General features: G+C 40.9%; 2 protein-coding genes across 4 annotated transcripts; both read left to right on the forward strand.

The window, feature by feature from the left end:
• The first annotated feature begins 26115 nt into the window (after positions 1-26115).
• On the forward strand, positions 26116-36610 carry tmtc4 (transmembrane O-mannosyltransferase targeting cadherins 4). Of its 3 annotated transcripts, none has more exons than XM_048978076.1 (19): positions 26116-26245; positions 26426-26519; positions 26992-27195; positions 27454-27569; positions 28035-28227; positions 29440-29527; positions 29740-29840; positions 30056-30148; positions 30243-30404; positions 31416-31618; positions 32417-32591; positions 32718-32852; positions 33526-33605; positions 33686-33793; positions 33864-34005; positions 34359-34473; positions 35495-35607; positions 36152-36221; positions 36373-36610. In XM_048978076.1, exons 3-19 carry the CDS (start codon positions 27034-27036, stop codon positions 36519-36521), a joined length of 2205 nt encoding a protein of 734 aa, XP_048834033.1. In that variant the 5' UTR covers positions 26116-26245; positions 26426-26519; positions 26992-27033; the 3' UTR covers positions 36522-36610. The 3 variants fall into 3 exon arrangements, with proteins under 3 accessions (XP_048834033.1, XP_048834036.1, XP_048834035.1); XM_048978078.1 differs by having other exon boundaries at positions 26142-26231; XM_048978079.1 differs by having other exon boundaries at positions 26137-26519; positions 32721-32852.
• A 126-nt stretch (positions 36611-36736) lies between these two features.
• On the forward strand, positions 36737-46139 carry LOC125709526 (gamma-glutamylaminecyclotransferase B-like). The gene is made up of 2 exons (XM_048978084.1): positions 36737-36842; positions 42168-46139. Exon 2 carries the CDS (start codon positions 42192-42194, stop codon positions 42663-42665), a length of 474 nt encoding a protein of 157 aa, XP_048834041.1. The 5' UTR covers positions 36737-36842; positions 42168-42191; the 3' UTR covers positions 42666-46139.
• The last annotated feature ends 25950 nt before the right edge of the window (positions 46140-72089 follow it).

Genomic DNA, 72089 nt, shown 5'->3' on the forward strand with positions numbered 1-72089 from the left:
CATTATCCTACAGAAGGAATGATTTAAATAAAAATGTTAACATTTGATTGATGGTATTTGATGATAATCAGATGACTACATCAACAATCAAGCAAGAGAGATAGGAAGAAAAATCATCTCCGCAAAGGCTGTTGGGTCGGTTACAGGGTAAAAGAGTTCAATAAAATATTTAATATCAAGCTGTGATGGTTTCCTGTGGCCCCTAGTTTCCTGTTGCCCTCCTTTTCTAATACCCCCCCCCCCCCCCCCCGTATGTTGTGCTACCTTGTTTTTAACAATCTCACATCTGTGATATTTACAGACAGGGATGCAGATTACCTGCCCAGGACACTCAACAGTGCTTTAAAATGCACAAATAACAGGGCTTATGAATATGGAGACTTCATCTGCCTTATCAGAAATGACGGTTTTCTGAAATCAAGTGCTTTATGCTAATATAAGGGGAAAATGTATAAGTTATCAGGTCTCATGGCACAAAAGAAGGTCTTTACACACTGGGGAATTAAACTGCCATTGTTTATGTTTACAGTGCCACACGTGGCACTGCACAGTGCTGAACCTCCTGCTCAAAATGTGGAAACTCCTCTGCATTTTTCACTGGCTTTTCTGTGATTATCCTAAGTCCATATTCTATCATAACCCCATTTCATTTACATGCTGGCCTAAAACTTGAAGGTGAATCAGTAACGATCATTTCAGAATCACTGGGAAATGCTGGATTGTTTATATTTGAGCTATTAAATGAGGGATTTTTTTATGATCCATTTCAATGTTTGGAATTAAACACCATTACCATAAACAATGCACATACAAAACTGACTTCTGCGACCTGACGAATATATTTGTTCCACATAGTGATATTTAGTTTTACTATGTTTTTCTTAAAGCTCCCCTTTATTTATTTTCAGATAGGCCTCTTCTTGCGGTTCATCTATTTGTCTTCTAGGAACAGTCTGCCTCTGCCCCCCTGTCTGTATACCCAGGATAGATTACAGATATGCCCCAATAGCTTGCTGTCTTTCGACTTCCAACAAAACACACCCCCCCCCAACACTAGGATGTACTGTAATTTTGTCGTGTTATCTGACTCTGTATGTTAGAGGATTGTTGACCCAAACATTTTTAGGTGTAATAGCCAGTATTTTTCCTGTCCTATAGGCTGGCTGACATTCATGGTTAAGATAAAGCAAAGCTATCTGTAGCATCAAATAGAATGAGGCTACGATTTATCCTGCTTCTCCCGAGTCCTTCATTGTTTTGATCACGAACATCCGAAAACATGCTAGCAGCGTTCATTCTTTATAAACTAAATGAATTAAAAACACATCACATGTTTGTATTGCTTTGAGAAAGTGGTGTTCCATGCTTCCCTTTCCTTCTGCTTTGCAGTAGACTGTCACCCAGGAAGGCAAGGTTCACTTAGCAGATATCTCTGAAGGAACAACAATGGGCTTGTTAGAGAATCTGAACATTTGTAAGAATCACTGTGAGGGCAACGTTTCACACTTTTACTCAGGCAGCGTTTGACAGCGTGACATATTTTTCCCCAGCTATCTGTCTCTGTCTGGCCTGCCCCCGTCATTCCGCTCTGCTCATTACACTTAAGTTATAATTCTGGATTTGTATTGCATCTGGGTTTCGGGATTAACAGGAGTGCTGAGATGAATGAGTTTTGTTAACTTATTCATAATTATTTGTTGAAAACCGAACAAGCACTTGTTAATTATTAATATTAGTAATAATAATAATAACAACAACAATAATAGATAGATATTTTATCAGAAAGTAAATTAGATTAACAACAACAGCAACAACAACAACAATAATAATAATAATAATAATAATAATAATAATAATAATATAAAGATAAGTCAAGGCATCACTCAGTTATTGCAGATTGAACAAAACTGGCATAACTAAGGTTTAGTTTGGGCTTGGCTAGTGACCTTGTGGTTCAGAGGTTTTTTTTTTTGAGAATTAGGAATCAGATCAGGGATCTTATTGGTCAAACACCTCATTTGTCTCCATGGCATTTTTGTTTGGAAAATCCAGGACTAGCTTGCAAAAGAGGGTTTCAAAATGTATGCAAATGAGCCAAAAATCGTGGGTGGAGCTTGAAAGTGTCATTTGGAAGTTGGTAGGGCAGGGCCCACTATATCTGTGTGAAATTTTAATCAGAATTTTAAGTCTAGGCCTAACGGGTCAGGAGATATAGGCTAAAATGTAAAACCCTGAGCTGTAGTGCCCCCCCCCCCATTGACTGTATGGTTTGGGTCAGATGGTCTGAGCTTGACACTTTTTTTTTTTACCAAATTAAGTAGGTCTAGGTCTTACAGGTTAGTTTGCCTGACAAAACGAATAATAAAAGAGTGGTCCATAGTATTAGTACTTTGGACCCCTAATAATAATAATAATAATAATAATAATAATGTAATCTGCAGTACATCAACTAAAAGTCCCGTGTAATGCGTCATGTATCAGATACATAAGCCATGTAGTTTTTAATTAGGTATTTTTTTCTAAGCTTAGTTGTAAATGAGATTACTGTATAAGGGACTATGACAAGCGCGTAATACATTATATGTTGCTGTGATATGCAGTTATCTTTGCCATATAACCACATGAAGTAGATTTATTATCAGTCATTGTGCATACTTAAAGTTGCTCTGTCAATCATTGTACGTGATTGGGGATATTTTAGAACTGCTTATAAACATTTTTATGAGCCACTGTGGGCATGCACACAAGATCTTACATTTATTCATCACCACATTGACTTTGCGGAACATTACTCTGTCTAGCTTTTGACTCTGAGTATTCATAAATTTATGCATCACATCCTTGCCTTTGAATGGTGAAGGTATCTCATCAGAACCAATTATTTGGCAAAGGGAGTGATTCAGTTCTTATGAGTCAGTGAAGAAATAAGAATAGACATCTGTTAGGGATGGACAAACAAGTACAAGTACAGCACAAATACCATCTGACAAGGAAAGGCTGCACACATACCCACACATTATAATGAAACAAAATGAGCCTTTGGTGATATTGTATTTTTCAGTCATAAGCCATAAATGTTTTCACACAGGACAAAAGTGTCGCTATTGATGCGGGTCACTGTTCAGTGTTCATCTCTCAGTGTTCATCTCATTTCTCCTGTGATGGGAATCTGCAGGAGAGAGCTCATTCAGTGTAAACTGGTTTGGTGTAAAATACCTTAATGTTAATATAGAATTCATCTTTTTGCATGATGTTTGTTTATTCAAAAATAACTTAATCTTATAATACCTCTCTCACATGCACATGCGTGAATTTGTGATTTTAAATTTCCTATGATGCCTGTCAATGTTCCCTGAATGTTGTTAATGCTACATGTCTGGTTATTGAATAATCTTATTAGGTTTCTCACACCTTGCATGCTTTTTCCTCCCGTGTTCTCCACGGTGTGGCGCTAACGAGCCACACCTGTTCCTCATTTAGCCCTGCTCTCCTGTGGATGATCCCCAGGTGCCTCTCGTTTACTCCTTCATCTGTCGTGTATACAGTGCCTCCTTGTCCTGAGCTACCCAGTCCGGTCATATTAGTTTTATGTTGTTATGTTCTGCTACTGATTGCCTGTACCCCTTCATTTACCCTGTGCCCTGTGTCTCGCCCCCGCTCTCCTTCTTAATTTTGACCCCTTGCGGTCCATTTCCTTTTCCCTGTTTTGGTTTCGTTTGAATAAAGCCCTTTTGCTTTTCCCCGACATCTGCCTTCACCTCCATCCTTCCTGCATCGTGACAGGTCCTTGCTTTATTAGAAGTTGTTGTGCAGCTCCCGCTCCAGTACTGCTTACACTTGTATCTGGACATCCACTGGCAGCTCAGCCTAACTGCATTTCTGCCTGGTTGACTCTTTGACAGCATGCATGTGTCCAATGTGCTATTGGCTTCACTTGTACGTCACTCTGGACAATAGTGTCTACTAAGTAAAAGAAAATGTAAATGTCAATTATGGGTGTGTCCAGCGATGAAATAGTATCGCTGCCTCTTTCCCTTTCTGGGAAAATCTCTAATTTCTTTATTGCTATACAATGGTTTCTGAAATGGGGAGTTTTACACAGTAAATACTGGTGTATGTTACCCATGTTGTCTACATAATAACAAAAATATTTGTTATTAGAGACAAAGTGTGAAACTATTTTGAAATTCTGAAACATTTCTCGATAACAAAAAAATGTCAAAGGTACAGACGTTCACATACGACTTTATAAATGTGGAATTGAGACATAAGTGCTGCATTCTCTACAAAGTTATTTCCCCCCAAAATCTGGAGACTCCAGAAATAGAAGCACAGGTGACATCCTGCAGAGATCTCAGGAGTGAAAGACAGCCATCTCTCAGAAGCACTCATCTCTCTCCTCCAGCCGTTTAGTGTGTATTCTTCCCACGCACTCTCTCTGTCTTGGTGATATTTAAGAGTAAAAAATATCCTGTTATTAAATCTTATTCCTAAAGGTCAGAGGGTGAACAACCATTTATTTCTCCAGACAGTTGAATCTTTTCATCTAGTGACAGCCACCGAATTGCATTATAATTTCAAACATTTAGTTAAGATTTTTTTTTTTTTTTTTTTGGTATGAGTGTGATCGAAAAACTGGCACTTGCTAGAACATTTTAACTTGAACCATATCCACGTACACCAAACAATGAGTCCCTTTCGCTGACGTGACTGCAGGATGCTCGAAATGTCTGGAGGGGCCATCACATCTAATCGGCATGCGTTTAGCGCTATGGCATCAGTCACTGGGATTATTTCTGTTCCTTGTTCACGCTGCTTTTCGGGGTCATTGTTGGACCGCTAGGGTTTCCTCAAGATATCACGTTAGGAGCTGGCTTCTGGCCGGCCGTAGTCTAGCGGTCGATACTAGCATATGGAGCACAGGCAAAACCACGGAAGACAGGCGGGGAGCTGACGACGAATCCTTATGTGTAGCTGAATATTTCGGCTCAGGATAGTGATGGTCATGGTCCGCAGGCCAGGTCTCATGCTGTCTGTGCTAGAAGAGACGTGCAGAATTAAGAGCGGGAGAGCTGTCTAATTCACCACTTCCTGCTCGTTCAGTCCCCTTGGTGTTTGGCTGCCAGTCCGCGAGGAGCGCGCTCAGTGCATGATGTGATGAATCACAGAGGACACAGTGGTTCCGCCTATTAATAGGTTAGTGGTCAGGGGCAACCAGAGCACCACTGGGGCACAAGTGAGAAATAGTGAGTCACTAAAGGTGTTAAAGCATGTCTTGCGTTTTCCTATGAATAAGTCATAGTGCTCAGCGCTAAAGGTACTTCAGACGGCAGCTTTTTGCCCGCTATGCTGTCGGCCTCGATAACGGCGGACGGGGAAAGCTTTTGTGTTCACTTTTATTGCCAGTGCACTCAGAATTTGCTGCGAAGGTTGTAATAATAATAAAAATATCACGACATATTCATATTCTGTGCTTGCTTTTATGTTTACTAATGAGGACAAATATTCCTGACTAATTGTTGATCGGCGCACGTACAGCTGAGTGCTGAAGCTCTTTCACACGCAACAATTAGGCTTTCCTCTTGTTTGTGCACGTTGAAAATCATTTTCCTCTTCAGAAGAACAATATGGATTTTTAAAACTCAGGCAACGGTGGCTCCATTGAAGTTGCAAGGTGTCTCACATGCCACATTTGATATCTCAGGTTTATTGGTTGATGCATTTTGTTCCAAGACATTTTATCTCTGATCAACACATTCTAGTCTGATAGTATTCTACTACAGTATTAATATTAAAATGAAAATAGCTGGAAAATAAACCTTTTGCTATCCTCCTCTAAGGCCACAAGGATCCTTGGTCAAAATAATGCAGCTTTTATGTAGAAATGCTCAGGCATCCTTGAGATGTTCGTATTTATCATAAGAAACATGTTAATCACACTTGGCTGAACTGCATTTACATAAATATGTGGCACCTGAAGACTGTTAGCTGCACTGGAGATCATTTGGGTGTGTCATATAAATAGAGTGAATAATTATGCATCAAATTGATTTTAATTTGAATATATTTTAATCTGTAAAATATCGAGAGTCATTTTATTGATCTGTGGGAAGACATCTAAACGCTTTCTTTTCGTGGTGCACAAAGAGCTACAAAGTGCATAGGGGACAGATTCTCCATATCAAATAAAATAATTGATGATTTTATCATTATACTTCTTACTCTTGTGAATGTTAAATGTGATACGATCATCTGAAAGGTATTGCGTAGTGAATTACTGCTGACTACCATATAAGAAATGAAGAAGGCCGTATTTCTACAAACCTCAAGGTTACAGTGGTTTTGAAGTGACTCCGATCCTTGGTTTGTTAGACTAGGGAGTTCCAGTCGATCGAGAGAACTTTATCTAACGTCAACCGTTAACCATCCATCCATTTTGTATAACCTGATTTTCATATTCAGGACAAGTTAAGTTTATTTTCATACAGTCCTGTTCACTTACTCCATAAAGTCTGTATAATTGACATGAGGAAAAATTTATACAATCGATCCACCCATCATCAGATACTGCTTGTCAGAAATCAGAGTATCTAGAAGACACCCCATAATGACAGAGGGAGAACATCCAAAGCCACAAACATGGAGCCATGGCGACTAGCTACTCGAACCCCGATTCCACATATGTGAAGCAACAGCGCAAACAACAGTGTCACCGCACCTTCTGTCAAGCATTTAATCTTTTATTTAAATGAGGAGCCCCAGGAAATAGTGACATATAACTAATACAGAAACCGAAGGGGGCGTGTCCCCTCATTTTGTAAGACCTGTACCTTAGTAAATTCTAGTCTTTTTTCTCCCCCCCCCCCCCCCCGTTCTCCCATCCTTGTGTCACAAGGGTTGGTTTGCTGTCCTTAGTGGAGCGAGTCTTGCAATTATAATCTTGAAGAACATGTCTAATTTCAGGGGCGGCATGGTGGTGCAGTGGTTAGCACTGTTGCCTCACACCTCTGGGACCCGGGTTCGAGTCTCCATCTGGGTTACATGTGTGTGGAGTTTGCATGTTCTCCCCATGTCGTCATGGGGTTTCCTCCGGGTACTCAGGGTACAGTCCAAAGACATGCTGAGGCTAATTGGAGTTGGTAAATTACCCCTAGGAATGCATGTGTGAGTGACTGGTGTGTGAGTGTGCCCTGCGATGGGCTGGCCCCCCATTCTGGGTTGTTCCCTGCCTCGTGCCCATTGCTTACGGGATAGGCTCCGGACCCCCCCGCGACCCAGTAGGATAAGCGGTTTAGAAAATGGATGGATGGATGGATGTCTAATTTCCGCAAGGTGTCAAACCTCTTAAAGTGCAATGTGACTAGTAAAAAAAATGACATAACTAAATCCCTTAAGAGATTCGGGAGACTGTGGTGGGTCCCTCTTCAACTCCATCAATCTAAAGAATTAGAAAAGGTAGCGAAGGGCCATTAGAACATCCTTGAAGGCAAATGCTTGTCTCATCCTCCCTGTTACAAATGCCCTGGGTTATGATAATGAGTCTCTCAGCCTCATCGTAGAGGAAGTTCAGCCCAATTCATTGTCTTTGCCTGCAACATTTTCTACGCTCATTATGTCATTAATCTACTTAGAATTCAAACTTGTCACAATGGCAGCGACTCGTGTCATTTCTGATTAGTGTCTAATACAATAATTTCCAAAATTTCACTGTTATCTGAAGATTTATTGCCAAGAGCTCAACATTTCAATTCCATAAATAAATAAACTCTTTAGATCTGAAAATCAAAGTGTCAAATAGGTTTGCCTAACACTAGACATGATTCAATTAAATGGGCAATATTAAATACTGTGATTCCCTTAATATGTGACCCATCACCATGAAATGAGTCTTATGGGTGCAGTTCTACCAGTACGACTAAAGGCTCATTTCGTGGCGACAGGTCACATATGAATGCATTGGATATTCAAGTCAGTACCTCACAGTATTTGAGTAATATAGTTACTAATCAGCAGTTGCAGTCCCTGAGTATTTTGTGGTCTTGTGGTCATTTTTCCAATTTTCTGCTCTTGTGGAGATTTTCTTTTTCTTTCTTTTATTTTTTTTGCTGCCTCTCAGTGAAGATAGTTGTTTTTTTCTTAGATCCCCAGTCTTTGCCAAAATCTGCTCTCACCTTTCGGAGTCCTCCTGACAGGTGCACAGTGTCAGGGATAGAAAGCAGAGGGATGCACCAGGTTTTAATAAGACTCTCTGCCGTGTGACAGAATTCCCAACTTCCTTAATTTGATTGCACCCACTACACTACAAACAGTCAGGCAGCATTGGGATGCTTGCCAGAGAGCCGTGTAGCTTGAATGGTTGGAGATTGTTCTGCTGTGCTGAAGAACCTGGGGTCAAGTTGGGGTTGGCCAAGCCAGTTTTTTGTTTTCGGGGGAGGGGGTGTTGCTCTGCATGTCAGGGCTCTGCACCTGTGATCGGAAGGTTACGGGTTCGAATCCTGTGGCCAGCAGAGTGATTCCACCATTGTCCTTGACACGGCTCTTAACATACAGTATAACTCAATGAAGAGCATGAACATTAAATAATCAAACAAACATTCATGATGCCCATGCTGAATGCACTGGCCTTCATATGGTGAAGAAAATTCCATTGTAATTACAGTATAGTAATACAAACTGCAAACTCTGTTGTGTTGTGTTGTGTTGTATTGCGTGTATTTTTAAATATCATGGTTTCTTTGTGCTTAGACCACTAACTTTGCATAGATACGCCTGTACTTTACATAATTCCAACTTGTGTGCATTTTAAAAGTTTCCTGTATTGTTTTCCATCTATTGTGCTTAGCTTTGCTAGCTAGATTAAAATAAATTGTCTACTTAACTGGCATTTAGCAGGCAACGCTGCTCCTGCCCGTATAGCTACACACAGACCAATACAAGCTACTAATTTTATCCAGTTTCAAGGCAACATTCCTAAAAGTAAATTTAGTTCACATCATGCCCGTCATACATTGGACAATCCCATATAAATACATTACACCATGGTATACAGTATTTTGAGGATATTTTCAAAAGCAACATTATTCCAGTATTTTGGCAATAAATTTCACACAACAAAAATTATACCGTGTTACCGTTATACCACCCAAGCCTACTTTCCACTTAAAAAGGCAAACATTATGGTTCTTACTTTGGTATTACTTAGCACTATAATTATATATGATTCATGTGTATGTGACATTGGCTTGATGACACTGGTGGTCACATGTACATCCATCCATCCATCCATTTTCCAAACTGCTTATCCTTCTGGGCCGCGGGGGATCCAGAGCCTATCCTGGAAGCAATGGGCAGGAGGCAGGGAACAACCCAGGATGGGGGGCCAGCCCATCGCAGGGCACACTCACACACCATTCACACACACATACACTCCTACGGGCAATTTAGCAAGTCCAATTAGCCTCAGCACGTTTTTGGACTGTGGGGGGAAACCGGAGTACCCGGAGGAAACCCCACGACGACATGGGGAGAACATGCAAACTCCGCACACATATGACCCAGGCGGAGACTCGAACCCTGGTCCCAGAGGTGTGAGGCAACAGTGCTAACCACTGCACCACCATATGGATGCCTATGGATTTAGAATGGGACATCATAAAATTTCCTGTAGGTGTAATGTGTACACAATACTCTTGTCTATACAGTGTTGTCCTGAACTCGCTCGCCCCTACTGATTATTACTTCTTTACGCATCTTAAAAAATATTCTTGGCAGCCTTCATACCCTTCTGGTGTCACTTTGCCAGATTCACTAAAGCAGAGTTTCTCAATCCGGTCCTCTGGGATTCCCAGATAGTTCATATTTTTGCTCCATCCCAGCTCTCTGGCAAACGGTCCACATTTTTTGCTCCCTCCCAGCTCCCTGTCAGGCGATTCTCATTTTTTGCTAAAACGCGGACAGTCCGGGGGTCCCTGAGGACCGTGGTCGGGAAACACTGCACTTTAGAAAGTGAGTTTTGGCCGACAGAAGGCTGTAGCCGACACTGCCGCAGCACTGTCTGCCTCCATAGATCTGCTGTTTGGAGGCAGAGCTGCCAGACTGTATAGCACTCGCGGGCTGTCAATAAGCTGTGACACAGACTCCAACAGCCGCTCTAGTTATTCCTGCTGTCGGCAGCATCTGCTCTTGCTGAATACCCAGGGTGCCTCCCTGTTTCACAAGAGCAGTGTGATAATATTGAGATTTGACTGGGTCCACGCATGGTTCGGTCTCCTGCGATGATGCAGTGGTCCTACTTGATCCGAATGTCTGTTTTTCTCCCTATACCGATGGTCTGGTACCATTGGTTAAGTCTCTGGGCAGCTACAAAAACCTAACTGTAGACAATCGGGAGGCACAATCATGGGCTAAGTGAGGTTGGACCATAAAGCAGATTAATTAGTGTCTTTAGGCTACATGGCTGGGGACACTCATAATGGATTAAATAAGAGATCAGGCAATACATTAATAAGAAAACACATTATAATAAGTGTCTGTTTATTGAATAGCTAGCTAAGTATATAACATGTACTTTTTAAATGTATTTACGTAAGCATAATTAAATTAAAAGTAATGGTGAAAGTTGGTTTACATTTGTCAGACAATAAATATAAATATGAATAAATAAACACCTATGGGATTGAGTAATAAGGTTATTCTGGTATCCTTATGTATCTGTTTATGTGAACTGTGAGTTCCCTTTGTTGAGTGCCTCTTCATTTCTGCTGTGCATGTAGTTCTCTGAATAATGGGAGCCAATCAGAAAACAGCAGAGAGTGGCGCAGTCAGCTGAAGTCTCCTTTTATTCTCCTGATTGGGACCTGTGGGAATGGGCATCCACCATTTAAACTCTGCTGTTGACCAAAAGCGCGTTAGAGTCGGGAAGGCCTCCAGTCAGTGCAATGCGATGCAGCGGATGTAAAAAGCGCAATATCACCTCCACTGAGAATGAAAAAAAAAAAAACAAAAGCGGATGGGATTGCAAAAAATTAGAGTGTACAAAAGTCAGAAAACATCACGCACAATTTGGGAGCAGCAGATAACCTGGATCTGTTGTCTTAGTCTATGGGAAGGTTAGAGAGGAGGCCCATAGAGAGAGCATTCAAACTCATACAAATACACAGCTGGGGCTGGACTGGAGCCCACAGACATGGACGTGTGCAGTGACAGAAGAAATGCTGCAACTCAATGTGCACAGTTGTGCCACAGCATTTTATCTTTCATATCAGTGCTGGAAAGCAGAGGATAGATCTGAAATATAACAGGGATCCACGCGATGAGCTGCCACCTCTGCCCGTATTTGTTATGAATATTGTAAGTTTCCTAAAGATTTTGCTGAATATTTGCACCTGATTCACTTTAGGTTCCCATGCGGTGCTTCTGCAGAAGGTCAAGCACGTCTTCTGCCAACTCGAACAGCCTCGGAGCTCCTCACCGCCTTTCTGCCTGGCGACAAGTACCCATCCACCCCAGCCACACAGCCTCCCTGAAAGGCACTCAGCAGTCATGTGCTGGGACTCGTCGTGCTGCCTGTTAAGAATGGATTAATAAAGCTGTTGCCAAGAAAATACACATATAAAAAAACAGTAACGCGTAAACAGACCGCAGATAATGGCGTTAACCCCCAACCTCCTCAATGGCTGGAGCACATATTTTTTAATAACCCCTGCTGGTGAAGAACTCCTTCACTCCACTCGACCATCTTTAAGCCTCCCCGCAGAAAGACGTTCAACAGAGGGAGTAGACAGATTAGAAGGTTCCCTTTTCAAGCCACCCCTGGAAACTGCTCCCCCCCCCCCCCAAAAAAAAAAAAAAAAAAACCTTCTTATTTGTGGAACGGAATCAACAGTCCAAGTACAGACAGAGATGAGAGTCGGGATCTTGTGTGCATGTTTCAGATGATAAGAATTCAATAGGCAGGGCTAATTTCAGTGGCTTTCGCTGCAATCAACCTCAAATCACATTTATCTCTCAAATTTCAAACACAGAGACTTAAGCCACGAATCGAAATAGGCTGTTTTACAGATATACTTCAGTTATCGTAACTGGAATTGTTGCACTAATGTCTGGCTGTTTGTTCAGTTTTTCTGCATTCTTACTACATTTATACTCGTGTTTAAATAAGCATATGTGGAAAAATATAATGTTTATGTCTTCCTCATAAATGCAAATGGATATTAAATAGTTGTTATTGTAAGTGAAGGAGTGGTCGGGCTGACAGCTGATGTGCTGCTGCCCCCTACAGGTTGTAGCATAGCAAACAATTTACATCTATCCACCGATCTGTCCTTACACTTCCAGCCTTCCTTGGTGCTCTGTATTTAATCTACTGTCTTCTGCTTAATTAATTTGCCAAATTCAATTACAATTGAGATGTAAAAGAGATATGTAAATATCAGTCAATGTTTGTTCTAAATATTAGTGTATATTTCTTCTGAATATGATCCAATCCAATCCACTGAGACTACTGTATCACAAGGCAGAATGTCTTGTGTTTGGGCAGTCCCATCGCATTGTTAACTGTTGAAGCAAACACATTATTACTGATATTTCTGCTGCCGCGTTTCACAGATGTGAAAAAACATCGCGGCTTCCAAACGCCGGTTTCCTGCTGTTGGTCTCGCATGCTGCACAGTACACTGCACAGTAAGGTCACCTTGCAGTGAGAAGCCGCGTCCACTGGCCAGCAGTCATGTCAACAGGGGGACACACGTCACGCAGAGACATCTTATTAACCGAGAAGATGGTTTGCTAAAAACTGGATGTGACAACAGGATGTGACAACAGGATGTGACAAGGCCCAGAGGATGTTTGACTGTCATTGCATCTGAAGCTGTTAAATAACGAGTGATTATATATTTAAAATCTTTAGCTATCATTTGTAGGAATCATATCCTCAGATTAAACGTAATATGAACATGTGCCATGCTTATTTTAATTTAGAATTCTGAATTTAGAAGCTCTGTTCTCATTCATTGTACAATTGAGTAGCGATTTACAGCAGGCAGCCTGCACATAAACACATTTTGTTATTTAATTTGTTTTAGTCCCATTTAACTAAGCAAACATTAGTTATGTTTTTTTTTTGGGTTGCTCTATAGACATTTCCTTCTCGCTTTAATATGTAATTCTGATTTCTGTGATAAGCTACTTCAGAATAACATTATTTTTTCCCATAAAGGGCACAAAGGTTGACAATTATTGAACAGAAAATGAACCATTAATTACGCAGACAGGAACCGAGTGGAACGTGTAGTTGTAGTTGAATAGTTGAAAGTAATTAATTAGAAGACAATTGAATGGAAGTAATTGCATGGAAAGTTCCAAGTACTCTCCAGAATCATGCAGCAGTAATGAAATAATTGGCAGCAATTTAATAGAAAGTGCAGCATTGATTGAATAATTCAGAATAAAAGAATAAAATTTGCAGGGGTAATAGATTATTTGGCAGTAATTGAATGGAATAGCCATAATTCAATAGTTCATTCAATAGTATTATTCAATAAAAATTTGACAATGATTGAAGAGCTGGCAGTCATCAAATGCAAAATCTAGCAGCATAAATAGCTCAAAATATCCATCCATCCATCCATCCATCCATCCATCCATCAGCAGGGCACATTTCAGAATACCTAAGTAGAAAGAGTAGCAGTATTTACTGATATCTAATAATATAAATAGTTCACTAAAACAAATACATAATCTGAATAATGTTTCTGCAACATTTTGTAAAAATGCTTCCTGCATGCAGTAACAGTAAGAATCATCTTGCTAGCATGATGCGATTCCCTTATTGGAGTGACATAGAAAATGAGCTATTGAATGCTTGACCTTGCAGAATATTCTAGGCTGCACTGTTCCCTCTTTGCAGCAGGATTCCATTGCAGGGTTTAGACCCGGTAGAAGACCTGTGTCGTTATCATGATCATCAACTTTATAGCCACCCTATACCTACCCAAGTCTGCACCCACCTGCCTTTTACCTGAGAAGAACTAATCACAGCATCTATAACATGCAGTGACGCCATTAATGTCTGCTGCATACCGTCATTGGGACCGCATTGGCATAAGGAAATATAGCTTTAATTAATTCACACTTGTGATGATTTGTGTGTTCGTTTTCTCATGACTGGGACGAGGTTCAAATACTTCTGAAGACAATGAGGAAAGGTAAGCCAGTGTAAGTGGGGGCCACATGGGAGGGATTTCAGCCCAAGATTTAATTTTGTGGACTGTGGACTCCCGCTGGATTTGTGGAGTTGTGGATGTTAAACAGAAGAAAAAATGTTCTCAGGAAGTTCTCTGAAGGGGAATTTGGAAGTTGATGGGAATAATGGCCACTTCTGTTTCCTCATGTCTAGCGTTCATCACAGCCGGCTAAGTGGAGGAGTGCAGATCCATCCATCCATCCATTTTCCAAACCTCTTATCCTGCTCGGTCGCGGGGGGTCCGGAGCCTATCCCAGAAGCAATGGGCACGAGGCAGGGAACAACCCAGGATGGGGGCGAGCCCATCGCAGGGCACACTCACACACCATTCACTCACACATGCACTCCTATGGGCAATTTAGCAAGTCCAATTAGCCTCAGCATGCCTTTGGACTGTGGGGGGAAACCGGAGTACCTGGAGATAACCCCCCAACAACATGGGGAGAACATGCAGACTCCACACACATGTGACCCAGGTGGAGACTCGAACCCGGCTCCCTGAGGTGTGAGGCGACAGTGCTAACCACTGCACCACCATGCCGCCCCAGGAGTGCAGATATCTTACCTAATCATGATGTGAGCTGTGTATGTCAGGAAGCCCCATGATGTTTAAATCCACAGGTCAGAGAAGAAGTAGTAGTAATAAAATAGATACTCTTAGTAGTATATTTGTGCGCAGTAACTACATATATAAATCTCATTTATTGATTGATCTATTTATTCAGTTAGAAAATGGGTGTTTTTGGTGATGAATAAACATGTGTCAGAAGACACTGCAGTCCATCTGCAATGATCTGGATGGCTGTTTGCTGCAGAGACACTGCAGGGTCACTCCTCCTAGGTCAGGGCCTGAATCTTGCCCCAAGCTCACATGTTTGTTTTCCTGGCCATCACTAGTAAAACTCCATTTAAATATATGTTCCGTCTCCTGGCCTCATATCATATAGCTCTGTTTTCCATCCTGACTGGGCAATTCTCACATTTCAAACGCCTGCTGGAAAGTGCAGCAAATGTGACGTGAAGTTAGACCCACGAATGACCCACGAATCCATCTCCTCTCTGATGTCTGATGATTTTAACGGCACACACTTTTCATTTTAATCTTAGATTTAAACCAATGATTTTTGTAAGTCTCTGCTAATGGGAAAACATGCAGTATTTTGTATTGGTTTTTCCTGATGTGAATTATAAACGCGCGAAGGAGCAGCAAATGTATGAATATAAACTGAAGAAATTAACAAATTTCAAAGCTTTTATTCATCCATTTCCAACAACCTCTTATCTAATCGTCATTATAGTCAACCCGGGATACAAGACACAAGGCGGAATTCACCCAGAATAGAACATGACACACCAGAGAATGTCGTTGCAGGTTTTAATTGCAGTGAAAAGAATTTGTATGAAGGTATTGTGTTACTTATGGAGCTGATAGGAACTTCAATCATAGTCACAGTGTCTGCAATGTAGGTCAGGCAGTGCCCAGTGTTAATCAAATTTTTATGTGTCCTTTGCTCAACAGCCCTTTTTGACAGGAGTAGAAAAGACAGGACTATTGGACTGAAAATTGTTTAGCCCACGCATCGAGCTCTCTGCCTGTCACCTGCGTCCTCGTACCTTTCACCTTCCCATAATACCCATCCATCATCAATGATCAGGTACGTCGTACCTCAGACCAGTAGTGTGTCTGCATGTCTACCCTTCCCCTCCAGCGCTGGAAACTCAGCATAGTCACAGTCTGCAAAATGGCGTCTGTCTGAAATCGCCGGCATGGCTCCTTATTTGTGGTCATTGTTGTCAGCCGCACTGCACTTTTTTTAACACAACTTCCCCGTCTTTTGTCCTATTTATCTGGCCAAACACAATCTGGCATCAATATAAGAATGCAAGAATCATTCAAATCTGGTTAATCACAAATAACTGCTTGTAATTAAAGACATTTTGCATTTGCGGTTATTTGTGAATGCTAATGTGCAATAGCAGTAAGTTTTACGTATAGAAAAATCCGGGAGAAATCGCTGAGAGACTTTAGAACGATTATCTTTCAGGGGGCTGAGACAAATGGAAAAAACTACGGTCAAGAACCACCTACAGTATGGCTAACTGTGTATAGAAAGGGACACTGGATTAGTTTCAGTCCTATAAATTCTGTATGCAAAATGTAAATCTGCATCAAAATGTAATTTTGTTACACAATGACCACATAGTCTAACAGAATGTCAGTTCTAACTCCTGCTCTGGATTTATGTTTTTCTTGTTATATAAGCATGACATATATTTCATGAATAAGAAAAATGACTTGCGAAAGCCTAGATTTAGACTTCTTTGTCATCATAGTATTCAGACATTGCAGTGCGATTTCTGACTTGATGAAGACGACAGGACTGTCAGACAGCGGTAAGAAGTACACTTACTATGTCATACTGTTCAAACGTTGCTTGTTGTCCAGACCATAACTGGATTTTTCACCCATGATTCCTAGTATAATTGATAATAAAGTTTTTTCGTGAATTATGCCATCCAAAGCAACACTCCAAAGACAATTAATTTGCATAGATTGCGAGTCCTTTTAATTATAAGCAGGGCTGTAAATTGCAGAGGCTTGCAGTTCATAAATCCCCAAGGCAGAAGCTAAAAACAGGATGTACTGCAGTGGGGGCTGGGGGTCTGCTCCCCTCCTTGTGTTTTCATTGATGAAATGGCTCATTGCTTACCACTGCAGAGGTGGGTTAACGACACATACTAATCATGTATGTCATCATAAACTCTAGATGTTGTTCTGTTCGGTTCCCACGCTTGACCAGACATCTCCGTACTTACCGCATGAATCCGATGCTGTAATGGGTCACACGAGTCTTTTCACCATCAGTCATTGACGCTGCTCATTTAACATCCTCCTTTACCCAGGCTCAGTCCTCCATGGACTGATGCAATTGTAATGCAAGCCGTTCTATGATATTTTATTTATTTATTTTTTGCCAGGCATATTTTCCAATGTGACCAAGTGATATCAAAGAATTGTCTCTTGCCTGTTGGCCAGCAATAAAAATTTGAGACAAATGTTCTTATTAAACTATACTGCAATCAATTAATAGACCCACAAACCCAATAGAGGAAGGAGTAAACATTCATGAAGAATATAATTTGCATATGTGGTATTTTATATGTGCTGAAACTTAATTGGGTGAAATTTATTCTTTATTCCCAAACATCACTCTTTGCACAATCTAATTAACACTATATGATATTTGAATGCTATGATTCATTCAATCTGCTGCCCTATATATATATATATATATATATTCTTCAGCTCTTAACATTGCAGGATTCATGCAGCATTTATATAGCAGTATAGTGCTTAGAAAGAGGAACTGCATTTATATGTTAGAGAGCAGTAATACATTGCTTGTGGTTCTACAGCAGTACAGTGTTTAAATACGAGTAGAATGGCAATGAACTAACTGCAAGTTAGGGAAAATCAATTTGTAGCATGAAAAATCACCTTCAGCAATTCAGCTATGGAGGGGACTGTCTGGGTCAGTGCATGATATCTGTTTGCCATAAAGGGACCTGAGGACTTTCAGCCATTCTCCAAAGCTCACTCTATCTTGTAAGTACACCTGTATCTTCAAAGAGGTAGTGCTTGGTGGAGAAGGTTAGGGGAATGCATTCATGAAGCCACTTATGGGGAACAAATTTAAATGTATCTTGCTACATTGCTAAGATATAAAATGCTGCTATAAATATATTAAAATAAGTAGCCGTTTTATATTTTGGTGGCATGCTGGCTGAGTGGGTGTCACTGCCTGCTCACCTTCGGGGAGTTTCAGATCCTACCGAGGATGTGTGTGCGGAGCCTGCATGACCTCCCTGCTTTTTTTGGGGGTACCTCCCATACTCCAAAAATGTGGAATCAAATAGGGGAAAAAGGTTGATGGACTGGACTGGAAGTTATTAATGGATAATGCATTTTGTACATTTTCAGGGGGAACATGCTGAAACTGCACGCTAATTTTAACAAACTACATCAATATGAAGTCCACCCATCCATCGATATCCTTTTATATATACGTAGGACCCTATGCGGGGGTCGCGTTCTGCAAGGTACCGGGCAAGACAGGTAACAACAAAGGATGGGGCGCCAACCCATCGCCGGGTGCACCCGGACGCCATTCACTCACACATGCACATCTACGGGCAACTTTGCAGCTCCAGTTCACCATTCTGACAGTTTTTAGACTGTGGGGGGAAACCTGAGAACCCAGAGGAGACCCCATGACAGAACATGCAATCTCCACACATTCAGTACCCAAAAGAAAGCAAATCAAATACATCAATAAATCAGAAAGGCAGTCCTGCTTGTGGTGTCGCCCATTGGCACTGATGGGGACCAACTCTGCAGCATTCATGGTCTCAACATCTGAATCTCACTCAAACAAGCTCCTCAATAAATTTTTTTTATCTCATCAGTGATTTTTCCCCCCTCTATTAGCCAGCCTTTTCATTCCGGCTTGAAAAAATGAAAAAGCTGGCACACAGATTATCCCAAAAGATATCTGTGTCTCGGTAAGGATCACGCTGCCACAAGGCTGCACTCAGGTTCTCATCCCTGAAGCGATTTCTGGTGTGGTGGGTGTGGCTAAGTGCTGTCAGTACAAACTCCTCACCTCCAAATGTGTCAACTTAGCCATTTTGAAAAGGTCACCCCAGTATTTGCAGAAACCATCCAATACACTCACTTTTTTTTTTTTGGACTCGACCACTATCCCACCATGTTTGGCTAACCAATACCTCATTGAGTTATTTAACAAATTAAGTTAATCAGTTAATTGAGCTGGTAGAGGAATTTAACAAATACACAGAATGGCTGTTGAAGCTGTGAATACAGTATGAGAGTTAACATGGTACGTTTATAACATCTCCAGCACTTCCCCCAACCTCCGGCTTCAGCTGAGACGGAAAGAAGTAAAATTTAGTCAGTGCTAATGTTCTGTGGAACTCTGCTCTGCCCTGCTGATCATATGCTCTGCCTACATCAGTGTCACCTCAATCATTTGCAACCTAAATCTAGCTGCACTATTGAAAATATTCATGAAATAAATTTCCTGTTATATCAACAAAGGCTGGTTTAATTTCCTCTAGTCATAGATATTAGGGAAAATACTTCTCAATAATAAGCTATACTGTTCCTACTGTTATTTGAAGATTATTGCTTTTTATGCTTTTTATACAGTTATGAAATTTTCTTCAGGGGAAAAAAATGAAAAAATGATTATGAGCTCCTGGACAATTTTAATGAATAGTCCTTTATCTGCGACTGTATAGCATTACAATGTCTGCCTGTAACTGTTACTGGGAATTTTTTCTTGGATCCATAGTTGTTACCTGTGTCAGTTTCAGGACATATTTGCTTGACTGTGCAGTGAATAAATACATTGACTGTGAGGTGGGATGCCAGCGTTCTCTTCCTAGAGAATTCTCACCTTTCTGCCATCTTCTACAAGACAGACCTGTGAACCATTAATCTAGACAGTCTTATTAAATATTATACAGTTTCAATCAGCCTGACTTTGTACCTTTATTTTTAAAACTCTGAACACAAACAGAGCTTGGAAGGGAGATTCAAGCTTCTGGCCTGGAGGTGCACAGCAGTAAGGGCATCCACTGAGTCACCAAGCTTTCATGTTACATGCAAATTGTCATCATGCGTGAGATGACATCACTTGCAAGAGCTGCATGATAATGTTCTCACATGCTTGATTACATTGCCATCTACTGGACTGGTTTACAACTTCAATCATTTTATAAGCAGCATTGTACTGATAAATTACAACAGAGAATATATCTTTTACACCAAAATTACTTACCTTACATCAGAGGTATTCAGCTGTGGGGTTCTTTCCCTAGTGGGGTGTAAAGGAACAGCGGGGGAGGGGGGGCACAGGCAAAGGGGGGGGGGAGGCAGAGAACTGTGTAAAGGGTTTGAGGTGCGGACAGACCTATTTGAAATTGTAGCCCTTATAAATATTAAAAGTAGGAGAATTGCAGAGTCCAAAATTTCCCCAGAAGCTGTATGCAGGTAAATAGGCACATTCTTCACACACACACACACACACACACACACACACACACACACACACACACACACACACACACACACACACAAATACACACACACACACACACACACACACACACACACACACAAATACACACACACACACACACACACACACACACACACACAAATACACACACACACACACACACACACACACACACACAAATACACACACACACACACACACACACACACACACACACACACATACACACACACACACACACACACACACACACACAAATACACACACACACACACACACACACACACACACACACACACAAATACACACACACACACACACACACACACACACACACACACACACACATACACACACACACACACACACAAATACACACACACACACACACACACACACACACACACACACACAAATACACACACACACACACACACACACACACACACACACACATACACACACACACACACACACACACACACACAAATACACACACACACACACACATACACACACACACACACACACACACACAAATACACACACACACACACAAATACACACACACACACACAATCATAAAAAAGCACACAGCTCTATGCTGCGAGGTAAAATTAATTTAGAGTTTATGTTTGTGTGTGTCTGGGGGGGCGGGGGGGGGGGAATCAGGACAAGTATATCAGCCCTAGGGGCAGCCTGTCAGCTCATATACGAGCCTGTCAGCTCATACATGAGCTGAATGATTAGGGTTGCGGTATTTAGACGCCGGTGAAGTTCGTTAATAATATTAACACAGACGTAGCACATGAACTCCACATGCACTGCAGAGAACATGCTCTGCGTGTAAAGGCCGTGATTTTCCTCTGCATAGAACATGGGTCCTTATTCAACACCAGCTTAAAGACAGAGGAGCGCAGATTAACTTTACTGTCACATGGGGCATGGTGCAGTGAAGTGGTTAAGGTTAGCGGTGTCTAAACTGAATTTTGCTAACTAAATTCCCAAAAGGCATATTTGAGCCTGTGTTTAACATACAACTCATTTTGGAAAAAACTGTTATTTACACAACAAAGTAATAATAAAATTACAGGCAACTCTTTACATCAACTGGATCCTCAGAGTGCAATAACAGAACATTCATAAGCAGCATGCAAGTATATATTCATATCCAAATATGCCTTAACATTAATAACAAACATTATATGATTGTACAACCATGATGCTTATTATTATCTAATAATGTTTCTTTGTTAAAGCTGCAGTTCATGTAAAATGTTACCAAATTACTTAGTAGTAGCATTTACTTAATTCCTTTTGTGCAACAGAGGAAATGAAGCAGTAAAGTGTCCATTTGAATTTATTAACTTGCAACAATGTATTGTATAAGGCTGACGTGCTGGTCAGCTATACAGACCCGTGAAACAAGTCAGGTTCAATTTCTCATGTCTTTCTGCACATGGAGAATTTCATCCTGCAAACTGGCCTGAGGAAATTCTCACAAGAGGTTTCTGGATTTCTGGAAATGCTCAGATCAGCTATTCGCGTTCATTTGCATTTGTTATTCCACCAACATTTGTATTTCGCTAGACTTGTTTTATACTCGTGCTGCATTTTAGTGTCATATTTCAAAAGGATACACGGTAGTAACTACGGTTAGCACACTTTCAAAATTTCAGTCGGTTGCTGAAATAGGAACATTTTTATTTAGGGTGACAGTGTGCAAATTTATGAACTTCACGTTCTCAGGTGAGAGAATCCCTGATGCTTTTCTAGGGAGGCTCTGTCAGTGCAGCAGCGGATAATAAGGGACGCGAAACTGCTGAGTTAATCTCGGGCTTGAATGAGTCCATTAGCAGGGCTGATTAATCAGTGCCAACAGAGCGACCTGTGTGAGCTTGTCTGTGCAGAGAGCAATCTCGGGAATTATGAATGTATGTTAGCATATCGTGTACAATAACTGCTTCACCAACTCCACAAAAATCCAGCCTAATTAAAAGACTATATCTAAATCTTTTTAATACCGACACGTCGCTATCAAGCCAGGAGGCAACTGCTTTTATGGGCAAGGATTTGTATTTTACACCAAATGGCCGCAGTTTTATGCTTCCTGAGAAATACAGAGACAAAGGTACTTAACCTGACTTGCTTCAGCAGAAATTTCCAGACGTATTTAAGATTAAAATGCCGTAAACCACCTTACCAATGAAACAATGAAAATAAAACAAATTAACCGACAGATATAACTAATACAGCAGAAAAAAATACATTTTTAGTGTCTCCAGGTCTTGGATGGAATGGAAAACAACTGCAGGATGATTTAAATATTTTGATAGTGGTGCTGATCTCTGTGCAGGTGCATATAATCTCTGTGGAGGTACATACGATTTCTGTGGAGGGTCATAACAGCGCTATGCAGGTACATAAGATCTCTGTGCTGGTGCGTATAATCTCTGTGGAGGTACGTACGATTTCTGTGGAGGGTCATAACAGCGCTGTGCAGGTACATAAGATCCCTGTGCAAGTATGTAAGACGTCTGTGGAGATATATGTCTACAATTTTCACAGCACAACTTAGCGCACTTTTACCTGATGTGAGCAGGGATCGGTAACCTTTCTCATTAAGCTTGTTAATATGTGCCGTTGAATGTAGCTGTGTTTTACACGGTTCTTTTGGTGCGTGGGAGCGTGCCATCATGTAGGGGCTTGTATAGGTGGCTCACTGGTGCAATGTGATATATTATAACATTAGAATATATTGTGTATTTTATATAACCCCTTTAAAAAGAAAAATTATATTTTAGTGAACCTTGAGGTCTTAGCTAATCATGCAGAACTATAATTTAATGTTCACTCGCTCGCCCTTTGTCGCAGTTCATGACGCATTTGCATGCAGCATTGGTGGAATTGCTTATCCTGCACGTTATGACTAATTAAGCATGCGAACTTACTACAGGGTTAATACATTTATTTTCTGATGATGACATTTACGATTAAAGGAGGTATTATTTGTCTGTTTAAGTGGTTTGCTTAAAGTGGGAACCACTTTTTGGCCCTAATGTTCTTTGTTTGTCAGTTTTTACAAGTTTGGTGACTAAGTCTAAGATATACGTCAGATGTGACTTACTAGAAAATGATGTTATGAATTTGAAAAACACATTCCCACAGTTTGTTTAATGAATGCGTCATTAGACATACTGTCAGGGGGTTTGGCCTGCATTTCAGAATGGACTGTAATTAATCCTGCTGTGCCTTCAAGTGTGTTGCTGCAAACCATGAATAAGCATTTTCCAAGTATCCAGTGTTTATGGGCCATTTTATCATCTCCCTTATTGATCTGTGCCTTCTTGTTTACTCTTGTGGACACAATATCAAACATAAAAACCACTACGTAGTGGAACAGTGATTTGACCTGATGCCTTATACCTCAGGCACCAGTCTGTGTCAATACCATGTCTCCTTGTGTGTGGAGTTTGCATGCTCACCCTCAGTTATTGTGCTGTTTTATACGTGTTCCCCCAGGCTGAAATGTGCTGGGGTGAATTGGAGTTACCAAGCTGCTCATAGGTGTGCGAGCATGATGGTTAACATTAACACTAACCTGTTAACTTTGACAGCTCTACATGCAATTCTTTTTTCTACTAGGCAGCCGGAAGACTGGATTACTTTCACAAACAGGACTGTATAGCAATTACTTTTTTTCACAGCCGTACTGTAAAATTGGTCACAATATTTCAGTTGCAGCAGGAGCAGTGGCAACAATAAGTAGTAGTAGGCTAGCAGCAGCAGCAGTAAGATAGTCACAGCAGTAGCAGTAGGCTAGTGGCAGCAGTAGTAAGCTAGTAGCAATAGTAGTAGGCTAGCAGCAGCAGTAGGATAGTCGCAGCAGTGGTAGTAGGCTAGGGACAGCAGTAGTAAGTTAGTGGCAGTAGTAGTAGGCTAGCAGTAGCAGTAGGATAGTCGCAGCAGTGGTAGAAGGCTAGGGACAGCAGTAGTAAGCTAGTGGCAGTAGTAGTAGGCTAGCAGTAGCAGTAGGATAGTCGCAGCAGTGGTAGTAGGCTAGGGACAGCAGTAGTAAGCTAGTAGCAGTAGTACACTGTCTGGCCAAAAAAAAGTTTGAATTTGAATTTAAACTGGCAAATACTTAAAAAACCAGTGGATCATTATTACAGCTCAGCAACGTTATGCAGCAATAAAGTGAAGTCAGCTGAGTACCTGAATCTCCTGAATGGCCAGATAACCCCTCTATCCATCATGAATGGATTTGTCCTTTCCTGATGTCATGGGCATATTCCAGGCCGAGAATGCCAGGATTCATCAGGCTCGAATTGTCAAAGAGTGGTTTAGGGAGCATGATGTCCACATTATTATGGCTCTGGGGAAAACAGCACTTCTGATTAAAATACTTTGATTAAATTATATTTGCTGCTTTTATCTGTAAAAAATAAAATATCCAAAGAAGCACGGACCTTAAATCGGTGAGGCCATCATGACGAAAAAATGGTAACATGTAAAATGTTAAATTTAATGCATTTTTGATGATGATTAACGGAGAGAAAACTATGGCGTGGCTGACCAACCGTGTCTCATTCTAAGCAGATTAAATGAAGAATAATTAATCGTTTTCTGATATTATTTTCTTCCATCTCCTCCAGCTAAAAGCTAAGAGTGAAGAAAGATACACGTGGGTTGTTCACATGCTGTGCAATAATGGGTTTCAATATCCCATCGGGGCAGTTTTCTCTGTAAATAACTGGGAGACCAGGCCCTGTTATTGGTGAGTATTACCTTCTATTTAATATTATGAGTATCTGTGGATTTACACCTGTCTGTGTCCCTGGCTTTAATAATGCTGCTGCTTCAAAATAAAATTAGGAGGTGACAATCAGCACTGGGGTTATTTAATGTTAATATGATTTTGAATTAGTGCTGCAAATAAACTGTAATTATTATGCTGTCATGGCTGCAGCCAGTGTGATAAGCATATGAACATCTTCATACCAAAACTGTGACCCATAGGTCAGCATAGGGCCTGGGCTCATAGTGACCCGGTAATGAATACGCACGGTGGGAGAAAGTATAAAAAAAAATCAAACCGTTTAAATTAACTGACAGAATTCGGAGACATGTATATTCAGTCATTGATGTCTTACTGATTGCATTCCTGTCACCATTGCTGTGACCACAGCATATTAATATGTTCATAAGGAATCTTGAAGGAACTGAAAATGCATTATAATTCATTCAAATCTATCATTTGTTTGCCTAATGTGCAACAGACTATATTTATTTTGAAACAGATTCCTTATGCATAAAATGAGGATTGCATTGTACAGAAATTGTTTATCTTTCGGTGTCGTGTGATTTATCAAAAATAGAAATTACATAAACAGAATGAAATTAAAACAAAAATGAACTTTTACACTTTCAAAGACATTTTATGTCAGGTCAAGAAAGACTAAAATATTCATAAATGTCGTGCGCCGCAGATGGTCCGTTGTTGTGCATAGGCACGAGCTGGGGGTGCAGGAAGTGCAGACGTTTTGGAGAGAACACGACAACCACCTATGTAGAAAAGATACATTTATGGTGGATTCTTTTAAACGGTAATCGATATAATGAGTCTCCTCTGAGTATCAATGTACTACTGCATCACATTCAGAGTCCTTCGCCGATTTAACATAGACAATCGATAGCGCGTAAACAATAGCAGCAGGAATCTAGTGTAATACCGCCCTCTGGCGGCATCGCGTCCTAAAATAAGTGGAAGTTATGGAGCCCATGTACACGTGACCACTGCCTCAGCTAAAGCCCAGCGTCAGCTAAGCATCTGGCTTTTGCCTTTGTACCCGGCTAAGCTAGGAAGTTTCAGCACGGGCACCGAGGTCAGTGCAGCTAGGTGAGAGCGACATTTTGACCCTTCGCCAGTGCTATACGGCGATACTCCTCTGCGTGTGCTTACTGCATACATGCTCGATTTGCATGCTTGTTTAGTGCCACCAGCGGTAATATATGCTGTGCACAGACATACAGATTACTTTCTCTCTCCATGCTGTGCCATGATTGTTATCCCTACGAGGCGGGTCCATATTTGAACGTCTGCTTCTGACGTAACGCGACTGCGCTCGCGGCAGCAAAGCCGCAGCCCCCTTTCCGTGCAGTAAAATGAGCAGGTATGGCTCCCGTTTCTCCTTCTTCTTCAGCCTGTTGGTTCAGACATGTTCCCGAAACCAAGAAGTGTTAGCACGCTTCCGCCAAACGGTGTCATTTACTCATTCCGTGTAGTTACTAAATGCAAGTAAACGCGGTTCCGCGTCTTCATTGTGCATCTGTCTCGTACACGCCTGCAGAAATCCACATATTAATTGTCATTCTTCTAAACCCTGTGCTTTCCGTCTGCTGTCTAGGACGTTACTTTTCTAGTTACCTGGGACGAATATGGAATATCTTATTCTACAATGAGCTGCAACATAGCAGCAGGGTTTTCGCTCGGGCATTAATACGAATCATCACAATTATAATAACTCTATGTGTAAAAAGAAACAAAAGTGCCAGTTACCCATCAGCCAGAATTTATTTCCCGTATAAAGCAATGTAAATAATCCGTAGTGGGATGCATTCATTTTTTTCTTCTTGTTCTCTAAGGAAATAGGAGGGGATGCAGTATCTGCAGGCTTTGCAATCAGAATGGCACTGCCTGAAGTTCACTGGGACCGTCACATCCTGCTGCCAGGGACCTCTCCGTGTTACTCGCGGATTGTCGTCGGCCTGGCGGCTCTCCTGTGTTTCATTAATAGCTACGACGGGGAATTTGTGTTTGATGATTCGGAGGCTATTATCAATAACAAGGTGACAATATTAATCATACAATCTACCCCTCCCTTTTACTGCTACCCCTCCCTCCTACAGCTATCGACAGAAATCATTCGTGTATAAGACTCATAACTGGTTATACTAATCCCACACTGATAGTTGGATGTTTAAGACAGATGTTTGAGATTTTTTTATTTAATTTTTTTGCACGTAGGTTGTGCTTGCAGGTCATTTTCTGAGACTTTGCATTTCAGGTGGGAAATTGTGTGTTTGTGTTTTTTTTTCTTGATCCAGGACTTAAAGCCAGAAACCCCTTTAAACAATATATGGGGAAATGATTTCTGGGGGACTAACCTAAGCAGTAATACCAGCCACAAGTCTTATCGGCCACTCACAGTGTTGACTTTCAGGTAACGGTTTGTGACAGTGCCATCTGGTGGAGTTTATGTGGTGATTTTTAACTGATGTTACCAAGGTCAGATGCGCATATACACACTGATCTGGGATCAGATGACAAGCAATAGTCTGTGAGTTATTTATTTTTTTTGGTGGATTAGTTGAATATGTTTTATTTGCCTTACAGCCTTGCAGAATTTGCATTCACCCTACGTAGACACAGGAAACGGAACAGAAGCAAATTAGTTTGATTGATTTCCATAAATGTTTTGGTCCCATTGCTGGAATATGCATTAAACCTAATTGCCTAATTGTACATAGACCTATGCATGCTGCTGCATGTAACACAGGGTGGGTCCTTGTTTGTAGCCATAACAAAATATAGGTGATGTCATGCCCCATGGATACTTCACTGTGCTGTTTTGTGCTTCTAACCCCGTAACTTTGCATCGTCCCCACATTGTGTGTCTTTGTTTCAGACTGAACTACCTTTTGGCTGGTGGACTGCACCCCGTGGGCTTTCATGTGCTCAACATAGCCCTCCACAGTGTCATTTCTGTCTTAATGATCGATGTCTTTGCTATATTGATGGGTGGCATGGTCAGCCAAGCTCCGAAATCCTCTTTTCTGGCCGCGCTGCTCTTTGCAGTCCATCCGGTTCACACAGAAAGTGTAAGTAGAGAGGTGATGATGGACAGTGATTTATGCTGCTGCAAAAAACAGTCCGTTACCTAAAAAAAAGAAAAGAAAACAACATACACAGTCCTTTAGCGAAGCAAAGCTTTGCAGCCCTTGGGGTTTTGTGTTTGAACATAAAGGGTGACATGAAAATCTCATCTGTAGCCAAGGAAAAAGTGGTGAAAGGGAGACATTGGTAGATATGGGTTGTGGAGGTGGGCCATGCGGTGAAGCAGCTGTTTTGTGGGGTGGGTTCTGGTCCATGTCGTATGTCTGTACACCTGAGCTGAGCTGAGCTGAGCTTCGGGGTTTTTGAGCAGTCGCAGTGTGTTTTGACGTCCCTTGCTGGGCACACCATCAGTACGTTCTCCAGAAAGACCTTTTACTCTGCGCCCAGGTTGTAAAGGCATTCCCTGCACCTGTCCCTGACCAGACAGCCTTAGGACAGCAGCAGCTGAATTACTGCATGGAGGACTGAGCCTTAGCTGACGCCCAGCTTAGCTCCTCTAGGCACAAATGCTGCTTTCCTTGTACCTCGGAGGTCGGAAGTCGTAGCTGGGAATGACTTCACACCCAAGTTAACTGCAATTAAGTACAAGGAGTCGGAAAGCGGTTTATCAATACTAGTTCTAGCCAGGTTGGTTGTTAGCCTTTATTAGCTAGTTGGTAGTTGGTAACAATACATTTTTGCGATGTTTGCTGCCTACAAACACCATAAAAACAGGTCCACAGATAGCGGTTGGCCAGTACCGTGCACGCAGCTGGATTAATGAGAGACACAAATACATAAGCACTAATAAACTTTATATAACTGTAACTTTTACTTCTGTCGGTGGAGGGCGCAGCCATCTTGAATTCTGAGGTTGGGTTGCAGAGCTTCTTCTGAGTCGGAATTCCGGGTCTAGGGGCTGTTCCTGTTGAAAATTCTGACTTCCCAGTTCAAATAACGCAGCAAAAGCTACGAATCACAGGCTGAACCCCAAGGCGTGGAAAGCGGCACATACCAGACAGCCTGTAGAACATGCTGCTGAACATGTGAACCCGATCTGAAGAATGCATAATGTTTTCTCTACCAGGCTGTATGAGTTTCTAGGGAAATGGATGAGAGGTTCCCTCTATTTTGAGACGGGGTCAGCCATTGGATGAAAAGTATGGGGGTTGGTGGGGCCATGATGGAATCTCACAGGCTTTTCTCTCCTATCGAAGGTGGCAGGCATTGTAGGCAGGGCTGACCTCTTATGTGCCCTGTTCTTCCAGTTATCCTTTCTTACATATTGCAGAGCTTTCCAGAGAGGTAAGAATGAAATGGAAATTTTATCATTTAAAAACATTCTGTGATACACGGGCTGTATGTTGATATAAATTAATAATTGTTTAGGAATATTTATAAAACATGTTTCAATAATCCACTGACAGACCATATTGTAATGTTAATTATTGGACTTAATCAAATTAACCCTTTGTGCATGGGTCTGTTCAGGTTTTTCAGCACATTTCTCTTTTCAGGTAACCATAAAGGTGAGATCTTCTCTGTGCGATGGGTCGTCATAAGCCTCATGTTGTGTGCTGTTGCCATGCTTTGCAAGGAACAGGGAATCACAGTTCTGGTAGGAATTTCTGAAATTGAAATTGACATTTAGGACACTGTGAGTCATCAGCAACGATTTAAAATGTGAATTATATTTTCTCCCATGGTACCTTCAGAGAATTTCTAACTTACTGTCTCATAGATTTTGTCCTGCCATAAATGATTTATACCTTTTTTTCGTTTGTGCAGATTCATTCATTTACTGAGCTGTGTTTCGGTCTTCTCTGCACTCAGGGAGTAAACGCTGCCGTCGACGTCCTCCTGATCTGCAACATAAATATCTTGGAATTTGGCAAGAGAGTCGTATTAAAAGGAAGATTAGCAGAGGTATATTTCAGACCCTACACCCATTTGTATACAGAAGAACAGAGGGCAGTTGTCAGAGGTAAGATATCCTCTTTTCTTCTTCTCCGTGTGCCAGGTTACTGTATTCTTTAGACGGGGTTTCCTAACGCGGGCAGCTCTGCTCACCCTTGGAGGAGGCCTCCTGTTGTACACACGGTGGAGGATCATGGGTACTGGTCCCCCAGCCTTCACTGAAGTAGACAACCCAGCTTCCTTTCAAGAAAATGTGTTTCTTAGAGTGAGTAAGAAGATAAAATCTTCCTTGATTGTGCTGTTGATGATGATGACGGTATCTGTAGTGAAATCCTGTTAGGGTGGTTACCTGTGGGTGTTGGGGTTCTAATGCCACTTCTGCTGTGCGGGTGGAGCTTGCATGTTCTCTTGCTGCTGTGTGTGAGGAGTTTGCGTGTTCTCTCCCTGCTGTGTGGGTGGAGCTTGTATGTTCTCTTCCTGCTGTGTGTGAGGAGTTTGCGTGTTCTCTCCCTGCTGTGCGGCTGGAGCTTGCGTGTTCTCTCCCTGCTGTGCGGCTGGAGCTTGCGTGTTCTCTCCCTGCTGTGCGGCTGGAGCTTGCGTGTTCTCTCCCTGCTGTGCGGCTGGAGCTTGCGTGTTCTCTCCCTGCTGTGCGGGTGGAGCTTGCGTGTTCTCTCCCTGCTGTGCGGGTGGAGCTTGTATGTTCTCTTCCTGCTGTGTGTGAGGAGTTTGCATGTTCTCTCCCTGCTGTGCGGGTGGAGCTTGTGTGTTCTCTTCCTGCTGTGTGTGAGGAGTTTGCATGTTCTCTCCCTGCTGTGCGGGTGGAGCTTGCGTGTTCTCTCCCTGCTGTGCGGGTGGAGCTTGCGTGTTCTCTCCCTGCTGTGCAGCTGGAGCTTGCGTGTTCTCTCCCTGCTGTGCGGGTGTCTGCCTCCCAACATCCCCGATGAATGGATATAACTATTAAGTAGCTCTATCAATTATTAATATTTGAAACTCATGGTAGGTGAGGTTTTCACTGATTATGAGCACATTGGTAATAAGTCATTACCAATTAGAGCAGGCAGTGATTGACAGTGCATGTCAATCTTACATTGTGACTCTTATTTCTCTTGATACTAAGCACAAGTCTATATTGCATTTTCAAAACTTACATATTTGAGTGGATAAATTGTTTTTTGTGTGTTCTAATTGTTTTAAACAGTTACTGTCCATGGAGTCCTGAGGTTGTCTATGCCTCTAATGTATTTTCTGACATGTCTGCTCCTCACATGGTCGGCAGGCTATAAACTATCACTACTACTACTTCTTGAACACATGGCTGCTCCTTTGCCCGTGGTGGCTGTGCTTTGATTGGTCGATGGGCTGTGTGCCTCTCATCGAATCTGCTCTTGATTGGAGAGTGATGTGGCCAGTCCTTCTCTGGGGTGGCTTGGGGAGCTTGACCATGCAAGCTTTATGCTCGGCGGATGGTCACAGAAGAAGGTAATCCAGAAATCACTCTAGTGACTGTCCATAGCCTCTAAGCTTTTGCCAACTTATCTGTATGAGGTTCCTTTGCTCTCCTGCTCAGTGTAGTTCTCTGTGTTGTTTTTATTTTTAAAGCTTACCTGTCAAAAACAAATTCAGACAGTTGTTTCATTGGTTCCACAGTTTGTTACATTTTATAGGTTTTTATAGGTACTTGGAGTAAAGTACCAGTCAGAAGTCTAGACACGCGTAATGAAAATCATTTGTTTTTCAGCTAGGTAATGACCCTAAGTGTAGACCCTGAGATCATGCTGTAAGTATCAGGAGAGAGATGAAGAGCCGTAACACAGAACTTGTCTGCCACAATCTGTCAACCTAAATCCTATAGAGCTGGTTGGGGATGAGTTTGATCAAAGAGTAAGAGCAAAGTAGCCAACTTGTGCACAGACCTTGTGGAGACTCCTTCAGGACTGTAGGAGAAGCTTTCCAGGCGGCTACATCTGGAAGCTGCGTGAAAGAATGCAAAGAGTCTGCAGTGCTGTCAATGAAGCAAAAGGGGGCTATTTTGACTAGTCTAAAATTTCAGAAACACTGAACACTTTTCTTGGTCGTCACAATAATTAATATGTTTTCCATCATTGCCTCACGGCCTTTTACTATAAGATGAATAAGATATCTAAAACGGAGACAAATGCATTAAAATCAGGCCTGTCCAGACTTTTGACTGGGACTGTAAATAGAAATAATGTAACTTTTGTCATTATATTTCATTGTCTACCAAAAGAAAGTGACTGGTTTCCTTTAATGGGACAGGGTTCTTACGCTTGGGCTGGTCCTGCTGGTGGTGCCGTTTCTCCCTGCCAGTAACCTCTTCTTCAGAGTTGGGTTCGTCATAGCGGAGCGTGTCCTCTACCTCTCCACAGCCGGCTACTGTCTGATAGTGACCTACGGCGTGGGGATGGTCTCCAGCCTTCGGAGGAAGCGTCAGGTGAATGCCAGCTGACCTCGGTGACATCAAGCGCCAGTTTTGTTCTCAGCTCTTCGAACTCCAGTGTTTGCTCGCTGGCTTTATATCGCCGGTCTTGACCCTCATGTTTGGGCCGCTGTGTCGCAGCAGAAGCTGCTCCGCCTCGCCCTGCTGGCACTGCTGTGCGTCAACATGGCCCGCTGCGCTTTCCGCAGCCACCAGTGGCGATCCGAGCAGAGCCTCTTCACCAGCGCTCTGTCTGTCTGCCCATTCAACGCCAAGGTCAGGGCCTCTCCCCGCACTCACACTGCTCTGCACTGTTTCGTTTGCTCATTGTTCATGTCCTGTTCCTGTTCATAATCGGTGGTCTTCTGGAAACAGTTTATGGTCTGCTGCTTAACTATTAATGAGCTATTATTAATAATTTGATAATACATTAATAGATACAAAGATTCATTCACGAACAAATTTGGAAATGTGTCGCAATCATATCTTGCTTCTGGCATTTACAAAACAGTTTACAAATCACTTGCAAATATAAAGTAATGGGTTAGTAAGTGTACTCAGAAATAAGTCATAATTAAGCAGTTACAAGCTCCTTAGTAAATACTTTGTGAGACAAGTATAATATCTTTGTAATAAACTTTGAAATTTGTAAGTGAATCTTTTTATTTATTTATATATATATTATGAAATGATGAGTAACAGTGTCTAGATTGCTAAGGAGCAGACCACTAAGGCTCCAGTATAACACATTTCTAATTGTGTTTACTAATACATCACTTTTTACTTGCAGGTGATTTACAAACTTTTTAGTAAAAACAAGACAGCAAGAAGATATGTGCTTTCAAATCGGATATCCTTTGTTTTGTAAATGTCCTGAACCTTTCTGCTAGGTTGAAATACCTCAATATTGTTTTAATATGTATTACTGTACCTAATGCCTTTTTCTCAGGTTCATTACAATGTTGGGAAAAACCTGGCAGACCGTGGTAATCAGAGTGCTGCAATCAGATATTACAGAGAAGCTGTGAGGTACGCGTCATTAGATACATTCATTGGCGAGGCTGACAATTGTTCTCCACTTATAGGACATGGTGAATTTTTTTCTGCAGATTGCATCCAAAGTACGTCCATGCGATGAATAACCTGGGGAACATCCTGAAGGAGAGGAACGAGCTTCTGGAAGCTGAGGAGCTGCTCTCCAAAGCGGTTCACGTTCAGTACGTATCCGGGCGACGCCCCACGCCAAATGGTTGCTTTAATGCCTAAACGACTGTCTGCTTTCTCTAGGCCGGATTTTGCTGCAGCATGGATGAATCTGGGAATTGTGCAGAACAGTCTGAAAAAATTTGATGACGCTGAACAGAGCTACTGGAACGCCATCAAATTCAGGAGAAAATATCCTGACTGCTACTACAACCTCGGACGACTCGTAAGGGACCGTTTTTCACAGTATGAGTTCTCCAAAGACACTTTTTGTCATGTGAGGTCAGTAGGTGGACCATGTGACAGGCCGTTTTAAGCATTCTTTTGACTTGTGATGTATTAATGGCATGTGAGCAGAGCTGGGTGGTTCAGGTGCGGAGAGTAAAAGTCCAGACCAGGATTTTGTTTCAGCCAACCAGTTGAGTAATTTGACTGTGACTCTTTATGCTCAACTGGTTGAAACAAAATCCTGGTCTGGACTTTTATTCTCTGGACCTGAATTACCCAGCTATGCATGCAAGTCATTTCCTGCCCCCTCGTGTCCCCATTTCTGTCCCCTCGCGGCACTTTCATCCACAGTACGCAGATCTGAACCGGCACCTCGATGCCTTGAATGCGTGGAGGAATGCCACCATGCTAAAGCCTGACCACAGCCTGGCCTGGAACAACATGGTGATTCTGCTTGACAACACAGGTACAGGCATCTATCTCTGCCTGCAGTGCTTTACGTGCTGCTGCTTTCTGCTCCCAGTAGTGGCTTGGTGTCCCCAACCAGCTTTTCCACATAGAATACTTTATAAAAGTTTTTACAAGTTGAGGCATGTTGTAACATTTCTCTGTTTTTTCCTAGTCCAAGGATTTAGTCCAAATGCTTATTTTCCTTCACAACTTACTTTGTTCTTGCAAATTTAACACATTTTCTAAAAAAAGGTACATTTTGTGACGTTATAATTGTCAGAGCTACAGCTAGTTTTCTGTCACGAATGAATGTATTTTTCGCCATAATTCATTCTTTTAAAGAACCAACTGTAACTCCTGTCAGACCTTGTTTGTGTTCCGTAGAACACTGTAAAGAGAGTGCGGTTAAGTGAGAATTAATGGTAATATTTCAGTTTCTTTAACAAGCATGGGTACAGATCCGTAATAGGGAACAATCCGACTTCAAGCATTCCAGTGCTTTTAAGATAACTGACAGTGTAAACACAGGAAAACGGATACTAAAAAAAAATGCTTAAGATAAACAATTACATGCACAGTAGCAACCGAAAGCTTGCTTATATTGTTTATGGCAGCAGAGCATGTAGAGATGCGCAGGATAAATGCACTGAGACTGTGTCAGTATGCTGTGACAGCCTGTATGTCACCATAAGAAGCACAAGGGAGAAAGCTGCAGTCTACCCAGCTATCTGCCAAGACGGCGTGACTCATCTTCAACGCCTGATACTGTGATGAAGAGTTTTGTCTCCACCCTGTGAGACCTAACCCCCCCCCCCCCCCCAGTTCGCCTTCAAAGCTTCTGTTTGTTTTCAGTTCAGTTCTGTTTGAGGCCAACACTCAGTTTTGTTCAAAGCATTTTGATATTACAACTATGATGCCAATACATTGGCACTTCTGTTTTCTACCTTTATGATAGAAGTCAGGCTTTATTTCAGAATACCTCATAAAACGGTTAACTATAATATCTCAGCTTTAATGTTTTTTTTTCCCTCCCCAAGGCAACCTGGCTCAGGCTGAGATGGTTGGTAAAGAGGCCTTGAAACTTCTGCCCAAAGATCACACAATTATGTTTTCTTTGGCTAATGTTCTTGGTAAACAGCAGAAATACAAGGTACAGTAACTGCTTAAGGAGTTCTCTTCCTTTGAGGTGTTGTTATATTCCATGCATTTAAAATTCTTTAGAAGAGTATTATTCACTTTCAGCCTCGTAATGGTGAAATGAGACGTCTGCTATTAAATATGCTATGTGTTTTTTTTTTGTTAAATTATATTTGCTTGTTTTAAGTAAATTTTTGGTACCTGATGCGGAGACTGAAAATACCTGTCACTTTGTATTTTTGGAATATATAGCCAGTATTAACATTTCATTCATTTAGCTGGTCCTTTCATCCAAAGCACCGTACAATTGGGAAAGCTGGGTCAGCCAGTCCCTGGAGAAAATGATCGTTAAGGGCTTTGCTCAGGGGTCCGATCGTCAGGCCAAGCTGCAGACCCTGTGATTTGATCTGCCGACCACCAACACACCCAAATACCGTCCCAAAATTTGTAATATGTTCAAGGTTTCAAAAAAGCAGGCATGACCAATAAGTACTGCAGTTAATGAATTCATTCATTCATTCATTCATTAAATATAGTGATGTTTGAATCTCTTTCAGGAATCTGAGAGTTTCTTCCTTAATTCATTGAAAATTAACCCTAATGCCGCCAGTTGCCACGGCAACCTTGGTAAGACATTTCACTTTGTTATAATATTTCTAACAACCCTGAATGTGTACACTTTGCTTTCAGTGAACTTAAGTTGGAATGTTGCAATAAATGCACATTATAATGATATGTATACTTGCTTTGCTGAGAAGGCACTGTGGTTCCATTTCAGCTGTTCTGTACCATCGCTGGGGGAAACTGGACTTTGCTAAGAAGCACTACGAGCTCTCCTTAGAACTCGACCCGAATGCAGCAGGCACCAGGGAGAACTACAGCATGCTGCGGCGGAAACTCGACCAGCAGCGCAAGACGGCTGTCTGACACAAACTGGCCTAGAATGTTGCAAATATTCATTTGACATTTGTATTGCAGTGTTCATTCTGATAAATAAATAACGGAAATTTTATAAATCTGGCTAATTGCATATGTTTCAATCCGATTTGGTTCATTGATTCGAGAACAGTATTCTAACAATAAATAATGAGAGAGTTTATATATAAAAGCGCATGGTTAAATATTAATATAAAGAGGTTTTTGTCCTACAAATGTTGCCGTAGCCGATACACATCGTAGGTGTGGCATAAAACTTCGGGTTTTCGAGATCATCTGAAGAATAGGGAGCAAGAAGACAGTCTGGCGAAGGTAAATTACAGTTCATTTAATGTTTATTTCCTGTGACTTCTATGTCAAAAGTATATCCAGTTGTCCCTGAAACTATGTGTGACTGACGGACCACGGGGTATGGGAAAGCGCGTTTTACAGTCCTGTGATTGGAAACCCAACCGGCAATAACGATCTTGAACAGCATAGAAGATGGCATTTTACTTCGTGCGTTATATGCACCATATTTAAATTTATTTGCTCTGCATCCCGAACATTAGCATTATTTATTAGTTGATATGTTCTCATACACAGTGTAAGTACCTCATGATTTTGACTTACTGTTTCTCTTGCCGGTGCTGTTTGCACCTTAGTTTGCCGTCGGGGGTTAATACAGTTTATTCATCAGTCTATTCTAACGTGTGGTTCTGTAATATTTCACTTGTTCTTCAGAATATGCTGACAAGGTGTGTTAATATTTGTGGTAATGGCAGAAGCTGGAAGGACACGCAGCTTCTGCGATAGAAAGTGAAGGTAATGTGTGTATATGGGCTGACGTAAAGGAAATGTTTCTTACACGTGATCAGGGAAAAGGTGGATGTGTATGCTGAACTCCCGACGAGAGGTACGGTAGATAGATAGACAGACAGACAGACAGACAACATTAACATTACAACATAGGTAAATTAAAACAGTTAAAAACTAACAGGAATTTCTTATGTTCTCCATAACTTCTGATATCTTGTTGGGTAGCTAGATGAAAACCACTTCATTTCCCTAACCTCTCTTCAGGGGCTCCCCAGATATCCCATGTATTTGTCAAATTTAATCTCCAGCTTAGTTAATTAACTTGTTTAGTTAAATAAGAGATATTGATTTACAATATACAAGGTGGGGTAGCGGTTGAGGTGAGGCAATAAATATGTTGGTGTATGGGATGGTTTCTGAAAATATTGGGGTAATTTTTGGAAAGGTATTTTAATGGCAATATTCGCTATCACAATAACATAAATATTTTTGGGATTTATTTTTATGTTCTGTAATATTCAAAAGTTATGCAAATTAAAACAGTGTTAAGTTGGAGTTTACTTTAGATCTTTTCTTTATTCAAAGTAAATTAAAATGATTACACTATAAAAATTTTGCTGTTAAACTAAAAAAAAATCTGACAATTTTGCACGGATCTTTCTATGTGATATATACTGTTTTAAGTAAAAAACTTAATTATTATAAATTTCTATAGTCATTTATTTGGCTGAATTGTAAGTAAATAAAATACTTACAATTCAACCAAATAAATGACTATAGAAATCTATAATTATTAAGTTTAAGCAACTTAATTTTAAACTGAGTTAACTCTTTTTTGTATTATTAAATACAGCTAAATAATTTCTAACTCTTTTAAGTTCTGCCAATATATAATGGCCCATACAAACTGTTGCCTTAATTTTATTGCTACAAATGGTTATCTATTTATTCAATCTTCAAAATAGAAAGAAGCACAGTTTATATACAAGTAAGTCCTCATAAAAATGCACATTTCAAATTAATAAATAGCTTTTTTCTTGTAAAAAGGTATACCCATCTGCAACAAAGTAAGTTATTTTAGCTAAGTGTCTCAATGCCTATGTTTGAATGTAAAACACACACACACACACTTTAGGCATTCTGCCAATGCAAGGTCATACCTTGGTAATGCCAAATAACAGAAACATAGTCAATGTTTAATTTACATTATACCACTCTTCAAACTTAAAGCTCAAAAATGTTTTCTCTAAGGCAAGAGCTTCAGCCAGAATTTCAAATCACAATGCCTTAAAAATACATAATAAATGGAAGGTGAAGGAAATTTAAATAGCATTGAAGTAGGGCTGTCAGAACTTAGAAAAAAATCAAAGTCTTGTGTCAGTAGCAATAGAAAAATTACAGCACCACTTAAATCAAATAATGCATCTATATACATTTGGAAAAGAACTTAAAATGCAGCGTACCGCACTTATTTCACATATCCACAGAAAACAGAAAACTTTAAACTAAGATGGCCACTGCTCTTTACTAATATCAAGACATGTTCAAGACATTAAGACATCCCATATATTTCATGGTTCTTGGACCACTCCATGCATCACGTACTAGCAAGAGCATTCTTAAGCCAACAACTGATTTTTTAGTGACGACACTTCTGAGGAAAGTTTAAAACCATCAATTTCCAGGAAAACGGTATATTTCAGTGTTTTGAGGTACTGCAGATCAATAAGGGGCACCTTCTGGTGATCCTCAGCTGTAATACAATAGATAGCGCCTTAGATATTCCTGCGCAAAACTGGCAATATAAACTCCTTCCTGTACCAACATTAGCCAGACATTAGTGGTTGAAGAACCTTTTCATATCCAAATTTCTTAACGTCAACCGACTTACTGAGGACTGCAAGGTAAATGTAAGTCAACTCTGAAGGTACATTTGCCAACACAAAGAAAGCAGCAGATATTTTCTGTTTCTTTCCAGAAGTACCCAAGTGCTTTGCATATTTCAAAATCATCCACATACAGTATAGAATGAGCAGGATAATCATTCTCAGAGTTTTCAATGTAACGATTTCCATCATGAAAGCACTCGTAAATGCTACTCTTCCTCTCTACACTTGGCTTCACTGCAATTTCTCTGTTACAAAAAAACCTGCTGTACAGGACTGCGGAACTGGAACATACTGAAAACTTCTATGACTGGAATCTAGGAAGTATTCCACTAGTTCAACAGTGTTAAAATTCTTCTTGAAAAAGGCTTTACTCTGAAAAGAAGGTGAAAGTAGACCGCCTTCGCTCATTGGGTCAGCTGTGTATATTTCCTTAACCAATCCAGATATTACTACCTCATCAACAGAGCAATCATGTCTCTTGAAATTAACCTCAATGATATTTTTTTATAACCAGAAAAGTTGCTATGCCAGAGATGAATTTCAGCTTTTCCACCAACTCATCAATGCATTTGTTTGATATATTGTATACTGTATGCTCTCAAATTTCTCTCTCCTGGCTCAAATGATTCCTGTCTTTTATGGTACCTTCATAAATGTGCATTCCATGTTTGAAAAGAGCAAAGGCAATCAAAATGTGGACATGGAACAAAATGTGTCATGCTTCAGTCTGTAGTGCTTTAGAAGAGTCCTTTTACTCTGTAGGATCCCGCTGCATACTTTACTCTGCCGTCTCAGGGTAAACTAAACGTAAGAGTGAAACCAGTTCCCTTAATCTTAAAGCTTATATACTTTGAATTTAATAATGATGCTGATCAATTTAATAACAAAACTCACATATGCAAATGTAGTTTCTAATGTAGTAATGTAGTTTCTTTGAATTCTGGCTGCAAGCCTTTACAAAATTCTAAGACAGATTAATATTTAGCATATCTTGATTGGGTATTATTTGCTTTCTATTTTTTACACAAAGAAAACAGTCCAAAGTATCTGGAGATTAACATGACTGAGGTTAAAGTACTACCTTCACTAGAATGCTTGAAAGTCAGTTAACTGTCTGGTGAGCTGAGAAAGTTACATTAATGTTATAAACTGAAATCAAATCTCCATTTATCATATCAGTTTCAGGAAAAAAAAAAGACTTTTCTTAAAGAGGGACAGCTAACATGGTTAGTTTACGGAAAGTGTAGACTTAAAGAATCGGAATTCACCTTCATCTGTTTTAAACCTTAAGCACTTATTAAGCAAGTGAATGTATCGATTATTATACTTACAAAGTGAAACATCTTCAGGAAGTTAGCCGGGCCTTAACAGCACATGTGTTTGGCATAGGGCAAACCAGGATGGACTCCCTAGAAGCTAGTACTGAATATAATTTTGAAATCACAAAGTGTAATTTAAAAAAATTATAATCTATCTTCCTTTGATAATCTATCAAAGTCATTTTGTGATATGTTCCACTCAGTTAATGTCAAATTTGCTTAATGGTATACATAAGCAATGGGAATCGAGCGAACGGCAAATCAATATAATAATAAAAACTCCTTTAAAAAAGAGCAGCAGAAATGATGACTGTGTACATACCTGCCCTTATCTGCCCTTATCGCTTCTCTGCTCCTGCCGTTTGTATAATGGCCGCTGTGCGTTCTTGGCCGGTGGAACCTCCTTCAGCAAGTATTTTTTCCAGCCAGCTCAATTTACGCGTGTCTAGAAAAATTTAGTAGATTTTAATAAATTTGTCGCATTTAGTTTATTTAGTAAAGATTGTGCTGGATGAATTCAAAAGTATAAAACCACAGGAAAAACTTTTATTGAGTACATTCCTGTTATTTTTAAGCATTTGTTGCCGTGTATCTGAAACAGTTTTTCGAGTGACAGTATGCAAACCTAAGTAATGTATATTGGAGCTGATTTGCTCTGTTCTGTTCATTGCAGTATACAGTGCACTACCGTATAAACATTGGTAAATATACTAAGAATGTTATGACTGGTGCAACGGTGACATTAAAATGATATCTAAAGATGGCTGACAGAAACCCACTACCATTACAGTATGCTTGAAAGCACTTCTAAAACAAAATGAAAATGGAATAAATTACATTATTATAATGAAAATAAATAATATTCATTCATTAGAAGCAGTAAATTCCTCTTATACGAGTATTATTCTAATATAAGAGGAAGTATTATACGTGGTCAAGGAGATTGTCTATAATTAGGTAAGGGAGGTGAAGAAGAAGCCAAGAAGGGTTTTATATATAAGCATAAATCAACTAATATTTACAATATTCAAATTGATATGAATGTTCATAATTCCTCCCAGCAGTTGGAGGAATAATGCACCATACTGATGCTTTGATTTTTGACAAACGTTGGCTAATACGTCATGCATCTCTATTTAGTCATTGTGGGTTTTGGACCTGTATAACATTTAAGGAGGTTTAACCAAACATTCAGTAGTAATGCCTACAGTAAAATGATTTCTGCTGCATTTTCGGGATTTCTTCCCGATGTATTTAAGAAACACCCGACAACGTGTTGTCATTTTGGAGGAATTATGACTGGTAAATGGCATTAAGTTTGTCTAATATACCTGGAACTCTTGTACAGTGTTTTTTTTTTTATCGATACATGCTCTGTAATCCCAAGATGACATCAGTGGCTTGTTCTTATATTGTAAACCATAGCATAATCCTATTCTTTGCATGTTTTCAGTTCTGGTATCTTTATGAAAAATATTACTGATTTGAGAGTAATACTTTTGTTATCTAATCTGTATTTCTAATGTGAATTATCTGCCCCTCAGACTGTAAGTAGATCGGAGCACAAATGGATGGCTTGTTGATAAGCTGTTTCTGTAAACTGACGTTCTCGGTGTCTCCGCCTGTCCCAGACGCTGGTCACTGTCACTGCCCACATGGCTCGCGTCTTCGTTTATGGCACTCTGAAGAAAGGCCAGCCCAACTACTTCAGAATGACAGACAAGAGGAACGGACGTGCTGAGTACTGCTGCAGTGCCCGCACTGTTGAGAAGTTCCCGCTGGTGATTGCAGGCAAATACAGCATCCCCTTCCTGCTGAATGTCCCTGGTGTGGGCCAGCAGGTCGAGGGGGAGGTTTACAGTGTGGACACCCAGATGCTGCAGTTTCTGGATGAGTTTGAGGGTTGTCCTCACATGTACCAGCGCACGTCAGTGGAGCTGGAGGTGAAACAGTGGGCGGGAGAGAGCACCTCATCTGGGCAATCAGCAGATGCACCGAGAAGAATGAACGCCTTCGTATATAGTACAACCACCTACCAACCTGAGTGGCGAAGCCTCCCCATCTATGAAAGTTACGATGCCTATGGCAGCCATGGCCTGGTTTATGTTAGTCGTGAATATAGAGATTAAATTAGGGTCAACACCTTAAGCATTTAGTCCAGTGATTTTAAATCTTTAGGTGATATAGTAATTTTTTAAGCCAAGGGCTATAGAAAATGACATAATGTCATTGAGTTTCCCTGACAAGTTTTCCAAGTTAATCTTTAGGAGGTGAATAAGTTATGATTTTCGAATCCACAAGCTTTGTGTTTTTAGAATAATGTTCTACTCGTTGAGCTGAAGGAGCAATTATCTTAGTGCTGCTGGATCTTGGGATCTTGGGTCTGCTTTCAATGTCATAAATAAAATGTTCATGGTTAGAAGCTAACGCAATTAGTGGTTTAAGGAACTGAGGTGGCCATATTCAAGGTCTGAGGCCGTGGTTCATCTTAGACCAGACACCAGTCCATCGTTGTACATATAAATGCCCTATTTAGAGGAATTCAGAAACGCATGTCCTACCTGGACTGTTAGAAATGCCTACATGCAGCAGCCCATGCCTTCTTCAATGTTTAATACAAATGAACTGAAGAAGGTGTATTTACATGCTCACTTGATGAGTCAGGCCAGAGCACAGGTTCTACACAGTCAAATAAGAGATGCAGCAACAATACTGAACCCCACGCTTGGGCAGTTAGGACATGGCATTATAATAAAGGCGTCTTAAGGGGTGGAGAGTTTTTCTCTTGTGTTTTATGTGCCTGATGGTGTAATGAAAGTGTAATGTCACTAAGGAGGTCGTGGGTGACGGTGACTCCAAGGAATCTGAAGTTGTTGATCGTATCTACAACATTCACTATAGTGACGTTAGGACTCTGCACTCATCACTGCATAGATAGAGGGAAGAATGCCCATCTTGAGGATTGTGGTACGTTTTTCTGCTACTTACTGGGCTCCGCAGATAAAAAAGTGTTGTCCAGTTATGTTAGTTTCAATTCTAGGAGCTTTGTGATGTTTCTGGATGAGATACAGAACATCATTACCTATGCCGAAGTGGCTAGAGCCGACAGTAGAATTTTTGCCATATCTAATTTTGCATGTTTGTTTTCTATTGCTGCATTTCTCTTAAATTTATCTCAAACATAGACACGCCCCTATTATTTATGGGTGATGATGATGTGATGATTTAATGAAATCTTCAGAATATTGCTTCTTAAAATACTACTGGGTGTCACTTAAATATATGGGACCATTATTTACATACAAATTGTAAATCCACTGAAATCCACTAAATCTACTGTAAATCCTCTGCCTTAGTAGTGATAAAAGAATAAACACTTGTGTGTTCATATAAAACATTACATTGTTAGAACGTTATGTTTTCTTTTTTGATCTCTCATGCTTTATAGATCCCTTGTATTCTTTCTATGTATGAAATGTGTAATTTTTTTATCCGTCTTTTCTTAATTTACTGTGACAACGCCGCTTCAGATCCCAAACCTCTCCTCCGGGGCACTGCAGCCATTTCATCTACGTGTTTGTTAAATTTCACCACCAGATCAGTTAAGTCAATGAGGTATTGATTAGCCATATGAGGTGTGCTAGTGATCATATAAAAGAATACATGGGTGTACTGGATGGCTGCTGTAAGCACTGGGAGAGGTTTTGAAATGGTAGCACATTTATAAAATAGTTTCACTCAAACCAGTTAAACATCATTTTCTTTGACTGCCTAAGACCACTGCACAGTGCTGTATGTATTATCTACTTTGTGAAACATGCATATTCTGTGCCTCCATCCATCCATCCATCCACCTGTCCATGTTCTATAACTTCTTATCCATTACAAGGTCCCAGTGTTAGCCTGGAGCCTTTCTCAGAAAGCATAGGACAGAGGTCATCTTGGATGGGATGCCGTTCTGTCACAGGGAACACACACACAGTCTCAATCTTTAGGTAATTAAGTGGACACTGTTGACCTAACTCCATGTTTTTAGCTTTCTGGATCAAACTGTAGTGACCAAGGGTGTGGTATGCAATCTCAGCAAATGGTGCATCCCTCAGCCCTGAAGGTATAAGGCCCCTTTCAGTCTGCTGAAACTGCTAGTTAGATGTACTGGAAACTAGTGTTTGTGAACCATAAGTTATGACAAGCTTCTCCTGTGCACAACAGCAGAAAATGTGCCTGATACAGGCTGTACACTGAAGTCTGATTAATAGATCATTAGAAAACTGATTGTGATCAAGTTGCTTGATAGAGTGAAACCATTATTTGTTGGCTTTAATGTGCGTCGTTATTAAATTGAAAAGCTCTGTTAGGCCAGTATCTTCGTGTTCTTTTTTTTCTTTTGCTATGTAATATATCAAAGTGGAGACATGACTTGTTGATGTGATTTTTTTTTTATCAGTTACCATGACTGTGATGAATATGTTTTGAAGATGTGAAAATGCTGACATCAAGTAGGGGCGGGGCGGGGGGACCGCCCCCGCAGGTGGTTCATGGTGCCCTTGGCTTTAGAATAATAAAACCACCTCCCTCAGCTAGGCTTGGTAGGGTAGACGTGGTCCTCACAAGCCTCCAAGCAGGCCTGCCCTCGTCTGAGCTGTGAATTCCCTGTTGTTATGATTTAAAACACTATATATTTTTCTAAAGGAGAGAAGCAAAGTCTTGTATTTAAAATCAGCGGTGGGAAGGTTCTAGTGATGATCTTTGTTTGTTTTCCTCCCAGCTAATGCAGCTTAGGAACAGGGCGGCGTTCAAAGGGGTTACCGTGGGCACTGGCCGCCTACCTTCTTGTTTTGAAAGCTGCCTGCTTTGCGCCAGCAGCATATGGCCTCCATCCATATTAAAAGACAGGTTCATCTGTCATAGCAGAAGCTGGACAGTGGAGGACCAGGAGGGCTTATTTGCTGCCGAAGTGCTTAACTTGCACACGTGGACTCCCTGCTACAGGAGGCGTCTCAAGGTGTCGACTGTGAACGATGGTGCTCGCGGTTACCGGGTTATGGCGTACGATAAGGGAAACGTCTAAGCATCCTGGAAGGAGCTTTGGGTCAGGCCTGCACAGGCTAATTAAGGCACAACATCTGCTGCATGGAGGCTCCGTGTCAAGAAATTCAGAGACATTTAGGCAATTAAAGGCGAACCGTTTTCTCACTGCTAGAGTAAGCACTAAATCGGTTTGTATATTAGAACAAATTAAACTATTCTTCAGGGACTTCTGTTTCAATATTAAAATGCCTCTCTTTGTTCTTGCTCTGACCCTTGAGTTTTTGCCAGATTTAACAGACGGCTCGAAGGGTAACAAGGGTCCAGCTCCGAATCACCTGCGGCAAAGCACTACCTAAGGAGGACCAGGACCTGGGATCCTGCTGGGGAATCATGCCCACATTTTCTCCTTTAGGATTTTCCAGATCACAGAAAAGCAATTAGGCCTTCAACACACAACTGTGTGGCTGTGTCTGCCGTTCAGAACTAGGCTGAAAGCGGTTGGCTAAGGCTCTGATAGACTTACGTTACTTAATGGCGCTAGGACAATGGCTAGGAATGGCGCAAAATCCTTTTGACCACCATTGCACCATTATTATTCATCCCCATGTTCCATAACCGCTGATCTTAAATGGATATTTATCAATGATTCTTGACAAACTACACTGGCACTCCTCACATGACTGCTCATGGGAATTCTATTTACACAAAGATGTTCTGTTCTGATTCGTTCAGAGAGATAATCAATCGGATTGTGCTGGAGGTAGGACCAACCAATCAGATGTCTTGGACCTGCTTCCTTTACAATCTGATTGGTCACCCCTCTGAACCAATAATTTTTCCTTCTGCCCTCAGAACATTTTTGTGTATGTAAAACTCCCATGAACCACAGTGCTAATATACATTTGCCTGAGTATATTACTATGAATTATGTATATAATTGAAGTATCACAGTACACCCTTTCAAATAACGTCAAATGCATTTCATGGTAAATACAGGGTATAAGTGAGAGTAAATGCTGCATGGGACCCCAGGAAATCATAGTCCGGTTTGTGGTAAAGACAAGCTCTGATACAAAGTCCAGGGATCCCACACAGACTATCTAAGGTACAACGATTTGCAATTTACTTACGTACACACGTCTACAGCTATGGGAAGGTCAAAGTGCTGTTCATGACGGAAAAATATCCAAATTAAAATAAAAATATTTTATACCAGCAAAGATGCCTTGTCATTAACTAAAAATACAATTAAACGTAAAATCAACAAAATTACTTTCAGTGGTTGACGGTACCAGTGAATAGGTACATTTTCTACAAAGATTCAGCCCCATCTCATTACTCATTAAGTCACCCATACCTCAAGGGGGCGCTGAAGGACATAAGGCTGTAAAATATGTAAAAGTCTGATCCATGTCCAAATCATGAACCCAGATAACACCACTCTTTCTGTATGGAGAAATAGTAAGATTTGTCCAAACTACCACTATTTTTTAACAGGTTATTAACTTTAATAAATGATAGCAGCTGTTGGCTTCTTTTTCCCCCCAAAATGTACAATTTAGGGATTAAATAGATTTACTAAATATGAAGATGTAAAATAATCTTCTTCAGACTGTGAAAATGCCATTAGGCAAGGAGCTAAATACCCTTCAGTAACACAAAAAGCTTTTCATTGTTCTGTAGGGGCCACGATATAAAGAGGTGGGCATGAGGATTTCAAGTACAAGAATGATATTGCTTCAAAGAAATCGAATGAAAATAGTGCAATATCTTTATCTATAATGACATTCTTTATCAAAGCAAGACATCTGTATGTCATAATGTACTTGTAACTTCAAGGTTTTATATTAATACTCGTCATATACATAGGGGCAAGTTCACCACTGCTCATATATCTGTGGGGTCCCTAAGGTTTGGGGGGGCCCTGTTGGCCCCAAAAAATCACTGCATGGGGAGGGGGCAGTGTAACTCTTTGAGTTTGGCCCCAGAGACAACAAACCTGCCCCTGTACATATGTTCCCCCCTCAATGGCAAATATTTAATTCTGGATGCCACCCTTGTAGCACCTTAAATCAAATACCCTTATATGGGGGAATAAACTGTAATGAACTGTAGCTCTTCAGAGTGGGGGCCAGTCCTCAATAAATACGGCAGCACCCTTTACATTTTTGCTTATGAATAAATGTACTGAAGCCGCATGTGATTCTTAATGCTTCAATATGTTGAAGCATGTGGATTGAGATTTCACTTTTAAAAACATCTTTCAGTAAATGTAAACATACGTGCTTTTATTTTAATGTCTTTGAATATGTTTGCTTGTCAGACAGGTATAATATTTGGGTAATAGGGAGGCGTAGATCATACAGCTTTCCTCCCGCTGCTCTCTTTTCCTGATGCAATCCAGTAAGATGGTTAGGTAAACTGCCTTCTATAAATCGCCCTGAGTGTGTGATTGAGTGTGTGCCCTGCAATGCACCGGAATGCCATCCAGGATGTCCCCTGCTGGGTGCCCTGTGCTTTGTGGGATGGACTCCAGGCACGACCCTGACCAGGATAAACCTTTGCAAAGTGGATGGATCTATTTTTCCTATTTTGCAGTTTTCCAAAGCTTTGCAAGACAACCAGCAGATGGCAACAGATATTTGGTTTTGGTTGCATAGTCTATTCTTCAACAATTATTTAGCAGTTTAACTATTCCACTACAGCAGGAGCAGGTAGTCAGCGTGAATTAAATACGGGCTTTAGTATCAACAACAGATGGCTCAGGATAGAAGCAAATGAAAAAAATTGATTTTTAAAGCTTTGGCACTTAGAAATTTAACCCAGTATATATTTTGATTTAAATTAAATTAATTACTTGGTAAAATATATTCACTACCTTATGGTTTAGTGTATTTTATCAATTCGAGATTACTGTTCACAAAATGGTAGCATGAATCTGTAAATTTATATAGGAAAAAACCATAAAACGTTTATGACAGAGCTACAGTTGATATGTTATTGGAAGTTCGTTGTGACAACCTGTGTGTTGCAACTGCAGGCAATTTAACTGACATTTAGTGAAATAAAATATAATAATAATAATACTGTCTTGCATTAGTCACTCAGACAATCTGTTGTCTGAAACCAAAGTCTAAAATTCCACATTAGTAACAAGAAATGCAAAATTGTACAAAAATATAATTTCAATGCATCACTTATCCTTTCTTTGTAAACTATCAAAGAATCCCTTGAACATAAATAATTTTGGCCATTTGCTGGCAAACAGAAAATGCTGAAATGTCTGTGGGTTAAAACACAGATTTTAAAAAAGAAGACAGAATGAAGCTGGTTGATGGCCAAACCTGCACAGTTGGAAGCTCAGAGATTAGAATTGTCACTTATGATCAAAGTCAAGCTGAAATACTGCACTACAGGACATAACCAAATTAGAATGCTGTATTACCACATTTCAGCTGGGCTGCCCCCCCCAGCTGCATGGTTTTTTCATCACATTAAAACTCAAACAGGAGGGTGGCTGCACTGTTTCTACATCGGCTTATAAAATTATTTTTTTCGCCATACAGTATTAGATATATTTTTTTAATTCTATTGAATGAGAAGACAGAGATAATCATACTATACTATTATACTATATGTGTTGTATATTTTTTAAACAGACACCAATATCTGCAAAAATTATTTGTTCTCATTGCAAACTTGTGTTTATTAGAATCCACCTTTGATGTAATTATAAAGTCAGTCATTTTATTCTGTGTTTTAAAATGTACCATTTGCTGTTCATTATTTCTTGATCACTCTGGGTGAAATTACAATTTATAATTTGTTTTTTTTCTGCTTAAGGCTACGTTTAAGAGTGTACTTTTTACTATAAAGAGATTTATGGCGATTAGTTCAGGAGTCTTATTTGGGTGAAAATTTCCTTTAGTTATTCTCATCTGTGTTGAGAAGAAGAGTGCTGGAAGTATTTTATGGGTAAAATGCTTTTGGTAAAAATCTGTATGTTTTTCATATTGTGAAAAAAATCAGTATAACAGAATGTATCCATATAGCAACTGTGAATGAAGCTGAATTTATGTCCGATTGTATCATGATTTATTTATATGAACAGAAAATGTCCCTCAACCCCAAATGGTCACAATGAATACAGTTGAACATCATCAGCTGCTCCAATGTTGATTAGTAATTGACTGAATCTTACTTCAAATCTAAGGCAATTATTTCCTTTTCTTAGTTTGTAAACTGAAGCATAAAATGAAGATCTAACCTGGTCAGAAGGATAAGTTGGAGATCACTTAAAAATAAAAACAGTCTGTGTATCAGTTCTAAGTTAGACTTACTTTCACTGCACATATTGAAAGATATATTAAGTTCTGGCTTTTTCTAGTGTGATGGGTTTCTGGAGGCGGGGTGGACTGGTGGCAAAAAGCCGTGCGAGAATCTGCTGTCAAGTGGCCCCCATTTGATATTTTCCTGTCATTTGGGAGTGTGTCGAGAGGAGGTCGAGTCCCCCTAAGTACATGGGGGGTGGGGGGGGGGGCAAACTCACGTTGAACAGGGTACAGGTGGCATGCAGCTCTACTTAGGAGTCAAGCTGAGGAGTTTTATAGTCAAAGTGGATGGCTGGAAGATTTCACCAAACACTGCACTCCTTCCGTCTTTGGCTGAAGAACGTACTCATGGACAAATCCAACATGTGTCAAAATGCAGGAGCTCACCCACCACAAAGGCAGTGTTCAGCAGACAGGATGCTGCTCATGGACAGGGAGACAGAAGAAAAAGGCATCATGTAAAAGTATAATTTACTCCACACTGAATATTTCGTCTGTGTGCTTTAAATCGGAACTCATTAATATCATGGCCAATTATTGTATTTGAATTACAAAACAAAACACAAATCCTGATTCATAATTCCGGGCTTGAATGAAAAATAAGAACATATTCTCATTCATAAAAATGTCCCACAATATACACAAATCCCAGAACATGAAGCAACTAATAAAAGTATAATAAAATATTATATAAATATTATATAAATAATGTAGTTTTATTTTGATCACAGTTGAATCCGGGTTCATCCAGTTTTTTTTATAATTTCTGCTATTGGAGCGTGAATTCTTAGGATAGTATATAGGGATATAAACACACGTTCTGTACCTTCATTGTTATATTGTGACAACTCCATCGGCGCGATCTCAAGGTAGCTGCCAGCCAGGATGCATCATTTAATCCAGAGGCACTCCAAGGAACTGAACTTCATCAAGCCGCGCATTTCAGCCTCGTTCAAGGGTAAAAACCGCCAGTGACTGCAATGTGCTCATAATTATAAAAGGCGAGGGTTGTTAAAGAAATATTGATATTATCGTACCACCGTTGCTCCTCTATCAGTGGGTAGCTTTATTTGATTCAATGTTTCTTTTTTTTTTTTGACCGGAGGACTTCATTTGCTCCTTTCTATAATTAGACTAACGACGAAGAAGCATGCAAAGACGACCCCCTTCACATTAACAGCATACAAATTAGGGCAAACACTTATTTCAATTCCAGGCAGAGAAAAGCTCGGCTGGGGATATTTAGCATAACTTTTATGGTGGCATGAGATGTTAATTGTTTGCCATTACCTCTAAACAAAGTGCTTGTTATATTAATTACTGCACTAATTGATGCAGTGATAGAAAGTAGCCACAGGCTAGAGAGCAAATACATTAAACCTGAAGACACCGAACAGAGTATTATTGTGAATATTGCCCTTGATATAATATATCTTTCAGCTCAATTAAAATGGGACGTTCTCCACTGATAAGTGTCATAAACCTACATCCTAAATATTTGTGCTTAAATATCGTTATTCAAAAGAACATTAATCTCTTGCAATAGACCAGTTTTCTATCCAGGATATACTGTGGATCAGAAGTCCAGATCAACCATTGTTGAAAATGAATAGATGGACACCCATCCATATTCCAAACAGTTATCCTGACCAGGGTCATGGGATGAGCCTGGATGCCATCCCAGATGCTATGGCGCAACAACAACATGGATGGGATGCCAGGACACACACACACATGCTACAGGCGATTTCGAAAATGCCAGTTAGCCTGCAGTGCAGCATGTCTGTGGACTGCAGGAGGAAAATTGTTTGCTGAGAGACAATTCATGGGAACTCCGCACGCACAGGGATTACAAAAATCACTGTCATATCATGCATACTGTATATGGCAGTTGTAAAAAAGGAGAAAAGAGCAAAGGTAATTTCAGAATAAAACGCAGATCATTTGCATGGATGTATCGTTGAATATAGGCATATATAATTAAATTGTTTGGCTCACACTTTAATTAGCGCAACTCATTATTTCACTATATTCAGTACTGGTGAACTGTTCTGTAGAACATTAAAAGCTGACTTTCCTTCATGTTATTATTTTTAGGTGAATATTTTTATTATTTTAATATTAAGGTGCTTTGCAGCAGTCCAGGTAGGGGTCTGCATACATTTAAAGCGATATCATAGGTTTCCTAGGCCTGTATTTAGTAATGGTTCTAAAATCAATAGGAGGGAAGGCATAGGATATCCCATACTAAACTCAAGGAAAAACATAGCCAGCTTCAAGATCACTCATTTGAAGGAGTTTTGACTTGGGGGGGGTTGGGAAGTGCAGATTTCCAAACTTTTCAAGAGACTTCCGACTTTAGGTCATGTGTGGTCACAACCTTGGAAGTCCATTGTGAATCTGAAACCATGGGAAGATTAAATTCCTACAGAGACACAGGAAACCCAACACTACACATAACGTGAAATATATGCGTGATGAATATTTAATTTTAAGCTTAAAGTAACAAATATACTGCATAATTGTTTTACTAGCTTTAATAAAAACATGGTAGAAAGTATAATTAAAACAAAGAGGCCCACGAGAGATTGGTAATAATTATTCTATAAGGAGGCATTTTAAACTGGAAAAAAATAAAACATCGAAAGAAACGAACAGACATGCTATATGAGGAAAATGAGAATGTAGTGTATGGCTTTGGATTCTTCAAAATGTTTTGACAGGTTATTAAATATGGACAGGAGTGGGTGGGGTATTCGGCACATGCAGCCAACTGCACAGAGGCAGGCAATGGCCCTGAACAGAAAGTTGAAAAGGGGAAAGTTTACCGCGAGTTGATATTTTGTTTCATTTACTTTAGATGGGTTCAAATGAGAAGACCTACCCTGCTGTGTAAGCCAGTTAAAACACAACAACAAATTGTTCACTTGTGACTATAATCCCTGAAACAAAAAGCAGCTCCAAAATGTTTAAAGGTTTTGTTTTTCCACAAAATATCAAATTTTACTGGAGACGTTCCGATTCAGTTATTATTGCTGGCAAGATTTTTCGTCTTTTACACACTTTCTGTTTCAGGTAATAACATAGTTCTGTATTGTGTCTGTTTCTGTACTAGATCAACATATGTAATAACACTGGTTTCTACCATGTCTGTTTCTGTTTTACAAGCTCTCCATAATAACACAGGTTTCTACTTAATCTGTTTCCTTGTCTTAGAAAACTATTCATAATATCATAGGTTTCTGCTGTTTCTGCTTAGACAAACCATTTTGGGGGTGTCTAATATTTCCCATCTTACAAACCTCGCACAATGCACTCTTTCTAAACGAAAATCTTTCACAACAGGTGAAAGGTGAAGATTTGAATGCGTCACCACTTCAGAGTAATTTCCATAACTTTACCAGTAGCAAACAGCAGGAAGCACAGGAACCGCACTTTGTCTTAGTCAGAATGTCAGCAAGTAATGAAGCTCATTGCAACTAATGACGGAAAACACCTGTCCATCTCAGGGAAGACACCTGTCCATCTCAGGGAAGACACCTGTCCATCTCAAGGAGGACACCCGTCCATCTCAAGGAGGACACCTGTCCGTTTCAGGGAGAACACCCGTCCACTCATAGGGTTCTTTGAAATGCAATATTCTGAAGTTATAGACACAGGAGCAGTTGCACAAGTAGCTGCAATTTTCATAAAGATGACAATTACGCTTACACTTCAATAAATGTAACTTAAAAAACACCTGAATCGAAATTTATTATTATATATTTAAATAGCTACATAATACATAATGATCATGAGACAGCCATCATTTGCATTAATTACTATTTGGTACCATCAATAATTAACTATAATTAATTATTAACCTTTTTATATGAACTATTAAGAAAACAGGCATTTTCCTCTGTATTTTCACAAGATGCAGATCAATTAAATGAAAGTATGTAATAAACATTTGTCCTCATTTAAACACAACTCCTCATCAGCTGTTCAGTGAGATTCACAGGGATCGTGAACAAACTGCCGGATTTCACCTAGCATGGCGTCACATTCATCCGCTCCCTCCTTCTCTCCAGAAGGCTGCCTTGTGTCTATAATTTTGTGCATGAGGAAATGCCTCCCAGCGCGGGAATCACTTTGAACTAATTACAACTTCTGTCCCCTTGTTCCATTGACGGATCTACTCGTGAAATTTCCTCAGTTCTTCCACTTCATAAATCCATTTATAAAATCCTCCAGCCAAATTTCAAACGTAGGGCTATTGTTGTGTGCGACCCATCGCCGGGTGGCGCGGACCGCCGTCAATGCACACCCGCCGAGGACCCGCGGGGGGGGTCAGTGGTGCCACAGACCGAAGAAAGCTCATCAGGGTCATAAGCAGCTCCGACAAGCACAAAGCAAACTGCAAAGCGTCGGCTTCAGCTACACAAACAAGGCACATCCACCCTACACAACAGGAGACAGGATATTGGCTACTGACAGCGGTTGCTCAGCAGTGCACACGAATAACAGGAAAACAGCCTCAAACACTCATGCTCTCCGCGGCCACTTTGAAGTACACTATTTTTGCACTGTTCAGATACTTCAGGAGAAAATCTTTGAAGGCAGTTTATCCTTCATCCTGCCATGAATGAATTGTTCCTGCCTCCTCTTTGTTTTTATTTTCTCTTGAAAATGACACTGGAATTGTTCTGCTTACTGAGATGTGTCCTCTGAAAGGCACCTGGTCACCAGTAGCACTTCCTTCCTCGTCAGGCCCATAGCATGTGTAGACCAGGTATCCACTCATTAGTGCTCTATTAGTAGGGTTTTCTAAAAATGTAACCATTATCCAATATTTGCAAAATATTAATGGATATGTGTCCGTCCACAACACTAGCCAGGATTTTGAAATAACTCCTTACTTTCTCTTCTTTATAAAAATTCACTATTGTAATATTCTAACATGTATTATCATCTTACCTCCTCAGTTTCTTTGCCACCAGTCGCTACTGATATCTGGTGCCAGAACATCACACATAGTGATGTGAATTTTGGTGGAAAAGCAATCTACTTATATGGTGCACAATGCTTAGACAGAATGACTATGATGAGCTTGGACCAATAATACTGAACATACGTACCAATTTACACTCCTGGTCACTTTATTTGGTACGTCTGCTTCTCCAAATAGTCAATGACATGGCTGCAACTGAATACGTATCTAAGTAGCATGCGGACAGGAGAGAAAGGTTCAGTCGAGAGTTAAGCTCTTGTTCAGCATCAGAATGACTGAGCAATTTGATCTACGTGATTTAAGTGGGGTGTGATTATTGGCGACAGACGTGATGTTGTAGCATCTCAGGAACAGCCAACCTCCGGGGATTTCCAAGTACTATCAGGTCTAGGCTTCACAGAACATAGTGTGATAAATGAGAAAGAAAAAACATCAACAGCAGGTCTGTCGCTAAAAACAATTGGTCAATGAAAGATGAGAGGAGATTGGCCAGCAAACAAGAAGGTCTCAGAGAAAGAGCTTGTTACAATAGTGGTGGACAGAAAGATATCTTTGAATGTAACACTCATCAATCCGTAAAGTGGTTCTGGAGAAACAAGGGACTCCTATCTGGTATCATATAGGGCTACCTAATAAAGCGGCCACTGACTATGTTAAGATGGTACAATGGCAAAACTCAATATTCTATGTTATTTGGCATGTAATATGAGACAGAATATTGTGATTGTGAAATGGATGGATGGATGGATGGATGGATGGATGGATGGATGGATGGATGGATGGATGGATGGACGGACGGACGGATGGATGGACGGACGGATGGATAGATGGACAGATGGTGTGGTGGCTCAGTGTACAGTATTGTGGCAGAACTCAGATACTGGCTCTGTAGTGCATGCACATTCTCCCAATGTTCAATGTCCTCCTGCATTTAGGGGAATGAGTGACTGTAAATTTCCTTAAGAATGTGTATTGTGTATTGGACTGGCTTCAAATCTAGTAACCTTATACAGGGGTAAAAGTTATGGAAGGTATCTTATGGATGTCAATACACAGACTTATCAATCATGAAATGCTTTGAAAACGAAACTAGCCATTATGAGAAGCATTTTCAAAGGCTTTAAAACGTCTACATACGTTTCTCTTTGAAAGTGTATCACAGAAGGGAAAGTTGGTGTTTTTACACTGGTGAACTTCTGAAGTTTTATGGTTTTTATTTACATATAATTACTTTTTAATAGGAGCGTGACAAGTGCAAAGCCTGCTATGTGGGAGACAGCGCAGGCTGTTCAGGACCCCCTGTGATACCAGATGACAAGACACAGCGCAAGGTTCATCTCTGCCTAATTAAATGAATCAATTAAGAGACTATTGTTGCAACTGTGGAAGTGATGTTTTATGGAGGCACTAACAACCCCATTGGGAGGCTCTTCCACCACATTAAAATGCTGTCCTCTACAGCTCCATCTGATATTATTAGGTACACTTATTTGTGTCTTGCTGTCATGTCAGTGGAGGTAAGGGTTTATGAAAATGGGTTGACCAGGATGGTCCCGGTATGGTATTGGGTTTCATAATACCACCCTCCAAGGGGATCCACAACACGAGCCTCAAAGTTCCCCAAGTCCCATAATGAAGTTGATATTTATCAAAGTGGCAACCATTTACCCAGTAGGTGCAGCCTACATATTTGCATAGTTCCCCGCTATGCTAATATAGCTTAAACAGACAAATTATGACATTAAATGCCCTATCTTCTCTTAAAACTAGGCATGTTCAAAATCAGTTCTGCTGGTTGTCATTAATCGTTATCGTAGACTAAGTACTTCTTCTGTTAATGACCATGTACCGATTCATCAAAGGTCAAAGCAGCAGCATGCTACCCTCACCCCTGTGTATTTTCTCTTTTTTGGACACTTTGTTAATACACACTTTATAGAAACTAAATGAGCTAATACACAATTCATAACCTCCCCCAAGACATTTATTGGCATCTATGGTAATAACTAATGCAAAAATTACAATAAATTATTAAAATGAAGACTGAGGAAAACAACAAAATATTATTATAATCAGCTTTCATGTGACTGTAATTTTAAAATGGAAATAATATATATTTTACTTACAAGTTAGATCAGTGTGAAACACAGAACTATTGACACACATAATAAATGGAACAACAGTTAGAAAGAAAGCTTTGGTGTGACTGTATTTTTCTCCAAAAAGTGAAACTGTTTATTCAACCTCTTACATTCTAAAGAGGCATTCATGGACTTATTCAGCAGCGGGACCTTTATCCATCTGACTGTTGTCATGGGGTCAAGACTGACACAGGGGTTTGCTGGGGTCTGTGTGTGCAGACTAATGACTCACACTGTTGAGTACATTGATGGAGCACTGAGAGCCAAACACAAGCCCTGAGCTCAAAGAGGAAACAAAATGAGCCAATGAGGGACCATCACACCTGCTGATGGCACTGGGGAACATAAAAAGGAATTACTGGAATTAGTGAAGGACAGAGCATATAGTGCTTCTTCCACATATCACATATGTCAGTTAATGTGTATAACACATATATTACATTTATTTCACAGAAAAATAATGAACTTCATGGGAAAAAAGGTAAACAGATTTTATCGTGTATTTTCTCGGACCGTGCGATCACCTGCCATCCTTATATTGCCTGTAGCACAACACTCCCTATACTTACTGTTGCAAATGTCCGACTACACAACCACTATCATTAAACTCACAGTATGCTTCACTTTTACTTTGTGAAATTTATTAAGAAAGTCTGATTCATTCCCAATGCTCCATATGTCTCTATACCCCATAGCACTGCCACTTGGATATACAGACACTTCTCTTCTTACGAACGAGTTACGTTCCAAACGGCTGTTCGTAACTTGAAATGTTCATAAGTTGTTATTCAACATCATTTAAAGGGTCCTCAAATCTACATGCATAAGTAAGTGTGATATAAAGTCAATAAATGTTTTCTTATCCTAAGATACAATACTAGTGATACATAAATCAAAAATAGATAATGTATGCACAGAATATTTTGCAATAAAAACGAAGTAAACTTTGATCTCAAGAGAGCGTGTCTTACCGATACGCAAGTACAAAGAACTGGGATGCTGGGAGTACGAACGCTACACTGCTGCGCGGCGGGAGTAGCGGCCAGAAGTCGTACTAGGAGGAACTGGCAGAACAAAATTTGATATAGCGGACAGGAAACAGGAGCCCAATGAACACAATTCGAACTTACAGTCGTCTTCGTTCACATGTATGAAAGTTCATAAGTTGAACGTTCTTAAATAGAGGAGCATCTGTACTCATATTTATAATATCTTCTTTGATTGTAATGCTCAAATGGTAGGTTTGTATAATATTCATCAATGAAGATTATAATTATCATTAAGTTTTCCAGCATCCAAGATTCCTCTTAGAGTGTATACCTTGGAAAGGTCCGACATCCCATCTGATCTATTAAGACAGGAAAATATATTCAATTATTGCTTATTACACGGAGTATTTTTTGGTTTTCCAATTGACCTAATAGATTACATTTTTTATTATGTAGAAAAATTGCATTTACTCTTTAGTCTTTGTGCCATAAGCTGCCTGACAGGTTCCAGAGCACAATAGATAGATAGATAGATAGATAGATAGATAGATAGATAGATAGATAGATAGATAGATAGATAGATAGATAGATAGATAGATAGATAGATAGATAGATAGACAGAGGGAAGCATGCATAGAAATTTACTCTGCAAATAGTGACATTGTTTCCTTCAAATGTATAGAGATGTAACATGTTACAAGAAAAAAAAACACCAAAAATGAACAAAGGAAATATAACAATGCATGTTAAGGAATGAAAGAGTTAAAGGACTATATGCTTCTGCGTTGAATAGATTCCTAGAAATAATGAGGTGACAGTTTTAAGAGTGCCAATCAGTTTTAACCAAAAACATATATTCTGGGTCTTCTCAAGGCTAAGGATTAAAGCACCACAAAGTAGGTCTTTTGGGAAATTTGTTATTGGATAGCAGAGCCAAAATAGATGCCAGTATCTTAATAATCCACAATGACAAGGATTCCGCTGAACTTCAGAGAGAAATGACTTGCATATCAACGTCCTAGACAACAAAAAGAAAGGTGGGAAAGGGGGCTGCCATTTGGAAGGGATTAGAAATCTCTGCCATTGTGCTTCTCTCCTTAATTCCTAACAAAATATTGCACAACCATATTGTAGTGACACCCAAGGGGATACATCAGACACAGGAGGACGAGGCACCTGCTTCAGATTCTGGCCTTCAGCTTCTACGGGACTGATTTTGTAGAAGCTGATCCTGGTAAAAGGTAATAAAGTTATAGCATTTCTCACTTCATTGCTTTCATCTAAATGGCCACTTCTTTATCGGTGTTTGGCGTATCTCCCCAAACGATGACGCTGGTAAGTCAAGAGCAAGTGCAGGTCTTTTGTGGATGTGACATAAATCTCCGAATCCCCCAGGGTGCCCTGCATCTGCCGGCGATCTGAAAGCGGCGACGGAGGCGGTGGCCTGAGCGTGGGACCGGTTCAGGCAGTCAGCCACCTCCACCCCCACCTCCTCAGCGGCTCCTGAAGGACTCCACTGTGAGGGGAGCACAGGGGCCCGGCTAGCAGAGGGATGTCGCAGCTTACCTGCATAAATATGCAGAAAATGAGTCCGCCTGCAGAGAGGAAGGCAAAGGAGCATCCATAGGTTCTCTCATTATTAAATAATCACACAGGCCTTATGCTGCATCGCCTCAGCTTCACTGTTTATCCAAGTTCTCCAATTTATCAGATGGTGGGGGGGGGGGGGGGGGCAGCCGGCAGCAGCATCTCACTACTGACTACACAACACCAGACCTCCTTATCCACACCAGTCAGTCCAACTTCCAGCACATAAATGAAGTTAAAAGGGAATATGTGATACACATATATATATGACTATCTAGACATTGCTGGACACTGAAATCATCAAGGTATGTGCTCACTGGCCATTTAATTAGGTAACCCTACATGGTAGAGAGTAGCAGCCCCTTCTGTCTCCAGAAACAGCCTTCCTGCACGCCATCTTTGCGCCAAGCTGTTATTCTTGCACTTGTGGCTCTTCCTTGAACTTTAACGAGTCCGGCTGTTCTCCTCTGACCTTTCTCATTAACAAGGTGTTTTCAGCAACAGAACTGCCACCCACTGGATGTTGTTTTATGTTATTTATCGCGCCATTCCCTGTAAACTTGAGACGCGGTAGTACCCGGAAATCCCAGGAGGGCGGCTCCTTCTCAGATACTGGAATATCCAGGTCTGGCAGCAATAATCACACCAAAATTTAAAACCACTTAGCTCATGCATCTTAGCCATTCTACTGCTTAGCCGCACAGTAACGGAACTTCTCAAGCCTGTCTGCATGGTGTATATGTACTCAGGAGCAGCAAAACGATTCGCTATTTGGAAGATCGGGCAGTTTGCCTTAACAAGCAGGTCTATGTAACAATAACAACGTGGTCATTGAGTGTATAGCAGCTTGATGCTAATTAAGAAAAGCCCTCATGAAACCTTGCTGTTTCCAGAGAATCCTTTGGTTAGAGCTTCACTCAGTATGCAGTGTGGTACGTTATCGTTGTGTCCAGGCATTCGGTCATACCTGCCTTTCATGAATCTCAACATTGTGTTGCTATGTATACTGAATATGTGTAACATTGTAATCGATCTAATGAATCCCAGAAATACAAGCAAGATCCCAGATATTTTTCAAATTATCAATATATTACTGGCATAGTCACATTATATTACAAAATTGCATTATATTGTATATCTGTAGCAATTATTGACGAGGACTTCTCACCAGTAGCATCAGTATATAATTTAAAATATAATATTATAATGTTAAAAACCTTAAACATTAAAAATGTCACATTACTCAAAAACACACATTTTATTTTTAGCCAGTTTTAAACAGGACCAACTCATAGTTCAACTAAACAAAAATGCATATAGCTTTTTTTTCCCATTTTGTAAAAAATGAAGAAAAATTATTATTACATGTAGCTTAAACTGGAAAAAAAAATTCTGGCCTATGCAATATTAGTAGCAGCACTTTTAATTATGACTTTTAAAATGACAAATAACTAATAACCACACAGATCATTTTAACTGTTATCATACATAAGATAATTGTAGATCACTGACCAATGCGTAGGAATGGGGGAGGTGGGGGGCGGGAGTGGGAAGGTCGTGTCCCTCCCAATATTTTATTTGGATCCATTCATCCTCTAATTAAACAGACCTTCGTATTTAAATTATTACATTGTGCCCCCCCTCCTTCCCGCCCCCCATATCACCCTATCTACCCTGTCCTTCCTTTGTAATATATAGCCGTGTTTAACGCTGTAAACTGCTCGGTTTAAGTGTGACTCAGGGGATGGAATGTGCTTCAGAAAACAGCGGTGATATTATCAATGGGACTTCATGCAGAGGAGAGGGTGTAAAATTATGTTAATGAGACACGCTGACCACAGCCCTATCCAGATTGAGACAGACATGGAACACATATCAAGCTCTCCGCTTTGTCACCATCCGGCATCCATTTTAAGCAGATGGCAGCCAGACAGTCTGTCATGTTTGGGGCTGCATTCCTAGTAGAAAAGCGTTCTGCAACATGGTCCCGTGAGCGACCCCCTGGGGCTGCAAGGGGACTAGCGATCAGAGGCACTGGCCTCCCGCCTGCTTCTCTAAGCTCCTCTACCTGTCCAGACATGCTACATTTACGGCGATTAAAATGAGCATGTTATTTGCATACGCAGTGACACTTTCACTGTGTGACCATGAAGGCCTAAATACATTCCAGTCCCCATGGAATTATGGGGAATTTTTAGTGCAACTGTAAATGAAGGGAAGTGATTTACAATCTCCATTATAATGAAACAACAAAGCTAAATTTGGACTTGGTTGATTGACTTAAACTTGTATATACCCACGTATTGTATGTGGGTGGTAATGCCCCTTGTAATGGGATTGGTGGGCTTTGGCCTCTTAGAAATTCAAGTTCCTTTGAGGCCTTCTTTCTTACTGTCTTTCTTATAGGAGAACTTTACATCAGAACTTGCCATCTTTCCTTAGGTTTTGCTGAATGCCTCCGAATGGTGTCAAAACACAGAGTCCAGATGTCACTTTGTCACACCTGGTCTCTGGGAAGCTAAGAGTGCGGCTGGATGAGGGGCTTGATCTTTAACATGTGAGGGGGAGAAAAGAAAGGAAACAAAACAACCAGATGACAGCCGGCTTGAGTGTTTTTTCGTGTTTAAGAGATCTGCTCTCTGACACCAGAAGATTTTATTACTAATGAGGTCTGGCAGCTGACATGAGAGGCTTAAAACACCAAGCCAGTTGTGTAAATACGAGGCCGTGTTCTATCAGAGATGAGCCTGGTTTCCAAACAACAATACAAGAATGAAGCTTGCGAAACCTTTCGGGAGAAGTGTGTTTGAAGTGCCTCCTTTCTGGTTTTTGGTGAGTGAAACACAAGCCATCGGCAGGCCCACCGGACTCCCTGATTGAGACCATGTGCGGCTTCCTCCTTTCCCCCCTGTACACTGCAGACACACGAAAGTACACACACACACACACACACACACAGAGTTTATATTCATATCATTATGAAGACTCTTACCTTTGGACATAACCCTAATCCCAACAATGACAACCTTAACCTCTACCCAGCCCTCACCTTAACCATAAGGAACCAAAGTACAAGCCTTTTGGTGTTTATAGCATTCATTTTTATTGCATTCATGGATCTTTATAAAATTGAATTTCCCCTTGTAAGGATCGAGAAAATGGTCCCCACAATGACAAAATAACAGGTTTTTTATCACATTATGGGGACATCTGGTCCCCACAATGCAATATGCATATTTCTCACCCATCCACATACACACACACAAACAAATATACACACACCACAGCAATTTCCTGCATGTATAATCTTTATTACTTGATGGTATTAGAAATAAAAGAAGATCATCTTTAAGTTCAGGCCTCATACTGCTGAAGACCTTCTAATAAACAAAAAGCGAACTCAGCGATTGACAGGGAACGTTTACTGTGTCATATGAGCAGGCAGCAGAAATGGACCACAGTCCAGGCGGCCAGGCTTTCTTTCAGCAGAGATGTTACCGCCGCTTGCCAGGGCAGTAGGGATGCAAAGCAACAGCGGAAACCTGGAGGGAACGAAAGAGGAGGAATCTGAGAGAGCAAAGAGGATGGAGAGAGATGAGATGGGGATCAGGCATGCGAATGTCCTCAGGTCAAGGCCATTGATTTTTTATGTGCTGGAAACCACAAAGGTAGCGTGGAGGGGGGCAGGGTCATGGCGGTCAGCAGGATGGGAGGAGCTCAATGAGGCAGATGAAAGCCAACCAACCGTCGGGTACTTTGCAGGGGAATCGTACCCCTTCCTGCGCTTGCTCTCCAGCTGCTCCACTGACAGCCTCCCGTCAGCGTTCTGGCTGAGATCAACCACCGCTTGTTATGACAACACACACACCAAACAGAATACGGCCGCTTCCAGCGGACTCCGGCAACGACTACCCACACTTACCCACACTTACAGTGAACCCTCGTCTGGTTATGTCTACCACAGTCGCCTCTGGCAGAAGATATTCAGCGATAGCAAGTACACAGAGCAGAGCTTCTGCGTGAATACAAATGCTGTAAAGATACCGAGTTGAGTTTGCTGTCTGATTATTGAGTGTGTTGGACCTGTTGTGTCCCCCCGAGCTCAGTGCTGGACTGTTCTATAAAAGTCATATGTATAAAAAGTACAGTTTTTATAAAAAGGCGCAGTACAACAGAATATCAGGCTTTATGCTGTCCTTACGCTTTCGCTGCCAGAGACACTTGAGGCCAGTAGAGCAAACTCAGATAAAAAAAATGACATTCATATGATTACTGATCTCATTATGTGGGGTTAAATTGCCCCCCCCCCGCAAGCAGCAATATAAAATTTCACAGTTTTAAAACTTCTTAGGAATTCCTTGTGACACTTTAAATTTGAAGTGCAACAAATGACCCAGCTGATGATAAAATCATTCCAAAATGATATTCTGATTCACTCATGTATGTTATTGGCCTTTTCTATCATGTTTCTAAAATTATTTCAACAGAATCTCACTTTACACAAAACCTTCAGGAGGACATTGGACAGAATTTGCAGTCTTTGCTTACAGTGGAAAACATAATTTATCGGCCCTTTATGCACGGAGTAAAAGGGGCCTCCTCTTTCATTTCATTTTCATGTAGTTGCTGTTTCTCTCCTCTTTCTCTTCTTTCCTTTTTGAGAACATGACCGTCTCTCCTCTCTTACATACTGTAATCTAAACCAGGGCTTTTCCCCCTCATTAGGCAGGAGACTGGCAGCTCTCCAGCAGCCCAACCAGGACGAGAACCTCAGCGACATCCTTCTCAGCAGCCCAACCAGGATGAGAACCTCAGCGACATCCTTCTCAGCAGCCCAACCAGGATGAGAACCTCAGCGACATCCTTCTCAGCAGCCCAACCAGGATGAGAACCTCAGCGACATCCTTCTCAGCGGCCCAACCATGACAAGAACCTCAGCGACATCCTTCTCAGCAGCCCATCCAGGACGAGAACCTCAGCGACATCCTTCTCAGCAGCCCAACCATGACGAGAACCTCAGTGACATCCTTCTCAGCAGCCCAACCAGGATGAGAACCTCAGTGACATCCTTCTCAGCAGCCCAACCAGGATGAGAACCTCAGCGACATCCTTCTCAGCAGCCTCTTGATCATGATGTGGCACAAATGAAAGTTTCACTCAAACTGGTTCTCTTGTTTTTCTTTTTTTCTCCACAAAATAAACAGAAAAACACACACACACACACACACAAACATATATATAAATTACACTTCTAGAAAGACTTTACTTATTCACTTTTGGTTGATGACTTCTGTATAAAATGTGTCAGTTTTTGGTGTCTCTTGAGATACCTGAAGTTAAATATGAATTTCCTGTTCCAAGTCATTTAAAATTAATATCATGTCACAGGCATCCCCTAGTAGAACAGTCCCCAAAGGAATTAGCCAAATGTCTGATAATTAAAGGTAAACCATGATGCCAGGTAGAATTTTTAAGTAGTCTCTTAGGCATTTGCAGGTACAGGCCAAGGCAGAATCCCAGCCTATTAAAATGCCAGATTGCAGTGGTCTTCGCTGAGTGGTTGGTCCACCACTTAGTCAGTGTCCAATCAGAGGGACAGCCCTCTAGTGAGTGGCAGGAACCGGCCAACCTCTGGATCGCATGCTGTGTCTGTGTCTCCCCATAGCACTCAGCATGGGGCCTCTACAAAAATACTATCTTTGGCAGCAGACCAGGAGTTCGTGTGAAGACTCTACTAAGATTCTCCAGTGTGGGATTTTTTACTGGAGAAAGCTTGACAGAGGCTTGAGGTTGAAGTAATAATCAGGATCAGATGAGGATCACTGGTCCATATCCAGATTACTTAGACTGTCCTTTTTAATTCACATCTATACATTCACATAGATAGATACAACACAGTGTGTTAGGGGCTACTTTACCTTATCATCAAGAGTTAGTTTGAAAAATAATGCCATTGTGATTTAAAGTAAAACAGTGCTTATAGTAAGAGTTAAATTTTGGACTCTTTTTGAAAAGATCGTTTGATATGAAGAAAGAAAAAAGGCGCTTTATTATAACCTACATCATTTCTTTTTTTTACATTTTGACCCCAAAACATCATTTAGTTTACATATCATAAGAGGGTTAAACATATGTCTCTTACACAGTTCTTTAGGCAGTGAAGCAGTTGATATTAAGAAAAACGTATTTATCGGAATCAGCCCATGGATGACTGTACTCATTAAAGATGCAAAACCCACCAGCAACTCCCATCAAAACTGAACAAGGAGGAACAGTAATCTAAGCCAGTCAATTATCTGTGCACTACAAAAGAAAATGCTTTTGTCTTGTATTCGCGAATACCAAACATCCATCCATCCATCCATCCATTTTCCAAACTGCTTATTCTACTGGGTCGCGGGGGGTCCGGAGCCTATCCCGGAAGCAATGGGCACGAGGCAGGAAACAACCCAGAATGTGGGGCCAGCCCATCGCAGGGCACACTCACACACTATGCACTCACACATGCACACATACGGGCAATGTAGTAACTCCAATTAGCCTCAGCATGTTCTTGTATTACGGGGGGAACCCAGGTACCCAGAGGAAAGAATACCAAACATTGCTTTCTCTAATCAAAAGTTCGTTTCTAACATTTTTTTTTTTTTTTCGAAAATATGCATCCATAATAGACTCTTGCTCTTATGTTTGTCTTCTGTTACACTTCGTGTGACTCACGGTGTAAACATGTCCCTATATGCACTTCCTGTGGAGCCGTGTTTGAAAGGTACAATGTTACACATCTAAAAGGTTGTGCAGCAAACAGATCGCCAGAGGTGCAGAAAGGCTGCAGTTTCTATTCCACCAGGAAGAACTGATCAAAACAGATACACGCAGGACCAAGGAAACAGTTCCGCTCACAGAGCAGAGAGAGTTTGGAGCTCCTCAGGATGACTGGGTTGGGCCTGATTTTTTGGCTTCTAATTGCAAGGAGTCCTGGCAAGGAAAGTTCTATCCAGAGCTAACAAACTCTACATTTAGGTGACACTTAAACAATTTGCATCGGAGCTCTTGTTTAGCAATAAATATGAATGGATAAAGGGCCCCCAAGGAATGAGGTGTTTAATATCGAGGAGACGGCCAGGCCAAGGGAGAGAGGGCAGCAATAGCGGAAGGAGATGAAGAGAATATGCTGGTAAATCAGCATCCAGACAGTGCACAGCCAAATAACCATTACAACACTGATAGCCCTGATTTATATTGTATAGTCTTCTACAACACGGAGTAAAGAAACACTTACATGATCATGACAAATTCAGCCTCCTCACCTCCATCAGAGCCAAATGAGCATCAATAACAGTTGTTGTCACGACGAATGGAGGATGGGTACAGACGTCACCCTGACTCATATCCCATATGCCGTACCCCTTCACCCTGGATATGTGCCACCTGGCAGGCGAGCTGCACCGAGGAAACCCAGCGACGACATTCTTGGCACAGACACATTGCTTACGAACAGCCTCAATGTGAGCTGGTGTCCCTATAAATGCGAAAAGATGTTCTGGTCCTGCTGAGTTTCGGTAACCGTCCTAATCAATAAGGGGGAAAGACGCAGGTTTAAATAGGGAGATGAGGCAAAGGACCCAATTACTAGTATTTTGAGCTTAAAGTACATGCATTTGCCTCCTGATGAAAGGAGACAAGCACCGTGACATTGAGACATTCCCTGTGTAATTTGGGTCAGCTTTTAACCTGGTTAGGGTCTGTGTTAGCATAAAAACACCAGTCCCCTTGGGGTTACTGGAAAGCTTTGGTGCCAGCTGAATGGTTTTTTTCTCTATGAAGCGAAAACTGTTCCATACTGGGGTTTGTCCATCGAGGTCAAAAAAACAATCATGAATTTTGGAATACACTTGTTTGTACACCTGTCCCTGTGCAGGATGAAAGGCATAGAATTTTTTATTTACTTATGAGCCAGCTGTGAAAATAAGACGAAGGAGATGGAAAGCAAGTTATGGATCTTCTTAAAGATACTTCAAGATACTTTGGTGTATCTCGCAGAATGCAACCAGAATGACAGTATTGTCCTTTTAATATGAATTTTTATATTTTGTTATTTTTATTCATTCGTAATTTACATTCTCCACCCTGGGTTATTCCTTACTTTCTGCTGTAGTATCTGGGATCGGCTCTGAACCCCGTGACCCTGTATTGGACAGGTAGGTATAGAAAACGGAGGGATGGATGGACTGCAGAAGCACCACATCCCCAGAGAGTATAAAACTTACATTTAAGGATTACATATATTAAGTTTGGCGTTCCCTTGGATTATGCTTGGAATAGCAGGTGTCAATCACTGCAGCAAGTACCACCCAAGCTACTGATGTATGATGTAGGACACAGTCCCAACCATGGCAACCTGATTGGATGCGGGCCCAACCATAGCAACCTGATAGGATGTGGACCCAACCATGACAACCTGATAGGATGTGGACCCAACCATGGCAACCTGATTGGATGGGGGCCTAACCATAGCAATAGAGGAAGATACGGACCCAACAGTGGAACCACAATAGGATGCAGGCCCAACCATGGTAACCAATAGGATGGGGGCCCAACCATGGCAACCAATAGAATGGGGGCCCAACTATGGCAACACAATAGGATGCAGGCCCAACCATGGCAACCAATAGGATGGGGGCCCAACCATGGCAACACAATAGGATGCAGGCCCAACCACAGCAATACAGAAGGATGTGGGCCCAACCTTGGAAACACGATAGAATGCAGGCCTATTCATGGCGACGTCTGCTGTCTTGTAAGGCCTGCCAACTTCATGCTGTAACGAGGCCAAATGAGGATTTCTTACTTTTTCCCAATATGCTTCCTCTTCCCGGTACACTTGGAGATTCTGCTACCCAGGCAGTCTGTGATGCAAACGCACTGACAGTGCCACTCAGCGGGACGAATGAAAACACTGATGATTTGTCGACAGATTCAGAGCAGAAGCCCCCCTGGACTAAAACTCAGTACATCCACATGTATGTTATTGCAGGAGGAAACATGTGAGATCAAAAGGGGGGAACTTATGTTGCCAGATACTACAGAACTGGCCTTACAATCTCCCACAGGTTCATTTAGACTGCTATCCAACTGCAGCGAGGTTCTGGTCTCACTGGGCCCAGTTAATTTTAAGTCCACTAAAAATTTGGTGCTAAATTGATTTTATGTGTATACTTTGCTAACATGACACAGATCTATGGACATACTTGAGCCTTCCTTTAAGGGTCTGTGTTTGCCACTGTGTGAAAGCACACCATAAAACTCAATCAATTCCAACGAGTCCTAGTAAAAGTAATCATTTCTGACAAAAGAGAGAATAGCACAATGATACCGATATTACTTGAAGCTATGCAGGATTCCCAAAAATTACAATTCCACATTACAAGAAAATCTGGAAACACCAATAATCTGTGGTTTGCCCAAAAAAGATTAAAATAGTAACAAAACAAGAAAAAAAGAATATTTGTGTTGGATTTTATATACTGGTAAATTTGCTGGCAAACTTTCTCGAAAGTATGTTGATGTATTTGGCAATTTTTTTCTACAAACAGTTGGGGCTATCGCAGATCCAGCTTGGGCTTAATTGGTTTTTCTCACAGGGTTGAATCCAGTCATCTCTCACTCACCAGAGAGCCAAAAACTGCTCCTATTTCCAAAGACCAGAACCTGCCCCAGCCATTGTGATCACCTTCACCCCCACATCGGATACTCTGCAGTTCTTCACTGCTTCTGCACCACGCCAGGAGTTCTGGGCAACTTTGGGAAGAAAAAAAGAGGAACATCTGTGAGGTGCAGCCTATGTTTCGGGTCATTTACCTGGGGTTCCATGGAAATTTCTGGAAGAGGAGCAACGTTATTGAGGCCTTAACATGGCCAGCAGCCTCAGGCTGACAGCTGGTAACCCACAGGGCCAGTAGCCCTACATCAGGGGGTAAGTAAATAAACAAACCAAATACCTAAGTAACAGAATGAAGGTGAAGGATCTGCCAGTAGAACTGTCTCATTGTCCTCATATGAATGAATAGAAATGATGAATTTACACGTTAGGATTTCAATTTCTATACTCGCAAGATAAACCTACGTTTTGCAATTCATGTTGGGGAGGTGGAAGTATGTCACGACTGATGGTCCAGTTACAATCTAAATGACAATGTATAGGGGATCTTCACAGGAGACCGTCGCTACGTATTTTCTCAAAGGGCCAATTTTTTTCTCTTTCAGTTTGCCGGAACATTTTTCATTTACACAAACAGACATTGCGGCAAAGAGATCTAGATCTGCATTTTATTATAGACCAGTTAGGTCAATTCCATTAATGAAGAGTGTGACTGGAAATATCACCGAAAAACACAGTGGGATGCTTCTCCCCTGTAGGGACAAACAAGCACACCCTTCTTCCCCTCGCTGTTTTCTCGATGCAGAAATTTCGGAATTAGGAATAAGCCAGCCAGGGCATTTTCGGCGCTGCATCAGACTCATAAAACAAAGAACTTGCACAGTGTGATTAAAAGATGCTCAGTGCCTGGCCTTCTGTTGTCGAGAATTCTGAAAAAGCCACCCGGAACCCTCCTGAGTTATAGCCCCTGCTATCCAATAACCACTCAGGTACCTTTGCAGCCTCTCTCCCCAAATCCAGCATCTAAAGACAAAATTGCTTTTGAACTCTAGCGTACCGATGCAACTATTTTCTGCTGTATTGGAGCGTGTTCCACATATCTGCTCGGTAAACTGTGCTTCAAAACACGTTTTGAAGTGTAGGGGGTAAATAATGAGTGATAGCGCCCCCATGGGACGGCATCCGGCACGCAGGTGGTGCCAAAGCATGTAGCATGATGTAACAGGCAGCAATGTGAACAGGCACCTCTACCACCTCATGCGATGTATAATGATCCTGAATTTGGAAATCCAGCACTAGGTACGTATTATACACAATCTTCTATACCTTTCCCCAGTGACATAAATGCAGCAAGTTGCTTATACGTTGTACTATAGTAAGAAAACAATATTTATTAACTGATTCTGAGGGGACTAACAATTCCAGAAGGCTTTAAACTACACCTTGTCTCTGTGACATACGTTTCCACGTTATCTGACAAGTTTACAAACAGGAAATAAACACAGGTACTGCATGGTGAAATATACCATTTGCAAAAACAGTTTGTCACCTAAACGGTCCATATATAGCATTTTAAACTGATATTAAAATGAGTTTGTAAATTCTTGTAGGACAACAATCGGAGTATTTGGAGATGTATTGAGAAATTGTGCAAGAAAAAAGGCATCAGTCCAAACAGATAAATACTGAGCTTCTTTGTGTCCCGTTTGCCAGCAGAAATGATGCAAATTCAGTTCCTGAGGTTTCTGCTCTTTCGCAATGGAAGGGAAAAAGCAGCCTTGCTTGAACCAGTCTGCCACTACAGCTCAGCCTTGTCTAGTGTTGGACACTGGCCAAAAAAGCCACTCTCAAAACGCCACTGCTTATTCCTCACAGCCAGAGTGCCGGCTCCAAAGAAAGTGGGATAAAATGGCCCAGCATTAGAATGAAAAGCAGAAAATTTAATTTTCAATGCTCACAAAGGAGGTAAACACACCCAAAAGAAACAGAAACCATTGATAAAATCAAAACCTTCGCGGGGGAAAAAAAAACACTGATGTGTGTAGGTTAACATTTTTTCCAGTCCATCAAAGGAAATTTCTTTGAAAGTTCCGAACAAGACCTTATGCATGTTATTTAAAAAGAGCTCCGTGTCAAAGTTCATAAGGTCTCCATCTGGGAGCTCACGGTGGAACTGCAGAGCGATGACCTCCCTCCAGCTGATGCAACTTCCTGCTGCTTTCAAAACATAAATGAAACTCCACGAGCTGCATATTTAAACGATTCTCCAGCATTACACCGTCACAGCAGATTCAAGATCGTTTGACAGAGAGGAGGATTTCTGTTCATGTTTCCTGAATGCTGTGTTACTTTTTAAATGAAACGTTAATGTCCTCTCTTGTTTTTCACTGTTGGAAACTAGTCGCCCGTGTCCTCAAAGTGATACTTTCACATAGTCTAAGGGATGAATGTGCATCTTCCCACCACTTATGCAGTGCCGGGTCACAGTGCGACCTGACGCCTTGAGAGGAGGCCAGTGCATTACAGGGGGCAAGCATATATACAAGCATATACACTACAGGGAATTTACAGTCGTCAGTCCGACTCCGTGTACACCTTCGGACAGCCGAAGGAAACCGGAGGAGCTGGATGAAATCCACAAGAACGCAATGATAACAAGCCAACATACATACTGTATGTTTGTGCCTCAGCGGGCTAAGCCTCTGAGATCAGAAGGTTGCTGGTTTGAGCCCCATATCTGCAGAATCATCACGTCTGCAGGCCTGTGAGCAAAGCGCTTGACCCCCGGCTCTATGGCCGCCGCTGCGGGTGGCTGCCCTTTGG

The sequence above is a fragment of the Brienomyrus brachyistius genome, chromosome 16, assembly GCF_023856365.1.
Source record: "Brienomyrus brachyistius isolate T26 chromosome 16, BBRACH_0.4, whole genome shotgun sequence".
NCBI classification, from domain to species: Eukaryota; Metazoa; Chordata; class Actinopteri; order Osteoglossiformes; family Mormyridae; genus Brienomyrus; species Brienomyrus brachyistius.

Coding starts and splice junctions, on each gene's coding strand:
- tmtc4 (XM_048978076.1), top strand. CDS start 27,034: ATGGCACTGCCTGAAGTTCACTGGGACCGTCACATCCTGCTGCCAGGG. Junction 32,592..32,717: donor GCCTTCGGAGGAAGCGTCAG/GTGAATGCCAGC, acceptor GCTGTGTCGCAG/CAGAAGCTGCTCCGCCTCGC. Junction 32,853..33,525: donor TCTGCCCATTCAACGCCAAG/GTCAGGGCCTCT, acceptor CCTTTTTCTCAG/GTTCATTACAATGTTGGGAA.
- LOC125709526 (XM_048978084.1), top strand. CDS start 42,192: ATGGCTCGCGTCTTCGTTTATGGCACTCTGAAGAAAGGCCAGCCCAAC.